This window comes from Varroa destructor, unplaced genomic scaffold, assembly GCF_002443255.2.
Source record: "Varroa destructor unplaced genomic scaffold, Vdes_3.0 BEIS01000002.1, whole genome shotgun sequence".
NCBI classification, from domain to species: Eukaryota; Metazoa; Arthropoda; class Arachnida; order Mesostigmata; family Varroidae; genus Varroa; species Varroa destructor.
The window spans coordinates 20,088,289-20,159,690 of NW_019211455.1; the positions used below are offsets into that span (position 1 = coordinate 20,088,289).

Genomic DNA, 71,402 nt, shown 5'->3' on the forward strand with positions numbered 1-71,402 from the left:
AATCTTGTCGGGGGAATAATTGAAAACGACTTAATGATAGAAAAGCAATGAGTAACAAACAACACCGGTTATATTTCTTGGTTCTGTTGTCTTCAAAGAGCTGGTCTGACTTTAATCATGTATTACATGTAGTTGAGATCTCCACACATTTTTTTCGCTCAAATAAAAACGTAAGGATCAGTAATAATACACTTCTGGGCGAGAGCAATTAACCTTCATGTCCGCACTGTGTTTTCTGTCGTAAATTTTCCATTGTATTGTACTACAAGTAGCTCTGTTTTTACTGCTGTTTATGAGAGGTTGTACACGGTTGATTTCGGGTGACGCAAGTTTTTGTTCTTAGTGGGAATTCATCCAGCGCCTAGAAACCGGTTAATAGCTAATCATCCCTCCGATTTCCAAAATGACACACGGTTGTGCGCCATAACAGGCTTCGTAATTCTCGATTAGACGAAAACTTTTGATAAAATAAGCCTTATAGGAGCTAACACATTAATTTTTGTGAACACACAGCATGTGCTATTATAATACATATAATATTTGACTGTCGTGCTTCGTCGGAAATATATGCTCAATACATTTTCAGCTTCTGCATCGACTTCGTCCATACGGACTACCCGAGGATGCGTTTTGTTTTCAATAGACAAGGCAGATGTCTCGAGTGGTGCAGTATCTATGACACGCCGTCGTCGTCAACAGTGCCACATATTTCACAATAGAGCAAAAAATATATATATATATATTGAGAGAGAGAGAGAGAGAGAAAAAGATTATATTATCAGTATCTTTCTCTCCATTACCTCTATATAGACGTTACACAAAAGTGTCATCCAAAATGACATTAGACCTTGACGTTTCTGATGTGAATGATTGAACACACTGATTGAAGGGTTCAGAAAACATGCATATATATAAATGCCTCTGTATTGTATTTGCTTTCGCTCTCCACGGCTTTTGCAAACTGTGGATCAATTTATTTAATCATACACGCCAGAAATTTCCAGGTCCAATATTAGCCAAGAAGAGTCGAGACCACCCGTCAAACTAACTGTTTTCACTACAAATCTCATTTGTCATCGATAGGAAGAATGGTAATCCGTTGACGCATAATCCGCATACAGTTGAGGCTGTTTGGATTTCGTGCGGCCTAGTTTTGTCTTGGGGTCATGGCGTCGTAAAGCCTTGTTCACTTCACCAAAGTAAGCACTATGCGGACCTTTTTTATTGGCTGTGTTATTCAACCCAGTCCCCATACACGTAAATCAGGGCCTTTAGCCAGAGAGAAGATCTGGCTTAATTCTGTTCTTCGGCGTTTCATGAGCTGAAGTACTCATTCTTTGCCACCGCTGATAATTCTATGTGGACCTTGGCCATTAAGGACTTACAAGAGTAGCCATGCTCCATTGTGCTCTTCACTCAGCCAATGGTGCATTTTAGCGCAAAATTTTTAGCATATAGATCTGAAATGCCGGAATGCCAGTAAATACTCATGAATGTATCTTGTACGATCCACTAATCCACGTGCCGATAGTGCCGTTGTCTAGTCTTAGACCACTTTTGTTTTGAACGGTATGGGGAGAAACGAGCAAACTGTGGAACCGGCTAAAGAAACAAATCAGTCATTATCAAAAGTCATTATCAAAAAAAAAAGTCAGACTTCTGTCAAAGTGAACGCCCTTTTCCATCCCGTTTTTTCATCCCTTTTCTACCGCTATAAAAAGACCCGTTGCGTTAGATGCCGCTATTTTCTTTCCGTAAATTAATCATTTGAATTGTACGTACTTACCTTTGATCGTACGACGCGTTGGTTACACGCGATATTAGTACATTAGGTTAAACGTTCACGAGATAAGAGCTGAATTAGAACACCGAATATACGCCCACCAAGCACGCGCTCTGGCCTGTTTTTTGCGTGTTTTATTTCTATCTGATATTTACTGAATTTTTCGTGCCGTCTTGCCTCCCGTCACGTATGCCCCTGGCATTTGACGTAGTAAGAACTAACCCGTTCTTCGGCGTCTAAAAGCGGTCATAAGTTGTTTTCCGGTACCAATAGGTGGCGGAAGTTTCCTGTGTCCACTTACGCTGTTGACCTTATAGTCGGATTGAACATCGATTGTCCGCGCTACATCCGAACTGCTGCTAGATGTCACGCTCCATTCGCTTGTGATGCCAAATTGGCGCGGAACACCCGTATCGCTCGACATACTCTCTACATCAAGTTCGCTGGAGAGCTCGAAGCTCTTTGATGAACCTACTGGGCGCGTCGAATTTTGTGACACTCGACGAGTTTGTATAGCCCCGTGGTGAGGGGCAATCTTATAAGTCTGATCACGATAAATCTCAGCTTCGTAACCAGGTTTCCTAGAGAAAATCATACAATTTACAAATCATCGACAACAGCAAACATCAAAGCCCTCAGTCACGCACGTCATTTAGTATATATGAACGTCAACTCAATAGAGATCAATGAACATTGCGCTATCAACATTCTAAAAACGATACTAGAAATTTATCAAATGGGGCTTTCCACTTACGCTAATGATGACGATTTCACATTGTTCCTATGAATATTAAAAGCAGAAAAATAGTAGGTTAGAGTACGACTCGCGACACGTAAAAAAATCACATAAGCCTTTTCTGTGGCTTATGAGATTGTTCCTCAATTGATCCAGTTGTGCAATATCATTCGAGAGATAATAGTTACCAAGAAAAACAATTGCATATTCAAGAAAGGATTCCGCAACACTTTCTCCCACTTCACTGCGAACTCCTGCATTTTCCGAAGCATCCCCCAGTGCCCCAGTGACGACGGCAGCCGTCGATGCCCACGGTAGTTCGACACAGCAATATGATTGAAACACTACCATTCACCTGACCACTCAGCTGGATATCTAGAAACGACACAGCGTTTGATACTGATATACACTGCCGGCAGAAAGTGTTCACCACGAGTAGAAAAGAAAATAGATATTCTGAAGTACGTCTAAATAAAACACGCAGGTCCGCATGGTTCTATCTAATACGATCGAAATGTACGAACCGAGAAGTTCTGTCAGACAAAAAATGTGGATCATAATAGTGACGCTGCCTTCGCCTTGTTGGCTTCCCGTACGCCGAAAACATCGCTGAAAACGCCGACGATAATTTTACTCAACTATGGTATCGAAATATTGGTGGCAATACAAACGGATGACTCTTGGGGCTCGTTTTCGTTGCCTTCACGGAATAATGAGCTCAAACCATTGTTGACCTAGCTCTTATGTAAATATTGCTTGTTAGACGACCATAAAAAGGAACTTATATTCTTTTCTGGAAACCAGACGAAACTTATAGTTTGCAATCATATTGTGGCTCTAATAAATTGGCGACATATGCCAAGCAAGCAAGATAAATATAAAAAGTACTCAGCAAAAAAGAGAAATCAATTGAAACTCAACAGTGAAATTACTTTACGCAAAATACCGCTTACTATTTTCTGAGAATATTTTTCACATGCAACATGGTAGGGAGTCAATCGACAATTGTATGGTTTGTTACAAAAGGTACCTACCACAGTTCGCTGCAGACAACAATAGGACTATCTTCGCCAAGCTGTGCTTCCCCAATTGGGCTAACAGCCGGTTACGACAGATGTTTCGTTAGATAGGACCACGAACGCCCTTTAGGTTATCACCCCGGGGACTCTGCCCCTTAAGCAAAAACGATTACGCGCCTAAGACGTAAGTAGGCTTCTTCCGACGCGGCAATCAATGCGGAAATCGGAACTGGACGCGCCGAAAATAGATACGCTGTATGGGAGGTGTGACAAACACCGCACGTTGAGCGTGTACGTGGTAGGTGTCGCTACGGTCCACGATCTTCTGTCCGAAAGTCGGTTTTTCCTGAAAAAAATGTGAATAAACCAAAGAAAATGTCGCGTTTCATTACTGTGCTAGTTTTCCGTATCGTTTACTTAGGTCTAAGGTTAAAGAATAGATGCAAGTCGTAAAGGCTTTTGCCAAATATCAAGCAAGCTTTTCCGAAATTTACTTTCAAAGCATAACGCACAGACCCATATAGGCATATCTAACCTTGGAAGACTGAGCAACTTAAGTTATAGGCGATTTAATACATTGATATTGACTGGTTAGTTTTGATTGATTTTTTTTCTATCGTTCTTTCGTACCGCACCGGAAAAAGAATACTCCATTCCCCAAAGAGATGTAACGCCGAATAGAAATGCGCGATTCCTTGGGGAAAACTCGTACCGCCGTGAGTACCTCATCACACACTACCACAGCATCCTGGCAATTAAATTGTTTTATATTTAGGGCTCAATTAAACGCTAACAGAAGCCACGACGTAGACGTAGCATATGTACTGAGTGCACTACATACAATACACAATATAATTACTATTACTGTAAACGAAGTTAAATTCAGAGCATTAGATTACTTAAATCCGCCGAATTTCAGAACGACTGCGACCGGTGTGTTTTTCCTTGTAAAAGACACCAGACCATGGACAAGCATGTACCTGAAAAAGAAAAAATTTTAATACGAAGACCGAAGGTAGCTTGTGGTCAGTCCTTAAAGCTGTTAATACTTTCTTCGACGCCAACCCATTTAGAAAACCGTACGCCAAAAATGCATCAGTAGCTCACTTGTACAAAACGTATGTAGCTGTCCATCTTTAAGAAACTATCACAGTTGTTTTCATATGACCATAAGGCTAGCCGAAATTGTCGGAGCTGTTGAACACCGATGAATTGTCATGATTGTAGAGTTTATCGTCGCTTTTCTTTGACATATTCATATTTTTTTTAAATTTGAAGTATAATGTAGCACGTTAAAACTCTTACAACATTTAACAGCGCAAACGATCGTATGCTCACAAATCGCATCGGAGGCGCTGGTATTAACATCAAAATTACTCTAGAATGAATGTAGCAGACTACAAGATGTTCTAGCTACAGCTACTCTTGCACGTGGATTGAAAGCGCTCGAGTGTACGCTTATGCAGCAGACATCTTCGGGATATTGCTGTGCACGTAAGTACTGCACGTACATCTAAGATCTGTAATTGAAGATGATGATGATGATGCAATGGATGATTGAGCTACTGATTAACTATATAACACGAAGTTATATCACTCAAGTTGGTGGCGTGATGAGAGTGGTGCCATCAGGCATACGTCCGTTCTTGCTTTTCACAATAGGACTAATCCATCACTGCACTAAATAATAATTACAAAATACACCCTGCCCATGCTCAGGCACTAAAGGAATACTAGGCCAACGGATCCGTTGCCTGTCAGTCATTTTCAAAGCTGACCTCAGAAACAAGGCACACTACGTCGTTTAACTACATGTGCATTCAAGGTTATCAATACCAATATAGATGCAAACTTATCAATTGTCGGTGGTCGGAATGGTGGGTGACCGGGTGAATGAATACGGAATCCCCACTGGTATCGCTGCGAAAACTATCGAATCAGAAAACGAAAGGTCGTCTCTATGTCAAAGAATCGGTTAGATTATTTCGTGTTTCGTGGAATCGTACAGCAAAATCCGCATCTCCGACCGAATAAATGGCTTATCGCCACGAGAAGGTTATCGTTCTCCTTGAATTACTTGTCTTCCATATGTACTTACCTATTTCAAGCGCACTACAGGAACACCCCAGGCACACAATCCAAATCTTTAGCCGGAAGCAAGCAGCTACCATACAAGTTCATCTAAGGAAATACCGGTCATCGGTAATCATTATTGCTTGAAGGAGCTTCTTTTGTGGAGGGGGCATCAAAGGGGATGAGGCAAGCGAAGATAATGGTATCTACCATTGTGATTTATGGAATTTCCGTTCGATTCTAACAAATATAGAGCCCATTTTCAGCTAGAGTTTTCGATGTCCATTTGATGACGGCGTTGATTTTTAACAAACGAATTTCAGGCCAGAGCACGTAACCGTACCAGTTTTATTGATGCAAATAGTATCAGCGACTGATCTGGTCGGTGTTGTCAGGAGCTGCCGGTAGCACATAATTATCGGTAAATATATGCAGAAAACACTCTCAACGATTTAGATCGAAAGGATACGCCTATCAGAATACACAACGCGATTCCTTTTCAAGGCAAAATCCAATAACGCGCTTTTAGTTTTCATTTTGGGGCGATGCAGGCCAATACCCACGTTATTTTTATACAGCGATCCAAAAGTTGCAGTAGGCAATTGACAAATGGCAAACCCCGAGATTAATAATGCTGCCAAGAGATACCATTTCTGTATCGTGGAGAAAGTCAATTCAAAAAACCTATTTATTCCACTGTCAACTTGAAAAGCTTATGGTACTCCCCTAGATGTTGACCTACCACTAAAGACCTGTTCGAGCTTTATCAGGCATTATCAATAACTTTACCCGCAGTTAAGTTACCGATAGTGGCACGCAATAGAACCAAATCAATTATCGGAGTCATTAATAAAGTTATTCAAAAGACTAGGTATGTTTTTTGTTTACTTGAACTTACACGTGGACCCGGTCTATATGGCTCCCAGGCGTGTACACGATTGCTGTTTGCTACTAATGTGGATGGGGAAAGACTGCAGTCCCGTCTAGACTAGAGTGTTCTGTTTTACGCATGGAGCTAGTTCCTATAATGGCCTTTATACTGACATGGACATACCCAGACATTGGATCCTTGCCTACCGAATGGCAAGGGGAGTGCTGGTCTATGGCCAAGGGCCCATCGATCATTTCTTGCGTGAATAAAGAAGTAATGCTATTAACAGGATTGAAAAAAAGATACGCCTACATACAGCGCAATGCAATAAGCCTAAAAACTTCCTTCGAACTTTGAGCAGCAAACGAGATGACGTGGCCCGTGTATTTTTGACTTAGGCCGCCCATTCGACCCAGTCATATTCAGCCGACATTCGCTCTACACTGGACACATACTGGTCGTTTGTTACAACGGGAACTTCCGACAGCTTTTGGACCTAGTGGAGTAAACCTCACGCCAAGGATATCAGTCAGCTTGTGGGCGAAAAGAATTCCTTTAGCTGCACTTTATACCTATATCAGAAGTGCAATTTACCCAGGTGTTTAGAACAAGCCGGCATTGCACTTAACAATAAAAAGGCATTTTTGTAATTCGAAATTATAAAGGCGCTGAGCGAGATTTTCGAAGAACGTGTAAACATCGTCACGCGAGAATGTGCACGACCGAAACTAGCTAGTAATCGGACACTATTTAAATAGATATATTTCTGCGTTTCTAAGCAGCTTGACGCTGTCAGCTGGCCTAATAAAAGGCAAGCTTGTAATGAAAGGCCGATCTTCGATTTCGAGACGACTCACAAAATGCTATAATAATATCTTAATGGCCCAGATGTTTCTGCGGTTATACATATGGACAAAATGGAGTAATCTGGAGACTAAAACGCTCCTATTCTACGTACTTAGGCGCAGCATGAAGGTTTAGCTACTGTGAGTAGTATACGGCTAGCATAGTAACAATTAGTGCTAGTTACTTTCGGCTAATTTATTCAAGTTATAAAAGTGCAAAGTTATGCTAATTCTAGTAACTGCATTGTAGGTGTGTATCAGCACATGGATCTCTAGAAGATGGCGTATCATTCGCTTTCCGTGCAACATAAACTCAGTCCCCCGATAGAGCAGTTAGCATAGCATATACTTTCAGCAAATTTAACAGTTGTTGCGATATGAATAAGTCAGAACTCTACCTCACAGCCTATTGATGTAATTGTATAAAAATAGATCTAAATAAACTCCTCCATGTTGATTACAACCATGAATTCAAATAAAGGGGTTATTATCGTAGGCTTGCAATAACACTACCTATTTAGTTTATTCTATTAGGTTGAAAACTTCGTCCACCTTCTCTATTTTTGGAGTGAAAACGATAGTGTGCCTCTTTAGATGACTATAGCTCACTCACACCTAGCGGTTGTTGACATAGCGGGCAGCAGACCGCTGTCGTGAGGTAGGGCAGCAGAAACTATCATAAACGCAGCTCACTATGATCGCCATAATAAAGCAGTGAATAACGGGGGCGAATTTGTTCATTTAATTGAAAATACGAAAACACAGAGAGCGGTTGTGTTAGATAACAGCAGCTTTTAGCAGGCTAATATATTTTATGTAAACGCTGCATGAAAACCTAAGATGCTCTAATTAATTAACCATGCAGGCAGGTTCACTCGAACGAAAAAAATTGTGTAAGATTATTATTTCTTGATGTTTGAGTCACCAGTGAAAAATAGAACAGCTAATAATGGTACAAGTATATATATATATATATATGTCGATTTGTTATTATAGTAAAAACATACAGGTCTTGCTATATTTTTGAACGTCACAATAGAATCTTATTTCGTTCAAGGTTAGATCTGGCTGTTTTATTATTTCGCTCAGTATTTCATCTACATCGTTCTTCACAGTATATACATTAAAATGAATACGTTCTAATGGTGTTCGAAATAAATGTATTATATTAATTGGAGAAACATCGAAATGTTACAATTTTTGTGCTTTGGAAAAGTCTTAACTAGTCGTAAGTTAACAAACAGGTAATGATGAATGCTTGCCTCTGGCTTTTACCGCTTCATTGACAGTACGTGCGTGTATAACTGCTAATAGTTTCAGAAAATCGAACCCGCCGCTATTTTTGACCAGCGAACCTAATATTTTAAAACTGTCCAGGCCGTCGATTGCTTTCATACTCCTCGGCCCCATAAATGCGACCAGAAGGAGCCAATTGCAATCGGATCAAAGCTAACTGGAGCAACGCGCCGTCGAGAACGATAAACGAGGATTTCAATAAAAATTATAAATAGTATAACTCCTGGCGAGCTAAAAACGAAAATTACGACCTCTCGCAGCTGGGTGAGCACCACTGGTTTGAAGGGGTCTTCCGGGATCCGCGGTGTCAATTCGAGAATGTTCGAGTCCTTTTTGAAATGCAACAAAAGTCCGGACTCCCGAAATAAATTCAGTACACGCGAAATACTCGGCTCAAGGGCACAGTTCTTCTGAATAACCCAGCATTGTTGCTGGATAAAAAAGTAATCCGAACTTATGTGCAGGGTTCTATTGGGGTCATACCTGCTCAGCGCGTAAATGAGATACACTTTCTCGTAAAACCAAAATGACATTTTTTTGTCTTCCCGCAACTGCTCGATAATGTATGATGAGTTTGTGCTTGCACGGCCATGATCGAAAATTGCCTTCAGCGATTCCCCATAGATAGGCGCGGACTCAAGTAGGCCAGGGGACATGTATGCCGTAGTATTGTACCTAGTGATGTAACTCTTCATTCTACTGAAATCATCGAACACACTTTTGAACGGCGGCGTCGTTATGAACGTAACCCATACACCATTAAACATGGAACTAAAAACGAGTGCCAAAACACCCCACAGGTATATAACCCATTTTACTTGTGGCGGCGTCTTCACTTGGGCAAGGATCGCTATCGAAAAACCACTCTGGAATAGACGCATCGCAAAAAACCAGATAAAAGTGAATAGATTCTCAACGCGCAGCTTTCTAACGCCGAACATGAATTGAACGATGATGGCAAATACAGTCGTTGATGCAGCTAGTAAATAGATATATCTATTTCCTATTGAGCGAAATAGCCACTTGACCGTGACTGATTTCACTGCAATTCTGGACACAAACGGTAACGTATCCACGTCGTAGGTAGTGGTAAACGTAAACAATTTATCGGCTGGATCAAATGGTTTTTGGTTGCTTATAGCCAGGATCGCTGTCCGTCGGCACAGAAGGTCCAACATGCCATCGTACGTCCCATTGATGAGCGTGCCCCCACCACTAGTCCAATAAGTGGTATTGCCCATGTAAAAATAGGTGAAGTTCAATACGCTCGGCTGTGCCAAGCTTGCCATCACTAAGCTTTCAAAACCACCAGTTACGTTGACGAGTTGATATTGCGGAGGCTTCATCTCCCCGATGTGGAGGTAAGCGTCACGGTGTCGTACAGCAATCGGAATACGTTTGCCGTTCGGGCTCTTTTGTGAGCTTTGATAAGTGAACGGTGTTGACTTGTGGATAGGAAGCAGAGCGGTCGTGATGCCGCATTTATTGCACGTGTACCGCCAGCTGGCTAATGTAAACACAAAGTTTTGTATTTTATTGGCCTCCTTATGATACATGATCTGGGTTTTATTTAGCTCGGTGAAGCGACGCGATGGCAGAAGCACTGCATCGCAACATTCTCTTAACCATGAAAATAAGCTACTCGACGATGAGTTAGCCTCATATCGTTGTGAATCTATGTTTGCTTGAAATGATGCTGTCTCATCGTAGAATGAACATAGTACCGCCAGCCATGGATAGCAGGTTCTAATAACTAGGCCTAATTGGCTTAACATTTGCGACTCCGTTCGGTTGCCCATGTCAATGGGAAAGATAACACCAACAGGATGCGTATATGGGTTCATATCTGGATAAGAGTTTCGAGTCCGAGCTTCGTAGTCGTCCAAAGTGTTCTTAGGGATACAAAACTCCGATTGGCGCCGATGGCATGGAATCTTATCGCAAACACAGTCAGACCCTTCCTGAAATCGGCGCTCCTTATACGGATTGCTTGAAAAACCTAATTTGTGAATTATTACAGCCTTCTGAGTATTAGGTAAGGGTTCACCGAAGATATATGATGTCGCTAAACAGGCCATGGCAGAGTATGAAGCTTTTCTAGATTCTCTAAGTTCTGCTGCAATAATAATCGGGGGAACTCTTAAACAGATGAAGGCAATTGCAATCGCCCTCATCAGGCGAAAACATAGAACCATCGTTACCAATACGCCGCGCCCTAACGTCTTCTAATTGGCTCCAGTTTCACGTACGGTGTTAAACCGAATCGTCTACAAGGCGCTTCGCAGAGGACTTTTCCAAAATAGCGAGTAACCCGTCTGAAGTGAGCTATCACCCGCATTAGGCTGTGGGAGCTGGTAACTAACAAAACTTACTACGGTTCCCGCAGCCAAGCAACTATGCCCATTTTCGATCTGCGCTTATTTTGTTGCTCGAGAGCCTTGGGCAAGTGTCGTCATGATGGATAAAGATACATGTGCGATGGCAAGGTACAGCGAGTGAATCGCGCCACTCGTGTTTTAAAGACCTGTAAGATTTTCAGGCTTGGGCGAACCTAACATTTAGTCTATTCATAATAAACGACCGATTTCTGACCACAAACCTTTACCAAACAACAACTTCTAACGGAACTAATTCGATGTTACCAGCGCCCTCTATTTGCCCTTGCGGGCCCTTTCCACTTTATTGTCTACTGGTACATTGGGCTATTCAGCATTTACCGAAAACTTTCCATGCTAACCTTACAGAGGGTCAGGCTACCATACACGAACTGCAGTTGTCAATTCTGAGTATCGCGAGGCGTGCCCTTTTCTGAATTGGCCTAACACGATGTATGCCTGTAACTTACCAATAATTCCTGAGCAGTCGCTTCGTCCTGGCAATGGACACCTCAAATTTAATTTGACCGTTTTCGTGTTTCTACTACATAGAGAATAAAGATACAAGTGCGCTTGTTTGGCAAATATGTATAGCGTGTTGGTTTCTTATTATTATTACCTATGAACTACGTGTATCTATTACTTGGGTCAAGTCGATTCGCCTTCTTGTCGTGTCGCCACTAATCACGCATGCAAACCGTCAGTGATACAAGATTCAAAGTAGCCAGGGGGAGACAAAAAAAAGCATGAATGGTCGATCCGTCTATCGGTAATCAATAGATACTCAAATGCAAAGGTTTTGGGCGTTGCGTGAAACTTGCAATCAGAGTTTACTTCACGCCAGCCGTGATAGAAATCTATTCAGAAGATGTTGCTAAAGGGTGATTCCCCCATATATCATGACGCGAATACGGTATCAGCACGGTACGCTGTGTAATTTTACAAAAAAAAAAGCAAAAACATAGTTTTCTATACGACTAAAACCTGTAACTAGATCGCTAGATACAATTATTGCTTACCGAATAATCAATCATGGATGCCTAAACGTTAAAAAACATAAAAATTAAGCAATACTGATTATGCAATCGTTTACTATTTTAATACAGTATATCTATTACGTTTAATGTAGTGTGTTCTAATCATGGGAGCGAAACAGACAAATTGACATATGTGTCAACTTTTTTTTTTTACTAATCTCACTCCTCTCTACTTACGTCGAATGAAATGAAGATTTTAATATAAATTTATTATCAGAGTGTTCATTAGTAAGAATCTATGGTTTAAGAGTCTAACAGTTGGGTACGCGTACTTTATAAAAGCTGAAAATGCTGATTACAGTAGTTCTCAGGGCGCACCTAGATAATTTGCTAGTTTTGTAACATATACTATTTTCAGCAAAACTGGATCACATATTTTTACGTTAACAAAACAACGTCACGTAAGTGGCAACATACCTGTTGTCACATCGTGTCACCATTGATCGCCGACCTCGACTGCATAGGGTTTCACGAACAAGGTTATAATAGGCAAGAGCAAATTTTACCGTCTCATAAAACACAACTATAAAATACATTGCTACGTATATATATTTCGTGCCGAGTTTTGCATGTCCACTCTAATAAAAAAAGGTAATTTTTTTCTCTTACGATCTTGTCTCCGGTAGCGAATTCGAACGTACGTGACGGATGTAGGCTCCGAACGCAGAAAAAAAAATGAAGAACACGTTTTTTTGTCGTGTCGGATCGGCGAATGTCGGAGAATCAGCGCAAGGTAGAATAAACACAACGGTCACAGAAAAGTAACTGACAGCAGAACAGCTTGAAAAATAACTCAGATAACAGAGCTTTTAAGCGCTCACCATTAGAGTTATTTGGTGTATGGTCTCATTATAATCAAATGACTAATTATTTCACAAAACAAAGTTTCCCAGAGTACTTGGCATCTTCAAAATGTATCTGGTTATTGTTCCCATATGTTATAACCATTTCGCTATTACTTTTTTTTTGCTATAATTTTTATTATTACTATTTATTACTTTTCTTGTATTTTTGATATTTCAATTTTATTAAATATGTTACAAAATACACCCAATAACTAAATGCAGCATTGATATCTTCGGCTAGCGATTCCCCTAAATTAGTAGCACATAAAAGTAGATGGTAATTTAGAAAAACGGAGATAATTCGATCATACATTTTCCTTTAGCCTTTGATTGTGTTTTTTTTTATTTAATCAATCCATGCTGATCAATACATTTGTTATAGCATTGTCGTGAAAAAATGTCCCCACACTTTGTAACTCAATCGTACTTTTCATACATGTTGTTTCGATCAGCCCCTCTATGTTCGCCCACCTTCGTATTTTTGTGAGGGAAATCGTGCATAAATCATACTTTGTTATATTTAGAAACCACTCACATACAAGGCCCAAAAATGGTTCTATGCGAAATGATATAGACTTCCCGATAGACCTCGAATGTGGATCGAGAAATGACTACTTTCGTAGCTAATGGCAATGGGAATGATAAATGTTAGGGGAATATGGGATAACTGCTCAGTTATTCGAGATAACTAAAAAGACGACGATGGTCTATCTAAATGAGCAGAACTTCATAATGACGTTACCAGAAAAATGTAATTGATACAATGAAGCAACCTGGCAGAAAAGGAATGAAAGTATGGTACTGGAACCACGGTGAATCCAAATTGACTCGAAGCCTGAACGTGCTCGGCCGTTCGAAGTTGAGGCAGACAAAATTCGAGACGGAAAACATGAATGAGTAGATGCGCGCGGAAAAAATCATAGAAAAACAATTACGTAGACCCCAACTATTACAAATTGTGCGTTTGAAAATATCTTTCACCTGAGATAAATCATGCAATAACAATGGTAATTTAGTTTTGACATATTTAGGCTCTGTTTCATTCAGACCTACTGGTTATTGTTGACTAGCGATAAGTTAGATGAAAAGTGTTTTAAGTTGAATATTCCAATTCCACTTCTTGCCATGACCGATTCGACTACTAAGCTATCTAACAACACCAAATTAACTTACAATTAGGATGATTGGCTTTTTGATAGTTGGAGAAAAAGAGACAAGAAATTGTGTGTACATTGAATCTCCTCTCGATTCAAAACTTGATTCCGATTCTTCGGTGGTCAGAAAACGTCGAAGAGATATCGTTTATAACCGAGATAATTGAATTTACTGAATATGTACGGTAAAGGAGTCGTGTCCAGAGTAGCTATAGTAGGCAGCGTGATTTGAAAAGCAATAGTTACCTTGTAGTTCAGCAAATTTTAACTTCATTTGTAATAACTTTCGTAACAATAACTTCAGCGGTGCTCTATCCTTCCTTATTAGATTTACAAGATTGTCACCAACGTTATGTGTTACGCACAGCAAATCCGTGCGACGAAGTAGGTGCATTAGGTGATTATCAAGTTTTTGTTTTTGAATGGCCAGTCTGTTGCTTGAACGTGTTAAAACCTAGCGAAAGCACTAAGCTCATTTGCCTTCAGTAACTGCTCAAAGTGGAGGGAACTTGAACGATATTAGTACTTAAATCGGTGAAAAGAAAAACTTGCATTAGATTTTACAACCAGTGAAAAGATAAAAAAAATTATAACTAAACTAAATTTTCTACCCTAAGGTATTCCGCTAGCAAAGTGATATTTCTTCGATTGCAAGTTACACGTATTGTCAAAAACGGGTTAAAAATGAGAAATTTTAATGAAAATTTTATTCGTCGTAATTTTATTCTACGCCCGACCAAAGCATATATAATTAAGTCTGTATCCGGTCAGCAGAATTACGATCCGAAAGAGGCGCGTGTAACACATTTCGTTAATAATAAACGTCACTCGTATCAGTCTATGTAGATATTCCGAAAGAGACCTGACTGAAATGCGATTTTAACAAAATAAAACTTCCAGTTCAACTCTATGCCAGATAAGTTTGGAATCCAACGTCAAAAGAAATTTTTATTAGAAGTACAAGGTGTCTTCATAATAAGGTATGTACAATTCATTGAATTGCGGCAATTACGATTTGGATCGGGCATTCTAATATTTAGGATTGATCTCGATCTTCATATTATTGACTTCCGTGCATTACGGAAGCCAGTAACTGGACTGCAATAGATGAACGCAAAAATTCTTGAAGACGCAGTAAAAAAAAATGGCAACGCAAATGTCAAGCTTACAGCTACCGAAATCACCGAGAGGGCTCGTTTTCATACGCAATTAATCAGGGAAGCATCAGGCTAAAAATCTTTGGGAACTTTTACTACAACGACCTGCTATAATGATCTTTTCAATAATGTTCAACCGCCTTTCGCAGCTTCAATAAAATAATGTATAGATAGTTAAAAAATATAGAGTATATGCTACATGGTTATCTGATGAGCGTATGGAAATGACCAGGCGAACTATAAAATATTTATTATTACCGAGATCACCCACTCGGACCTGCACAGTACCTAGGCCTATTACTTACTCTATAACAGTACTGCAGTTTAACCGACACTAGTAGAAGATTTTAGGCCAGGACCCAGCTTTTTTCAAGCCTCTGCTAGAACTGAAGATACATAAAAGAAAAAAGTAAAAGATCATACCAATGTTGTGCAAGACGGTATCCAAATCTATCACCGTTTCGTCTACAAGATGACTAGATTTGTAAATCGCTAAAAACCTAATGATGAAAAAGTGATGGGAGTTCACTCAGTGTCGGTGATTAGAATTATAGTACCTCCAAGCTGTGTCCCAACCCCGCCCGTTTTTTGACCGATAAGATGCACTCGTCAAATTCTGAACTACGTGTAAGGTTTACAAAATTTTCCTGACAAAAATGCAAATAAATAATATGCGAATGGAATCACTGTGTTTATACTTTTCGATTACGCTTTCTTAGCATGTTCTTTCTTATTATCCCATTATAGTTACACTGTACTGATAGTGCATGCCGTGTTCCTTTGTACACTGCTGGTAGCAGCGGATGTGCTTTTGCGTGCTCTTGTTTATTCTTTGAATTAGGTCTATTAAACGCCATTCAATAGTTTTTTTCTTAAAAATATACATGAGTCGGAAGGGGCGGAGATCATCTACTGGCTAATATGCATATGCCTTGATACTCAGGAAATAGTTCCGCCACCTTTAAAGAGCAAGTCGTGGTGTCAACCGCAAACAACAGTGCACCCTACGAGATCGTCTAAAATATAACAGTGGTGGGCTGAACGATTGCTACTGCGACAGGAACCAAATCAACAGGCCTTCGTTTATCTCATAAAAGCTATATATTTATTTAGTAACCCAAATATACCCGTCTTGGCTTACTTGCATCATTGCCCTTTGCTTTTGCTAAAAAGTAAAGGGCAATGATGCAACTGCCCAATGCATTGCCCATTGCAGTTCTCTAAACGTTTGGCATATATTGCGCTTATTCAGTGCACTTCGTTGTTTGTTCATTCGTAACTTCGCGCCAAATAAGGAGTTCACCATGGCCCGTTCCGCTATTCCGAAACTACTGGCAGCATCGCTGTTGGTACGAAAGCCGCCATTGTTGTTGACATTGGACGAAATGTCTGTTACGCTATAAAGTCCGTGGTGTTTCGTTTTTGAAGTGTTCATCTTGAAGGTAAGAACTGCATGTGACATAAGTTTTTTTTCCAAGTGAATGCAAAAAATAAGATGAAATGATCCTCTGTAACGATTATATGCATTCGGTGCTAATTGGCGCTGTGTCAACCTACGGTGTTAGACAGAGTGTACTGGTTTGTACCTTGCTTGCTCGGATTAAGCGCGTGTATTTCACTTGCTGCTGTTAGCTTATGGCCAACTGGCGTTAACAAATGGAATTTTTACGAAGAAAAATTCAAGTAAGAAAATGGGAGCTCATTGCTTAAATATGATTGAAATTAAAAAGCATATAAAAATATTTTCTTCTTAAGTTATATCCGCCATTTTTTTCAAGATGATTATTAACATCTCTTTGAGCGATGTTTGATGCATTATAAACAAGATCTTCACAACATGCCTTAGATTTGCTTCGCTTCGTAGAATATGTCCGAAGGCCACACTACTTCATAATATCCTTATTCACAACAAGTAGTTCCTATGCGGCTTAAAGAAAATATTTGTTTCTATTTTCTGCAGGAGTTTTTGATTAACCGTGATCGTTTTTTTTTGACGCTAGGGACGTACAAATTAAAGTAAATGCAGCATATTTTATTTTTTTTTTGCTATTATATATTTTACTTTCATATTGGCGTTCAATATTTTATTTATCGTTCAATGTCGTAACAAGTTTGCCAGAAAAAGCAATACCACTTTATTCAAAAGATTAGGAATCTGATCTCATATGTTTCTTTAGAGTGTCTGTTCACTATGTTTCCCGTTTTTTCAAATTCCTCGTGACATCAAAAGCGCAACGTTAAAGACAACAACGGAAAGAAAACATTGCTCGATAGGCTGTGCTTCAAGCGTAGGGCAGCGCCCAAGTGTAGAAGATGACGGGTCTCCCTCCGTTCCTGCCCCCTTTGGGCGCACCGGACCCATTCGTCATGGCGATAGCAATGCAAGCCCAGGCCGCGCAGGCGAACCAGGCACAGCAGCATCACCTAGCCGCGCAAATCGCTCAACAACAGCAGACGGGTGGCGGTCCCCCTGGAGTATCTCCAACCGCTGCGGGTCACATCCCACCACCCCCAGGTGCCACACATATGCCTCCACCACCACCTCATGGCCATATGCCCCCGCCACCAGGACACATCATACCGCCGCCACCTCCAGGCCCTATGGCACCTCCTCCTCCTCCCGGGCATATGGCACCACCACCGCCGCCCCCAGGAGGTAATCACATGCCACCCCTACCGAGCGGACCACCTGGTGGACCTTCGCTGCTCTCGTCTCAGCAGTTTGTTCCACCGCAGCACCAGCAGCTTAGTGATGCAAAACTACAGGAAAAAGGTATAACAGCAACGACAGTGCGGATTTTGAGATGTATGTATTTATACGTTTATCGTTGTTATTGTTCTAATATTGAAGTTGTCAATGGATTACTGGTTGAAGACGCTTAAAGTATAAATAGCTTCCTAATTAGCTAGCTAGATTTATCAAGTTAATTATTAACAGCACCTTTGCGCGGAGAGCTGGGCAGCTTGCTTTTGCCAATAAATATGATGGTTATGAAAAGCTTAACATATTAATTAGTTTAGTATTTTGATAATTTGTAGCCCGCAAATGGCAACAGCTGCAGTCGAAACGATACTCAGAAAAGAGAAAATTCGGTTTTGTCGACGCGCAGAAAGAAGATATGCCGCCCGAGCATTTGAGAAAGATTATGCGTGATCACGGAGATATGACTTCAAGGAAATTTCGTCACGACAAACGAGTCTACCTCGGCGCTCTCAAATATATGCCTCATGCGGTGCTGAAGCTGCTTGAGAATATGCCAATGCCTTGGGAACAGATTCGGGATGTTAATGTTCTGTATCATATTACGGGTGCCATTACATTCGTGAACGAGATTCCGTGGGTTATTGAGCCAGCTTACATCGCTCAATGGGGGTACGTTTTGTTAGTGCTAGTTTTTGTGCCTTTTATAAGATATGTCATTTTTCTAAAATCTGTCACACGACAGAACACTTTGCTACTTTGACAAACAGTTCTTTCGCAAATGAAAGGTAAATTTACCTGTTATAAGTATCTAACCTAACTGCGAGCATGGCATCGTCATTTCATTAGTAGCTCAGTAGTCAAAGGACACTTGATGGCACTTAGTAATAAAAGGCTCTCCTTTGTTGCCCTTTGTATTTTAGCACCATGTGGTTGATGATGCGTCGTGAAAAACGAGATCGGCGACACTTTAAGCGAATGCGTTTTCCACCGTTTGACGATGAAGAACCACCTTTAGATTATGCCGACAATGTACTTGATGTTGAGCCTCTAGAAGCCGTACAAATGGATCTGGGGACCGAAGAGGTTTGTTATCAAATATCTGATCAAACGTAACACCATGCCATGGAAAATTAACAAAAGTTAGACACTTAAAGATAATTCTCTACGCATTGCCTTTTTCAAATACACATTTGTTACTTTATGTTTATGTATAGAAAACAATTGTACAAATTCATCTTCGGAAGATTCACATTTTTCTTGAATCTGACCGAGTAATTTGCCGAGTCATCAATTTTTCGGCAAAATATTTATAAATAAAAGGTTAGAAATTTGAAGATGCTTATCTAAGGATTGTTTTCGTGCATCGCGAAGAACAAGAGCACTAACACTTAAAGCAAATGCGTAAATATTTCGTTCGTAAAAATATAATAATGCAAAAAAATTGTAGAAGCTTATATACTTTTCTTTCTATTAGGCTACATCAATTTGAAGACGTAATTTCCTTATCCAAATTTTAGCGAAATGTACAACATATGGAAGCAAAATTTTAATCATTGAAGATTTTTTCTTATATATATATTCTTATCTAGACAAATGTGTGTTTCAGGATGCTCCAGTAGCATCCTGGTTCTACGAGCATCGACCGCTTGTCGACGAAGCTGCACACGTGAATGGGTCTACATATCGTAGGTGGACGCTGTCACTACCTCAAATGGCGGCGTTGTACCGACTTGCTAATCCATTGTTGACAGATCTTGTCGACGATAATTACTTTTATCTGTTCGACCTTCGAAGCTTCTTCACAGCGAAGGCCTTGAATATGGCAATTCCTGGAGGACCTAAATTTGAGCCGCTTGTCAAAGACATCAATCCCGCGTAAATAGCTCACTTAGTATTCACGATTTTTCATTTGATATATACGTATATTCAATTAGAGGCGCCTGAAAGCACAAGAAGTTATATTACATATGCAATTGAACTACTGCCTTATGATTACCAAACATGACAAATTACGTGTCAGTTTTAAGGCATTCGATCATTATTGGGTGCCTATTGTAACTTGTTTCAATTGTATTGTAAAAAGTGTAAAGCAGTGTTAACGAATAAGCTTTCTTCTTATAAAACTTCGCTCATTTTTCTTACAGTGATGAGGATTGGAACGAGTTTAACGATATAAACAAGATTATTATTCGACAACCTATCCGAACAGAATATCGAATTGCGTTTCCATTTCTATACAATAACGTGCCCAATTCGCACGTTCATCTGTCGTGGTATCATACGCCAAGTGTGGTGTTCATCAAAACCGAAGATCCTGATCTTCCAGCCTTTTATTACGATCCTCTGATTAATCCAATTGCGCACCGACATAACGCAACTGCGAAGATTCCTGCAATGGACGAGCTGCTGCCAGAAGACGACGATGAGTTCGAACTACCGCAAGGAGTTCAACCGTTTCTGCAGGATTGCCCGCTCTATACGGACAACACTGCTAATGGCATCGCTCTTCTATGGGCACCGAGGCCGTTTAATTTGCGGTCAGATCGTACAAAGCGTGCATTGGATGTACCCCTTGTTAAGAGTTGGTACAGAGAGCATTGTCCACCTAATATGCCGGTCAAAGTGCGTGTCTCGTATCAGAAGTTGCTGAAGTATTATGTACTTAATGCATTGCACCAGCGACCACCAAAGCCACAGAAAAAACGCTACTTATTCCGCTCATTTAAAGCTACAAAATTTTTCCAGTCAACGACCATCGACTGGGTCGAGGCAGGATTGCAAGTATGTCGGCAGGGCTACAATATGCTGAATCTTCTCATTCACCGAAAGAACCTGAATTATCTTCACCTTGACTATAATTTTAACCTGAAGCCAGTGAAGACTCTAACGACAAAGGAGCGTAAGAAGTCCCGATTCGGTAATGCATTCCATCTTTGCCGTGAGATCCTGCGGCTGACAAAGCTAATTGTTGATTCGCACGTCCAATATCGTCTGAACAACGTCGATGCGTTCCAGCTTGCCGACGGCCTTCAGTATATTTTCGCTCACGTGGGGCAACTCACCGGTATGTACCGGTACAAGTACAAGCTGATGCGACAAATTCGCATGTGCAAGGATTTAAAGCATCTGATTTATTACCGTTTCAACACTGGAACCGTGGCCAAAGGTCCGGGTTGCGGTTTCTGGGCACCAGGATGGCGTGTCTGGTTGTTTTTCCTGCGAGGAATCACTCCGTTACTCGAACGCTGGCTTGGCAATCTTCTATCAAGGCAATTTGAAGGACGTCATTCAAAAGGCGTAGCCAAAACCGGTGAGTTCATTAAACTCATACTAGCGCAAAAATTATATGCTCGTCACATTTGCTACACTGTCTGTGATAAATGAAAGGCTGAAGCTGCGTTCCTGAAAATCATTCCAAGTTTGTTCATTAAAGCACACAAGAAGAATAGGCAGTTGCTTTATTAATATCGAAGGTTTCACCAATAAGATTTAACAGCTCTCTCCTCACGTAGCTCTCTTAGCTGTAGTAAAAAACTAGTAACAATGGAGTAGCAACGCGTTTCGATTTTAGTTACCAAGCAACGTGTGGAGTCGCACTTCGATCTCGAGCTACGCGCCTCCGTCATGCATGACATCATCGACATGATGCCAGAAGGCATTAAGCAAAACAAAGCCCGTACGATCCTGCAACATCTAAGCGAGGCGTGGCGCTGTTGGAAGGCCAATATTCCATGGAAGGTTCCCGGCTTGCCTATCCCGATCGAGAACATGATTTTGCGGTATGTGAAGATGAAGGCTGATTGGTGGACGAACACTGCTCATTACAATCGCGAGCGTATCCGACGCGGCGCGACCGTCGACAAGACCGTCTGTAAAAAAAATCTGGGTCGACTGACGCGTTTATACTTAAAAGCGGAACAGGAACGCCAACATAATTACCTTAAGGACGGTCCATACATCTCGGACGAGGAGGCCGTTGCTATCTATACGACGACTGTGCATTGGCTTGAAAGTCGTCGATTTTCGCCTGTACCCTTTCCTCCGCTATCGTATAAGCATGACACGAAGTTGCTGATTTTGGCTCTCGAACGACTCAAGGAAGTGTATTCGGTTAAAAGTCGCCTCAATCAAAGCCAGAGAGAGGAGCTTGGCCTCATTGAGCAGGCCTACGACAATCCCCACGAAGCGCTATCACGCATCAAGCGTCACCTACTCACCCAGAGAGCGTTTAAGGAGGTGAACATTTTTCAATATTTTACCTACCATTGCTAAGACCTGATGCTTGCTAGAAAAAATATATTGCACAAGCTGCTCTCATAGCAATCAAGTGTTTCTCTCATTCAGCCGTTTAATTGAAGCGTCGTGTTTTAACTCTCTTCAAGCGTTTTTGATCAGATAATCTGCGAAGTGTGTTCAATGATGAATTGCTTTGCGAAGCCTTCCCTTCGGGCGGTCGAGGCGTCAACTAAATGACACTACTTACTTGCCCTGGACTGGTCCATACGTTCCCTTGTATGCGGTTTGAGCATAGTAGAATGCCTGAGTGCGAATGGTTTGTTTTATTTTCGCATGAGACATATAGCACCAATGAAGACAAGAATTAATTCGAAGCTGTTTTCCGACGTCTGGTTTGAATTCCATAACTTTGCGTGACGCCTGTTTGTTAAGAATTCATTAGTATTATTTATTATCTTAGAATAACTTCCAAGTTTTCTTTCGCACATGTTTGTCTTTTTTCTCTTAATATATAGTTTTTGCACTGTCTTCCTTGTCCTTCCTCCAAGGTCAAAATTACGTTCGCGATATTGAGATTTTGCTTAGATTTTTTGGTTTTCGCTATTGTAACTTCCTTCAGACGCCACACTTTGGTGGTACAATCGACCAGACCTGTCGTGAGCTCATGAAGGTATCAAGTTTTCAATCTAAGGTGCTGTCTCATGTGACATTTCAACAGACACTCGATTGCTGTGAGGAGTCAAAGGCGAATGCGAACACTGCAGGCGTTTCACAAGCGTGAAACGTTCATAGGGTTCGAATGGTCAAGTGGCCGGGAGAGTGACAACTAAATGATTTGGTGTAGCATTTCTGAGAACACATAGCGTGCACTATGCACCGCAAGAAATAAAAAACTTAATTTTTGGCTACATTTAGCAAAATCTTTAACATTAGTTCGCAACTAGTCCTTACTTCTTAATTAAGAAAAAATAAACAAAAAAACAAACTTATAGGTTATGCAATATGTTCGTAGGAATCCTGGTTGTCCCGTTATAACTTTAGCGTTTTTTTTGTTTCACGGCTTTACTATTACAGGTTGGCATCGAATTCATGGACCTTTATAGCCATCTCATTCCAGTCCATGAGGTCGAGCCGCTTGAAAAGATTACGGATGCATATCTAGATCAATATATGTGGTACGAGGCTGACAAGCGACGGTTGTTTCCACCATGGATCAAACCGGCCGACTCGGAGCCACCACCTCTGCTTGTGTACAAGTGGTGCCAGGGGATCAACAACCTACAGGACGTATGGGAAACGGGTGAAGGCGAATGTGCGGTAATGATGGAATCCCGCTTTGAGAAACTTTACGAAAAGATGGATCTAACATTGCTCAATCGACTGCTGCGTCTTATTGTTGATCATAACATCGCCGACTATATGACAGCCAAAAACAACGTGGTTATAAACTACAAGGATATGAATCATACGAATTCATATGGTATCCTTCGTGGTCTTCAGTTCTCGTCATTTATTGTACAGTACTATGGCTTAGTGCTCGATCTATTGTTGCTGGGCTTGCAGCGTGCCTCGGAAATGGCAGGACCCCCACAGATGCCGAACGATTTTCTGTCGTTCCAAGATGTACCGACAGAAACCGGGCATCCGATTCGCCTCTATTCACGTTATATCGATCGAGTGCACGTTTTCTTTAGATTCACCGCCGATGAGGCGCGCGATTTAATCCAAAGATATCTTACAGAGCATCCTGACCCGAATAATGAAAACATAGTTGGGTATAACAATAAGAAATGTTGGCCCCGCGACTCTCGTATGCGTCTTATGAAGCATGACGTGAATCTTGGCAGAGCCGTATTTTGGGATATCAAGAATCGTTTGCCACGCTCAGTAACAACAGTCCAGTGGGATGCAAGCTTCGTTTCTGTGTATTCAAAGGATAATCCTAACCTCTTGTTCAATATGTGTGGGTTTGAATGCCGAATCCTGCCGAAATGTCGGATGTCGCATGACGAGGTAAATATTTTATTTAAATTATTCGTCATTTTTGCCGTACATATTGAAGATGGCTCGGCCAGAAAAGTAATGATAAAATGATGATGAATCAATAATAAATGCTTTAAACAAGAGCCGATATAAGATATATCTAATAATCCAAGCTAGGTAAGTTCTCCTGGCCATGAACAGGTTTATAGATTATTTATAGCTGCAATTGTATATTGGTGACGTTATAGTTAACTCACAAGGACGGGGTGTGGAATTTACAAAATGAGGTAACAAAAGAGCGTACAGCCCAGTGTTTTCTACGTGTGGATGACGAATCGCTGGCAAAGTTCCACAACCGTGTGCGACAAATTCTGATGGCGTCAGGTTCAACAACGTTTACGAAAATAGTCAATAAATGGAATACTGCCCTCATTGGTTAGTTGCCATCTAAATGTATTATTGCAATGTACGATATCGGCTAAATTATGCGGCGATAACAATGTTCCAATCTACTCATAGGCCTTAGGCCTAATTAGAAGTAAATTGTAGGGCCATAAAATCTCTGTTCATATACGTATGTGTATCAGTTAGTGAATAATATATTCAGAAACTTCAGTTGCTTTGCAAATGTTAATGTAATCTCAATGCACAGTCATTTCAGCGTTATGAATAACATTGTTTCAGCGAAACTAAAGTAGAAGACAGTCATCTAGTTATTATTTTGATACAACGCATTGTTTTAATTCCCGTTGACTAACATGGAGTGTTGTCGATATTGTCTCACAGGCCTGATGACCTATTACCGCGAAGCCGTGGTGAATACCCAAGAGCTTCTAGATCTCTTGGTAAAGTGCGAGAACAAAATTCAGACTCGAATCAAAATTGGCCTGAACTCAAAGATGCCATCGCGTTTTCCACCGGTGGTATTCTATACTCCAAAAGAGCTCGGTGGTTTAGGCATGCTGTCAATGGGTCATGTACTCATCCCACAGAGCGATCTGAGGTGGAGCAAGCAGACTGACCTCGGAATTACGCATTTCAGGTCAGGTATGTCACATGACGAGGATCAAGTTATTCCTAACTTATATCGTTACATTCAGCCGTGGGAAAGCGAGTTCGTAGACTCGCAACGTGTGTGGGCAGAGTACGCTCTCAAGCGACAGGAAGCATTAGCACAGAACCGTCGGTTAACTCTCGAAGATCTCGAGGACTCATGGGATCGCGGCATCCCGCGTATTAATACGTTGTTCCAAAAAGACCGTCACACCCTCGCTTATGATAAGGGCTGGCGTGTACGAACGGACTTTAAACAGTATCAAGTCCTGAAGCAGAATCCGTTCTGGTGGACGCATCAACGCCACGACGGCAAACTGTGGAACCTTAACAACTACCGGACGGATATGATTCAGGCGCTCGGAGGCGTGGAGGGAATCCTCGAGCACACTTTGTTTAAGGGCACCTATTTCCCAACTTGGGAGGGTCTATTCTGGGAGAAAGCGTCAGGTTTCGAAGAAAGTATGAAGTACAAGAAACTCACAAATGCTCAGCGATCTGGTCTCAACCAGATTCCTAATCGACGTTTTACACTGTGGTGGTCACCGACTATCAACCGCGCTAATGTTTACGTCGGTTTCCAAGTGCAGCTTGACTTGACAGGCATATTCATGCACGGAAAAATTCCAACGCTTAAAATATCATTAATTCAAATCTTCCGTGCCCATCTGTGGCAGAAAATTCATGAGTCGATTGTCATGGATTTATGTCAAGTGTTCGACCAAGAGTTGGACGCTCTTGAAATCGAGACTGTTCAGAAGGAGACGATTCATCCTCGAAAAAGCTACAAAATGAACTCGTCGTGTGCGGACATTCTCCTATTCGCCACCTACAAGTGGAATGTCTCTCGACCAAGTCTGCTAGCAGACAGCAAAGACACGATGGATGGCACTACCACGCAAAAGTTCTGGATCGATATTCAGCTTCGATGGGGCGACTATGACTCGCACGACATCGAGCGTTACGCCCGTGCAAAATTCCTGGATTATACTACGGATAACATGTCTATCTACCCGTCTCCCACCGGTGTGCTTGTCGCTGTCGATTTAGCCTACAATCTGCACTCGGCTTTTGGCAACTGGTTCCCAGGGTCGAAGCCATTGATTCAGCAGGCACTAGCGAAGATCATGAAGGCAAATCCCGCGCTGTATGTCCTTCGTGAACGGATCCGCAAGGGCCTTCAGCTCTATTCCTCGGAGCCTACCGAGCCGTACCTTAGCTCGCAAAACTACGGCGAACTCTTCAGCAACCAGATAATTTGGTTCGTCGATGATACGAACGTGTATCGTGTCACAATCCACAAAACGTTTGAAGGTAACCTGACGACGAAGCCCATTAATGGTGCGATTTTCATCTTCAACCCACGTACGGGCCAGCTTTTCCTAAAGGTTATCCACACGTCAGTGTGGGCCGGACAAAAGCGTCTTGGTCAGCTGGCTAAATGGAAGACGGCCGAAGAGGTAGCCGCATTGATTCGTTCGCTGCCTGTAGAAGAACAGCCTAAACAAATTATCGTCACAAGAAAGGGTATGCTTGACCCTCTTGAGGTCCACTTGCTTGACTTCCCTAACATAGTGATCAAGGGTTCAGAGCTACAATTGCCATTCCAGGCATGCCTCAAAGTCGAGAAATTCGGCGATCTTATTCTCAAGGCGCAGGAGCCGCAAATGGTATTATTCAATTTGTATGATGACTGGCTTAAATCTATCTCGTCGTATACGGCCTTTTCACGACTCATTCTCATCTTGCGTGCTTTGCACGTCAACAATGAGCGGACAAAGGTCGTGCTGAAGCCAGACAAAACGACGATCACGGAGCCCCATCACATCTGGCCCACATTAACGGACGAGGAATGGATCAACGTGGAACTCAAACTGAAAGAACTCATCTTGGCTGACTACGGCAAGAAGAACAATGTAAACGTTGCTTCACTAACCCAGTCCGAGGTCCGAGACATTATTCTCGGTATGGAAATCTCTGCACCGTCAGCCCAGAGACAACAAATCGCCGAAATTGAAAAGCAGACCAAAGAGCAGTCGCAGCTTACGGCCACGACTACCAAGACAGTCAATAAGCATGGAGATGAGATTATTACATCAACGACTAGCAACTACGAGACAATGACATTCGCCTCACGCACTGAATGGCGGGTGAGTATCCAATTATTTTAATAATTTGGGTATCCCTTTTAGGTGCATTCAAATTGTGTAAAAATTTTAGCATGCTGGTTGGAGTAACAAGCATGCATTCATCCGTTGAAGCCACTTCTCTTTAGAATCAAATAAGAAATCCTCGATGGCGGAAAATGCGTCGTTTTTCGATTTCATGTAAAAGCCAGCTATTATCCAACTTCCCACATTGGACCAATTCATTTTAAAATAAGAACGCATTGCTCGAAATCGACGGTCTATGTCAGTGTCGCCTTACATTGGCTGCTAAAAAATCCAAGAAAAGATTCAAGGAGCGATCCTCAAGTGAAGATCCTCAGTAGGGTCTAGGAAAAATTCATCATTTTAATACTTCTAGATTAAGAGAAAAGAAATATCGATTGCTACTTGGGTTGTCCAAATAACATCCAACAGTTCTTTTTGTACTTTTTTTGTACCTTTTGCATTTTTGGAGCATTTGGGCTGTTATCAACGCAAAATGTAATTCCGTTGAAATTATTATTTTCAGCGAATTACATCTGCCTGTTTCGCTTGATGCGTAGCTTCCATTGAAATTAAAAAAAATATTAATGATGACTAGTTAGTGGGCCTATTAAATAAGCATGACCATTAGAAATGATGCTTTTAGCTATTAGCGCATACAAAATAATTTGTTAAAGTTTTTAATTTAAACGAGTCATTATATGCATGTATACACACATATATATATATATATATATATATATATATATATATATATATATATATATAGTAGTGCAAACAGAGCAGGTATTACATGTTAAGATTTAACAAATCGTAATTTCATAAGAAAACTTTTTCTTTTTTTTTTAGCAAACGCAACCACTGTATTATGAGCGTTTGTCTATTTTAGATACGGTTAAACCAATAATGAGTAAGCATCATCTAAAGGTGTTCGCTGCTCCCGTTTTAGATCTTGTCAGGTTACTATCAATTACCATCATGTTTTTGACTCTTGCTAATGGATGTGGACAAGAGTTCCTTCGGCGTGCGCAAGATTTAGCGCGCCGAATTTTAGTCTGTCCTATATAAATGGGGCTTTTCACCTAAGCAGGCTCTGGTGTTCAATGGCTTCTGCGGCCGGCGAATGTCATTAATAGCCTGACTGGTTTTGCGGGCCGCGACATTGCTTAGTAAGGACCTGTAAGTTAGCTCAGTAATGAACACAACAATTACGTCAAACTCAGTTGCAATTGTCTTCTTTGCCGTTTACAGGTACGTGCGATATCCGCCACGAATTTGCATCTTCGAACTAATCACATATATGTTTCGTCCGATGACATCAAGGAGGCGGGCTACACCTATATTCTGCCGAAAAACGTACTCAAAAAGTTTATAATAATCTCAGATCTGCGGACGCAAATTGCTGCTTATTTGTACGGTGTTTCCCCGCCAGATAATCCCCAGGTAGATTGACCTGACAACACTTTGTAATAATTTACAGTTTCGACCTCACAAACGTGTAATTTAGCAGTTAACGGCCGAAATGTTCGTTACCTGTGCTATGAGTAGCACGATCAATGAATTTTATGCACATGCTCTTAACTACTTGTTTTTAAGCAATTACATTGCCGTCCTTATCATGAAATTGTACTAGTCGCCTATGCAATTTTTCGTTATTAATTGGATGTGCTTGCAGGTTAAGGAGATCCGTTGTCTTGTTATACCACCACAATGCGGAACGCATCAAAGTGTGACACTCCCACAAGCGCTGCCGCAGCATGACTACCTGAAAGATTTGGAAGCCTTAGGCTGGATGCATACGCAACCGAATGAGCTGCCCCAGCTCTCACCTCAGGTATTTAATTATTTATTTTTATTCCTTGCTGTGTCATAGGGTTCAATTCATGTTGATTCTAAACGTATCTGAATGCACACAATTTTTTCCAGAGCAAGGTAACAATATACGTGTACACGTCAATTAGCAATTACGCACGATAACTAATTATCTGGCCTTCTCTTTATTATAGAGCCAGATATATGAGCTGACAGTAGCCGCAGTGGGTATATAAACACACTTTTATGGAATTTGAAATCTAGCAACGTTACCAATAGCTTTCCGTACAATAATTTGCTGTCTTTCTTTTGTGAATACGTAATATTTTCAGGATGTCAGTACGCACGCACGAATGATGGCTGATAATCAAACATGGGATTGCGAGAAAACCATTGTACTGACATGCTCTTTTACGCCAGGTTCGTGTTCTTTAACCGCATACAAGCTTACACCGTCTGGCTATGAGTGGGGCAGGCTGAACACTGACCGCGGCAACAACCCCAAAGGCTATTTGCCCTCACACTACGAAAGAGTGCAAATGCTGCTTAGCGATCGATTTCTTGGCTTCTTTATGGTGCCGGCTCAAGGCTCCTGGAACTACAATTTCATGGGTTAGTATCGCGCTGCTATAATGTTAACGGCCATGAACCGTACGGTTTGTACGATACCGTACAAACCGTCTTGCGATATTTACAACTCTGTCACTATTCGCTGCCTTATAAACGAAGCAGAAAATGTAGCTATATGGCTTGAGGCACTCACTAAATAGAATGCGGGATTACTAGGTAAAAGTTGAATGCTGCGACCGATAGTTCGCCTTGCTTTTAATATGGTCTGGTTAAACTTATTGAATGTTAACTGAAGTATGCATATACAATATTTCACTTTACAGCTTAGTAATGCAGATTATATTTAAATTAGTGTTCTTACGACATGAAGTTGAATCTTTATATTATGTAATTAGTTATAATTTGTATATATCTTTAGTAACCTATTTTGAGTAGTCAAGTACAAGACCTCTTAGTAAGTATCAGCAACATTATATTTTTTGCCAAATGCTATGTTTAAATTTCTACGTTACTTCCCACTTTTCTGTTTCAGGTGTACGGCACGATGTAAACATGAAGTACGATTTGGCGCTTGCAAATCCCAAGGAATTCTATCACGAGGTCCACCGTCCATCGCACTTTCTCAACTTTAGTGCCCTTGAGGAAGGAGAGGCCGTAGGTGCCGACAGAGAAGACCTGTTCCAGTGAACAAAGGCAGCAAGATGCTGAAATCTTTCAATAAGTACTGAAAGAAATTTTGTGAATTGGCAGAGCATTGTCTGCGAAAATGTATATACACGTATAATTAAAAACAAATTACGTTGATGAAATATATTTGGAAAAATATTATGTATATTAATTTCTCTTAACCAATAAGATTTAAAGTGGGTGTAAAGAAAATCCAATGGTTTTTGACTGATTAGTTACTATATAACTGAATGTGGTAGATTTCGAAAATGATATGATCGTAATAAAGGGGCTTCTTTTAGAGTATCAACATCATGCAAACAGACGCTTATTTATTTTGTTGCAAGTTAGTCCGTCTACAGTATAATGCTATCTGTGTTATCTGGTATTGCGTGACATTGAATGAAATTAACTGCTCTGAAGAATTTACTGTACCTATTTACCCTCATATTACAACAGATTGCAAGAAATTATTACTAGATTAATTAAAAATTTTCTATGAATTACAGTATTCTTCATCAACAAATTGTAGATGTTCAACTTTTCGCTGGAGGAAGAGACGAACTTTCGAAAATACTGGACTTGCTAGATATGTTTACAGAATTCTCCTGCATTCCGTAGATTCTTGTTATATTGAGCGCGTACATATTATGATGCTGTATCCACCATATTCAGTACGTGCATATTATAAAATGAGGCTGGCAACTCAGGCTGAGTTTTTTCTTGAGCTTACGCGGCCTCTTCCTAAAAGCTCGGTATTCATAGCACATAAGAAACTTCAATCTACTACATGCCTTGGACAACAAGACTGCTTGTAGTCTTTTTATTATTTTTTAGTCTTTTTAAAATTGCTTTTTATAAAGCAATTTTGAGCTAGACTCCTATAAGCTAACGAATTCAATAATATTATCAACCTTTTTAGTGGGGAGAAAACTATAGTGCTATAATTTAAAGCCGACAAAATCGTCGAATCTGGGAAGTGCAAGAGTTATGCCCACTTGTCACTTGTTACCATTCTAACTGCTTTATTGCTCCTTCTAACATACACACTCAAGCCAAAGTTACCTCCATAAAACATGATCGAGGTGTATGTATACGCGGACAAGTGTCATTCGATGATTTGTAACTTTAATGACGACTAACTCGTATACAGACAGGTTGTTTATTTTTGGCACTATACTACTAAATTAAAAAACGAATTCCTTTAATTCACCAAAAATAACGAATTAGTATTTCTTATATTTACATACATCCACATTTTTACACGATGAGTGTAGAACTAAAGATATTTTCCATGGTACATAAGTATACAATTAATGCAACACATATGTTTCCAAGTTGTTACACAGTGCATGCCACTGCTTTATGGCTAGTATTTGGGCCTACATCCTTGAAAGCGTGTAGTTTAACCTGCGAGGGCAAGCAGCTTTAAAATAAGCCATGACTTACGGTGTTCAGATAGTTTTTCGATTATAATACGCCTGCAGTTTGAAACGTTCTTTATATTTTAATACAAGACAAAAATGTCTAAGTAGATGTTCTTTCTGTGTGCTGTAGGAAGCAGCACCTCAATACAGATCTATATATATCTTCACTTTATGTTGTCATAAATAGTACCACTTAATTCATATTAGTCATTTTCGTTATTAACTTAGGTCTCTAGTTTCAGGTGTACAGCTTCGCTCGGTCACCATAGATGTACCATTTCGAGCAACAATAATTTACTTCTTTAGTTTTTTTCCGAATTTTACTTTAAAATTCTCGTATTTACTATCCAGTACCTTGTCTTCGGTACTGTTTCAGTTAGCATGAGGAATTACCATCGAAGCTGATGGCAAATTTAATTCAATTGTCATACTTCAATATGCCTAAATAATGAGCGAGCGAGATGTGTCAGTATATAAAAAAAAAAACAGGGCATAATGAGCAGCCTATTCAATGCCTCTCAGTTTCCTAAGCGATGACACCCTGTTACTTAAGGCATCGCTACTCTTATTATTTCGAAGGCCATCTCATAGATGAGACCCCACCGTCCTGACCACCGCTTCTGGACACAATCATGCTGCGGTTGCCTCCATGGAATTTGTGCTTTCTACGGACCTTTTGAATTTCCCCTCTCACTGGATTACCCCAGTCGTTAGTTCCACCCCTACTACCAGGATGCTCTGAATTTGACGCTGCTTGGCCGAGTTCCTCCATATCGTCAAATTGCTGTCTCTGACGATTCCGTTCTTGATTGTAGAATTTTCCTTGGCCCCGCCTGCCTGATCCTAAATGTCCATCTGAAACATTGAAACCAAAATGAATGTCTTCTATATTGTGCATTGATACCTGAAGGATAACGTCTTTATTATTTAAAACTTTCGGTTTCGTGCTACCCTGGCAAGCGAAATACCTACTCTGCTAACTACTTTACAAAGTTTCTCTTTATAAATCCTAGTAAATTCCAATAATTGTAATTCAATAAAGTCTTAAATGAATCTTATAAAAAATATTGCGTTTTGGTGTTATCCCGTAGCTACTCAAATTCACCAAAAGCACCTTTGTTCAGTCTTGTTTAGCTTATCTATCATACGTATGCTTTCATATTCCTACTAGCGTGATCTCGATTTAATGATTTCGTGAATTGTACAGGACAAGCCTTTAAGAGAAAGTATCATTTAGCAGAACAGAAGTCCGGTTGAGATGACAAAAACTCCGAGACGTGTTCCGTAAAGTGACTGCGTTTAAGCAGAGAAACTCAAGTATGTCGTAAGTAAGAAATCCAAAATCGACTGCTAACAACTGTTCAATGCTACTGCACCGTTTTTAAAGGCCTATACTACCCGGCGTTACAATGGCTGTCGCTTTTCCTACCTTGCCTATTGTCTCTGTTGTTATATTGTTGATTTTGGTGCTTTCTTGGCTGCTGACTCTGTTCGGCGATGGCCCCAGCATAGTTGAACGGTTGAGTCTGTTCGCGTTGCTTTTGCTGTTGTCTCTGTTTTTTTCGTTTTCTCCTCTCCAACTTCGACGTTTGCGTATTCGCGTAACTGTGGAATGCCGCAGTGATGAAAGTATCGATTAAAGTTATGCTTTGTCAAAGCATATTGTAAACAATGTTTATTTGATATAATTGTACGTATACTACTATGCTCTCTAGCTGGTCTGGTGTTGACCTCTTCATCTGGACGTGTTACAATGATGCTATCATCTTACGTTCAGTAGGGTCAGTTTAGGAAAGGCGTTAGTTCAGCTTGATCACTGACATTTATAGTAATTTTTACTATAGTTCACTTTTCTACGGCGGCGTTTGGCTTGCTCATACATCCTGTACTTATCTCTATTTCAATAAGTCTTTGAAAATTAAAATGTGTATAGAAAACGACCGAAATTCTAATTGAGTAGATTTGGTTGCGCGGTTCACCAGTTATTATGCATTATACCAAACTACTCTACAAACCTAATTTCCTCGCCGCCAGCAAACGGAATTGATGGTTCTTCCCGTTTTCGTTTTCTCGACCTCGCCCCTCGGATGACGGTAGGCTCCGATTCTTGTGATTTTTCCCCGAATTCTTCGTCGATCTCCGAATCTTTTTCATCTTCTTCGTCTTGAATGCATTCCGAAGACTGCTCTTTCGGGGCAGTCGAATTTTGCGATGTCTCACACTACAAGAATATTTAGACCACATTTACATGAAGTATTCTAATAGCCCAGGACGGCACTATAACTCAGTAGATTCTAACACGCCATAACAAAATGTTGCCTATAATTTTACCTCCTGTGGTTGACAGAGTTCAGCGTTTTCTCTTGCCTCCTGAAGCATCTTGTTAAGAGAATCACGTTCAAGCTCGGCTCGTTCCACTTCTTTCACGTATCTAAAAAACAATTTTAGTTATTATAACACCGGCTCTCGCCTAGATATAGGTACATAAAACAAAACAATACCGTTCACATGTTTTTAAATATTACTTCTATGCGAAAGTTTTACGAAAATATTATATATTTTTTGGATAGATAAATGGGTGTTTCTGCTAATGCTGGTTTTATTATTATCTCTAGTTTTCTCAGCGCTGGGTTCACTTTTTGAACAAAAATGCTGCACCTTTCATAGGGCGTAATCATACGAAGACGTTGAACCTGTCCTTCCGGCGTCCGCTGCACATATAGATTACGTGGGAGACGCGCCCTTTTTACTTGATCCGCTTCTTCCCAATGTGGAAAGAGAGCCGAATGCCTCAGGCGAGGCACCGTGATAGGTACACCGCTGTCACTAAGTGATTTGCCTTCTTCGCTTCTTATCAGTTCACCGTTATCATCTGTAACATCGCACAAGAACACAACAGACAACTTGTCAGTAATAAAAACCCAGAAAATTGTATAATCAATTGTAAAGGCAAGCATTTTATTATTACGTGAGAGCATAATTTCCTTTCGCTATAATTTGCACATCATAGACCTTATTTATAGTATTAGAGGCTGAAATTAAAAATAACTTCTCAATTGGCAAGCTATACGCATTCATAAATAATTACTCCGGGCTGGCCAGTTTCTCATTGTATGCAAAATTGCACTTTCGTTTCGATACGAACCTATAAGTGTTGGTAGTCGAACATGAGTATCGTCGTGGGCATGCGCCACGGGGATGTCATGTACAATATGAAGCATGTTGTCCATGTCGAACATGTGCAACGTAGATGGCACAGGTATTTCTAATTTTGGGGCGTTCAGAATCGGCTGCGGGTCAGTGATAAACAGCGAAAGATGGTATAGTCGTTCATTACTTTCATCTTTTTAGATAAGTAATTGAAAAAAGGTAGTGACTGCTACTCGTTATCGATGGCAGTATGAGCTGAAATAGATCTGATAATTTTCTGTCGACAAAGAACTTTCTTCCCCACAGGCACTTACCCGTGGTTCAGTGTCACCTATTACCGTTTTCAAATCAAAAGAAGTGTAATGGCTAATTAGAGAACATTCCACCATTACTGGTTTCGAAAACATAAATCCCTTTCTTTTTAGTATTCATCGTTATCTTTAAAAGAGTTAAAGTTTATGGATTCATCGCAAACTAGCCTTTGAGAAGACTTAATTGAGGTATCATGTTTTGATAAATGTGCAAAGTCTCATGTTCTATAATGGCCTATGCCATTACTGGGAAAACGAGTTTTACTTACATTGCTTAGTTGAACTTCACGGGCTTTCAGAATGATTTGGTGCAATTCGTGGAGCTGCTGTTTGACCAGTGGCGGACAAGGGTTGCAACAAGCGATAATACCTTGAATCTCGCGAGGAAGCACTTCACACATTTGCAATAACATGTGATTCGGTAGAACGTACCTGGAAAACCATAGCGAAAAATATTAAGCTCCATTAATGGCTACAGAAGATAATAGCTTGTTAGTAAGCGTGGCTAATTTTTTAGCAGCCCATAGCAAACTGATGTCCGAGAACGTTCTGGATTACAATTCTCTACAAGACTTCTGCTTCGGGAAAAAATTATGAAAATTATACGCTTACGAGCTATTGAGGTGAGTAAGTACTGTTGGGTAATGCTACAAGGTATTTGCGTCTATAAATCCCTGGTATGGTGTTATTTGTACTATGTATGACCTATATTGTGAAGCTCCACATCAACTGACGTGGTTCTCCTTTGATCAAACAGAAAAACGCTTCTGTGTGGATTACAGCTAAGGAAGACTACGACTTACCCGGTGCTCTCGTCATGTTCCCTGGCTAAACGATCCCGCCATGCGTAAAGATGCTTTAATGCATACATTTGTTTATCGTTCAATTTTTTGTGACTAGCTTTCGTCAGCTGTAGGTGGCTATCTTCAGTAAGCAGCGGCTTCTCATAACGCCGTAAACAAATCTGTGAACTACGTTCCCATACTGCACGTAATAAATTGCCCTGAAGAGTTGAACACCGGTTAAACACTTCTTCCCTGGTAAAAGCCTCCATTTAGGTAAAAATTTGTGACGACCCGTACAATTTTAGTTTTTTTTTACTATAATTTGGTCGTATTGAATACGACGAGATAATTTGGAGAATTTGGTTTCAGGTTCCGACTCTGTGCACTATCAGAGGTAGGATCATGATCATTATCTATGTAATATTACTTTTTAAAAAGCAATCACTAATAATATGGAGTACTGTCTGCTTACCTGTGTATTGGATGCATCAGCTAAGTCTCGTTTCATTCGCTCAAAAATTGGTAACAAATAATGGGTGTCCCCTCTGGCATACGCGATCATTTCCTCAGGTAGAGGTCGAATACGCCAGTCTACTAGTTGAAATCGTTTGTCCGCCTCCACTGACATATAATATTTAAGAAGATAGCTTAATGACAATCGCTCAAAGTTCAAAAGTTTAGCAGCTACGCCAGTGTCGAATAGGTTCACTATGTAGATGCCAAAATCACGTTGAAGCCATTGTACATCACTAACAGCACCGTGTAGAACTTTCACGATTCGTGGGTCTGTTGTCACCTCATTCATAATATGCAGTTCAGCTCGCAGTACTAGAGGATCGACAATATAGTCTTTCTCCCATGTAGAAATCTGGACTAGACATGTGAAACCCTGACAAAGTGATTATCATAGTACATTAGTGTCTTTTTCATATAGGTTTAGACGAACATCCAACAGTAAAAATATATTGCGTTTTGAAGTCTGCAACAACGTCTGGTCGTTTGTATTTCTCGACGTTCGAGCGAAAAATTGCTACAATACTATTACAAGTCATAAAAAGTAGATTCACCGAAAAAAAAATATATATATATATATATATTATACATGTACGACATTTTCACTCTGTGGAACGAGCGAATTATTACCTGAAATGAACGAAAAGAGTGATGCTCGAGATCAATTGCGATGCATTTCTGAATTCGTAAATGAGCCATCATTTCGTCAATGGCTTCCGACGTGTTCACCATGTGGAGCGGTGTATCAGCCATCGATAGCGAATCCTACGAAGCATAAGAGCAAATCGAAATGGATGATAACTTACAGCGTTTTCGAATAAATTTGACAAAACCGTGTAACTGAGTAATTTATTATAGATGTCGTCTTCAATACAGATTTCTTGCAAGAAATGCTTATATGCGCTCGCTTTCATTTTCAAATATTTCTTCGAAAAAATTCCCGAAAAGAGACTAAATATTATTCGAAGTATAACTAATATGGTGGGCTTTCCCATACAAAGTATATTTAAGCCTAAATATAATACACCAAAGTATCTATAGCACAAATAAATCGATACGCTACTAATGTACGTACTTTGACATTATGAGCGATGTGCTCTTCACTGGGCTGGAACGTTTCAATTTCTACTTCGTATGGATGACTGTATACTTCTCGACCGTCTTCGTGTCTTTCGATTAGTATTGCTAACGGCTTTTTGGCATTCGGCTTCTCCCTGATAAACATAAGATTAATGTTGTTCCAAAAGCAAATTGCTCAATTTAATGCGTGTGAACGGGTTCATCATTCGTATTTTGAATTCCCTTAAGGGTCCCTTAAACCTTTCATTTTTTCAATTGAGCTTATTTTTCGCGTTAACGAGCTGTTAAGCCACACAAAAGGCTGTTAAGCGTATGATTAAGTGTATAGTTTTAGTATCTAATTCCAACTAGATAAGATATTGTTTGACATAGTTTTTAAATTGCGTACTTCCAGATTGCAGACACGTGTATAGTCTCCACTTACTTACTTAATGATAGGAACGAACAAAGAATTGGAGTTGTCAATTTTCTCCGGAAATGATAGCTGGGGTCGAGTTACATTCTTAGCCGTTAGAAGAGTTATTGATGTAGCAGAATCACGTTTCACCTTGTCGTTCTAGAAAAAACAGAAAAAAGAAAATCGCAAACGAAGACAAATATCAGACTTATTCCTATTATTTGTATTTTTTTCCGATGCAGAGTTATGTTTACAACATGCAAGCACACGAAGCTAAGCAAAAAGGCACTTGTTAACAGCATCTACATTATGGAGTAATCTAGTTTTATTGGTTCTTTATGGAATGAAGTGTGTGTACTTTAGTTACCAACAAGATCAACATCCTTTTATATGCTTAAAAACCAAATATGATTTCGGGGGACAATTTTAATGCAAATGCGTGGCATATTTGGGGCAATGTTTAACTAGCAAGTGTTAACCTTTCCAATACAACGCTAGTTATAATTTTGTTTATAACATTCCTCATGAATTTGGATTAATATATTTCGTAGTCTAGAAAATATCTCTTGATGTCATCTTCTAGACTTACATTTTTAGAGCTGTTTAAATCCTTATTAAATAAATTTACATTCAGATACTTGATTTACCATTTACAAGTGTTTAAAGCGAAAACGAGTAATACGAATCTACAAAATATAGTATCAGGCTTACTTTTCGATTCCAAATTGTATCGATCTGTTTTGACACTGTAGCAAGCTGAAGTTCGCTTTGCTCCTGTTTTACACCTTTAGCTACATCAAGCGATATTCCTGCTCGCTCAAGAAGAACATCATTAACCTCAGTAAGAAGGTCCACCTATGCAAAAATGAAATGAAATAATAGTTACTGACTTCCTTTTCACTTTCAGTCGAAGCCCGCTGGTCTTGAGTGAGATGTCCTTTTGGATTATGCATGCTCGTGTATAATCAACTACATTTGCCATAGGCACTGAGATTGCAGACAACAATCAGCTGTTTTGTGCTTTAATTATACTACAGATTATTTTTCACTCGTCATTAAAGACCACACACAACATCGCACATCCTATATTATTATTATTATACTGTATCATGTAGTCTTTTATTCTAATTCAGATAAAGTAACGCATCTAGTTAAGAGATGTTTGGCAAACCTTTTCATCAAAGTCGGTGCCCTCTGCTTGGAACATGTTCTGCTTGCCGACCTGTTGACTAGCCAACGAAGACATCCTGCAAAGATTAAAGGAAGATGAATGAATTAACTTACCAGTTCTAATTTTTTGCCTATAATATCAGTTAAAAAAAAATCGGATTAAGCAGATGATCGCATTATTCATGAGCGCAGCAATCAGTGATGCATTTCAAGTGCTCTTTTTATTCGTGGTCAAAAAAGCCTTCAATAGAAGGTCAAAAGAAGCAAAACACGAGTAGAACATGCATGCTAAACTAAATTTTTTCTAGGCAAAAACATTAGAGAAATGAATTTACTTATAGTTCGGATTCATTTCCGGTATTTAATACAGATAGCCTACATGAAAATCAGAATCTTAAAAATGAAATGTATAAATGTTTCATGTTTCACGTCCGATAGTGGCTTTAAGCTTAGTCTCAGACGACTGGCTTCTAACATAAAATGAAGTGTTTGCGTTCAGTTCTGAACTTTCATCACCCTTGTACCCGTAAAAATTAGCAGGCAAATAACTGCTGCACTACCATGGAGAGGTACTTCTCACACTTACATTTCCATAATGGCCTGTCCTTCAGCCCCCATAACGCGTTTGAAGAGCGGAAAACTACTATAATAATCATGTTCCTGACCGGGTGGGGGCAATTTGTTCGCGGCTGCCGTAAAATTCATTATTGACTGTAGAAGGACCTATAACGAAACATGCAATTAATATTAGCATTCATAAATAAAAACGTCAGATCGTGAGATACATTTGGGATTAGCATCTAATACGTATCAGTCATTTTGCCCCTGTGGATATTGAGAAACAGAACTTGGCGAATTGCATTGGAACACTGCATAAATAGTAACATTTTATTGAGCATACTGACACTAAACTACAGAGAGTTACTTTTTCTAACGCACCCTCTACGATGTCTTGAGAGTTAGCCCGATGCCCCTTTAAGAAATAAAGCTTCTGTCGAAAACCTTTTTTCCTAACAGTCGTTATAGCAAACGATGAAAAATGTCACTTCTTAACTTCGTGATAACTTTACCGTAAAAACTAACCTAATCTAGATGATACAAGTTGACTCATTCACTTCATCAGACGCTTTCCAGTTTATCTATCGCAATGTAGTGTCTTATAAAACCTACCACACACCATTTGCTGCTAAATTACTATAAATCATTTTTTTTTAAATTCAAACATGACAGTCGTTCAGTTGACAGCCACGTCCTAGCATATACACTTATAGGCATAAGGCATTATTAATTATTACATGATATATTCAGTAGCATAATACAAATATTACTTCTACAAAACTACGCAACTTTTATACCGATACTGTTTACTTCAAACATCAATAACTACTTACCCTTTTATAATCCTCAAAACTCTCATATTTTCCAAAGCTCTGTTTTTCAGGTACACCGACCGCCGTGCTAGCCTCTGGTTTTTCCATGTCGCATTCGATTTCACAAGTTTTCAGATTTTTTTAAGATAGTCTCTTTGTCATATGACCACAACGCATACTATAAAACAAAGCAAATCGAACACACACTGGTAAACCCTATGAGCACGTTTTGATGGGTGGTTTAGGAATCTTGTTAGTCAACATTTGGAAAGGGCAGCGGAGACCCTCTCCATACCTCCTCAGACTCATACGATCCGGCGGTCCGATTCTCTTTTTGAACTAATATTTGTATAATCAACTTGATTTACGTAAGCATCTATTGTTTCTTTATTTAATTACACTTGTCGTTGGCGGGTTTTAAACCAAGGACTCTTGAGAGCAGAAAGGAGCGATTTCGGACGAAATTGGTATAGTATGCGAATGCTACAGAACAAAAATAAGCAGTAGCTAAAAATGGATGTCGGCTTACGACTGTTAGAAAAATCCTGCAAATACGAATGTATTTATCTGCTAAGCCTAAGGACATCGGGCTAGTCTGGGTTTAAACCTATGCATAAATATACTTCGTTTTTTGCTGGCGGTCAGCCGCGTAAAATTATGCTCAGGCACTACCCGACGTTAATACTCGGAACATCCTACCGAATCTGTTAGAGGAAATCCAGATACGTCTAGCAAGCTCCTACATGCCGGGAACCCTTCAAATCGAACAAAAGATAATTCAGAAGCCGCCCTATGGCACAGCAAGATAATTGAGGGTCATTTTCGACAATGTCATATATTCTAGTTTATGTTTATTCAAAGAAACTGTTTAAAAATAAGCTTTTTTTGTTAATCTGAACAGGTAGCAATCTATGATCGCGTAGACTGAAGCAAAAAAAAACTTGCTTTGAGAAACAAAACTTCGAAATTTCTGATTTTTTCAACTTATTTGGCCAGTATTTACAATTTTGAAATATCCTTAATGAAACCTATTTAGAGGAATCTTAAACATATGTTAGATGACCTATAGAGTAAATAAAGTATCTTTAAGCCAAATTCTTTCATAAAACTTATAATCTTGAGTAAATATGCAATAACCTATGAAAAGCTCAGAGACATATTTTAAAATGTTTAGATTTTGCTTGTTAAATGCGCATTTTTCAATATGGACTACAAGAATGAAAAAGCATATATAAAAATATTTTGATTCTAAGTGCAAGGTCTTACCGTCATCTTTTTTGTGCAGGTTACATTATTTAGCTATTCTAAAGTAGTAAAGTAAGTTAAAAAGTTTTTCTTGAACTTTTTGTGAAACTTTTTAGGGATATTCCGGTTTAGGTTTTAGCTGGTAGTGACGTCGATGATAATGGCATATGGTTATCATGTAATTATGTGTAGTTACGCTTAAGAATGTATGTTCAGAAATACCCACTTAACATAATTTTATTGGATTCTTTGCATTAGGTGGACTAACCATGACTCCATTCTTGGTAAGTTAAGTACCAATGCCAAGTTTAACAAGCTTTCAGGTCCGCCAAGAGGCTGTCATTTAAAGATATATTAACACGATATTTAAATTTAAGGATATATAAACAGTTTCGAGTAGTGAGTTAAATCGTTATATCACTTTCGTGTGGTTTAAATTTATTTGAAATGTCAGTTGGAAGACTGCGGGGATTTGAGTAGAACAAAAAGGGTAAGCGAAAAACGGGGAAGTCAGCGAGAATAAGAGTAAAAACAGGCTTTAGCAAGGCGTTTTCGATAACTCTTCGAGTTACCTCCATCTAAAAGGAATGAGAGCAACAGATGGCTATGACATGCCGGGAAGTATAAACATCGATGCGCGGGGCTGAAATCGGGCCTGCTTACGATCGCGGTTTGATGACTAGAAGCGGGTTAACTTCGGCTCTTCAATTATCTCTTCTGTCTAGGCTCAACTACAGGGCCTCATTTTTTCCTTCGTATATCGGAACTCAAAAATCGATACCTGTCAAGAAATTGAGCGATATGAATAACTCACGACGTTTTCTGCTTTAAGTAGTTTTCTGCATTAAGTAGTTTTCTGCAGGATTCAGTAGCAGTTATAACTACCCATATCTTACACTTTCAGCTTGTTTAAATGTCACGATTGGCTATGGCTAGGACTATAACGGCTTTTGTATCGGCTCAAAGTTCTCGTTAGTCGTCATTTAAATAACGAGATGAATAGCAGTGGACGCCCTGCAGGTGCTCGACTAGCATTCACTTCATAGAGGTGACATGAGACGAGACCACTTGAAGTATTTTTTATGTTCTCTTTACAGTGAAGAAATAGGCACACCTGTAGCGCTGAATTCCTAAAATCCTTTATGGATTAAATAGATATGACTACGATTTATTTATGTGAATGCCTATGTTCCCAATACTGAAACAAAGCGGCCAGAGCATGAGGAAATTATCACGAAGTTACTGGCGATGTTATGAAGGCTTCATTATTGCTAGCAATAGAGAATGGACACGTAATCAAAGGAATAAACGGTGTGCGACTTCCGCTTCCAGTAGCAGCTTCCCTAGTAGTTATTGAAGCGATGTTGAGTGGTGATTCCAAAGACGGTTAGATAGGAAAATAGCTATGGGTCAGCCCGGTAAATCTAACTTCCATTAGCGTCCAACGAGAATGGCCTGTCGGATAAATCGTCTCAGGCAAAAGAAAACCGAATTATCGCCAATAACCCGGGTCATTGCAGCACTCCGGTCTTTTGCTATTTCGATGTTCCATTGCTACACTAGGCCCAGTTCTATCTATGTCCAAAGGCTTGCAGACGTAAGGCTCAGTTTTTTTTCTAACGAAGGAATTAGCATGCCGTAACGTACCGGAAGGAGTGGGATTGAAGCTACAAAGCGCGTGCAAGGTCAAAGACAAAATGAATATGTCACTCAAACGCCGGAACCGGAAATAGATTCGTGTGACAAAGTTGTGTTCCACCGCTCATTGTGCTCCGAGTAAGTTTCGGGCGGAGCGTTTCGCTTGACGTATCAAACCGACTGCAGTCAGTAGATCACTTCGAATGGGCTTGTTCCTGTACGCGAAAACGAAAATTAAGCAGTAATGCTATTCATGTAAAGGGAATGTTCATGTATAGTTACACGCCTGTTGAGTATACAATAGTACAGTAAAGGTTTATTGGTCTATCTTATCAGGCCAAAGTAAACGGATCCCCCCCCTCCCTAAAATTCAAAGATGAACACCACGTAGATAAAATTTAAGTTCATCTAAAACACATTTTGCTAGCTTAGCGTTTGCATGTAGCTAAATAGGGACGAAACATGAAAGGGTTTCTATGAATATGTTTAAGGTGATAAATACATGGCGGTAGCATAGAAAAAGTAAGAACAAGTCGTGGCGGAAATGATATACGCCTATTTCAGTTTTGCTTTCCTATCGAAGCTTTCAACACAGGGTGGCTTCATCAAGCCAATAATGCGGGACAAAATAAAAAAAAACAGTTATTATTATAGACGGTTCCAATATTTTCGCCACTATATATACCCTTGCTTTAGGTTTTGTACAATATGCCTTCGTGACACACCAAATAAAAAAGCGTTTAGCGTATGCCTTAAATCCTAATTACCACTTTTCCCCAAAATCTCTTTTGTATGAAACAGGTTTATTTCGGAAATTCGTAGGCAACTGAATTCTCTACCAACCAAAATGGGCAGAATAAATGCTCACAATCCTGGCACAGTATGAAATATTCACTTACGCGGCTAAGGAGGGAATACATTCTATCGGCTAAGGGGGGAATACATTCTATTTACTTTTGAATTGGCAACAAATGTTCGAGTCATAACTTCAACAACTTGACTTTCGCGACGAGGCTAAATGGTTAAACAGATTAAGGTTGAATTAATGCGTCAGTAAGTGGTAACGCATTACGATACACAGGCCTCATAACTTTTGATGATTATTGGGACCTATTTTACCCCTTTAACTAGCTTGGCCTTACTATTCGGCAGTCAGTAATAAGCTAAAAACTCCAATACATTACGACTACGTAATAAACGTAAAACACAGTTACGCTTGCGTAACCAAACAACATGTTTATTATACAGCAAGCTATAATAAAGTGTTCACAGCAGATAAATTTACTTTGTTTTTTGGCATATTATGCAACAGGCTTCAGTTGGATGGCCAGATAAAAGTCCGGAAATTCGTTGGTCACAGCGACATTTGTCTGCTTAATGTTTTTTTTACCGCGTTTGCGGCTTCTGCTGCCACGACTCTCAGTTCGGGGTAGGAACATCAGTCAAAAATCTACCAAAGAATCTGCTCCATTTTCAACTTTAGTTGGGCGTTTCTGAAGAAGTCATATATTAGCAAAATGGGTCAAGTTACAAATACGACATTTAGACTATTTTTGTCAATTCGACACCCTGATTATCATCACGGTCACAAACGCTACTCGCAGCAACCTCTTGAATTTGTTTATGACTATCATTACTTTCGACCGATTGTACGGCGTGATCCGACAGCGAAGCAGTTAATGAGCCACGACGCTGACTAACCGGGATATAATATAGTGGACGTTGAGACTGAGGCGAGACAAAATCCACTAGAACCACGCTAGATTCCTGCCGAAGGGAATCCCGGTGATAGTGGGCAGCACTAGACCTCGACGGGAAAGATAGGATTTCCACGGAGGGATCTATGGCCACTACATCGGTGGCGCTCTTTTGGCGCTCAGCAAAGGTCGATTTTAGGACCCGGCGACGCAATCGTTCGATAACACTAAGTGGATTTGCATCATTCTGCAGCGACGTTTCTTGCGAACTCTCTCTTGTTGAGGAGGAATGGTCACCTTTATGCTTGCATTTCTTACGACGCTGCTGACAGCTGACTGAGCGTGATGTAAATGCTTCGCCCGCGATTTTTGTCGATCGATCCTCGCTTAGCGCTGTAGGTTTTTTGCCGCTTCGCCCGAACCCATCTTTGAAATCCCCAATGTCACCTTGTTCGATGGACATGGAAGCTACATCAGCGGGTTTGCTCTCTAAAAGGACTGCCTGTGCTGGACTAACAATATCCGACGCACAGAGATCACCAATAACGTCCGCGGCACGTAGTATAGCAGGGATGTCAAGTTGCGTTTTCGGCTTTACGATGTTCTTTATCGCCGCGTTTTGGTCCGGTCTTCCCTGCAGCCCTATAACGCTTTCGCCCGGCCTTTGATGCGTGACTGTTAAACTATCCTCGGCGGTTTCTTTCAAAACACTCGATTCCTTTTCGAAAGTTTCGGATCTTGGGGTATCATTAGTAATCCTAACGCGTGACGTCTGCTGCTCTTGCAAGACATCCTTAATTAGTCGTTGATTTGATCGATGCTGTTCTTCGGCGTCATGCAGAAGAGCTGACGCGGCTTCTACGGTCGTCGTCGACCGTAAAACCGCATCGGCCTCCTTATATAACGCACCCAGCTGTAGGATACTATCCTTAGATAGGCTTTGGTCCGACTTGTAAACATCGCCTGCCACTTGCAGAATGGTCGATATGTCTCGCAGGGTTTTCGATCTTGAAATAGGAGTTGGCAATGGTTGTCTTTCGTGAGTCGACACGTTACCCAGCGTGCTGTCCTGTAATTCGTGGTGACGAGGTCGTTTATCCTGCTTTTCTGATGAGCGTTCATGGGTCAAAGTCAACGAGCATGATGAGTCTTTCAAGTACTTAGCTAATGGACTAGCTGACTCATTATGTGCATTTAGAAGCGAAAAGAAAAATGACGGAGAACCCGTTAATTCCGGACTAGCAACTTCGATTCTTCGATATTCGGTGAGGTTCTCCAAGGACGGTTCGGTTATTAGTCGAGGAATAAAGGGTTCAGAGGGCGATGGCTCTATAAACGAAGTCGTCCAATCATTCGCCTTCGTTGATGGCGTCGATGTTTGACGCAACACCATGCGTTCCTAAAACGAAGGAAGAAACCTTCACAACTCTTAGAAAAAAAACGGGACGTTCCCCGATACCTAAACTCGTGACCTTACAAAAGATAAAAAGCGCAAATTCCGTATGCATATAGCCGATAGCTTATACATCTGTTTTTAAATTTAAGGAAACGTACTTTTGGCAATTCAAAACTGTTGAAGGCGGTGCATATATTGTCATTGTACCATCGAAGTATACCGTCCTCACATTTACCCATGTTTTAGTAACGCATTTATTGATGTTTACAAGCGGCAGACCGTTCGTCTCACCTTCTCAGGATGAGTCTCTTGAAACGGTACCAGAGACTCGTTCGATACAGTCTTTGTCCGAGTGTCACCCTGTAGACTGATTCTTTCTATTGCACGGGGCTCATCGCTATCTAGGATGGATTTTAGCGAAGTCTTCGGTGACGGTTTCTCTGAAGAGGTTGATGACAATGGTGGAGAAGGTGCTCGTGATGATTTCGGTGACCTTACACTCTTTTCTCTGCGCACCGGTGCAGGAACTTCAAATCCGTATATCAAACTGTCGCGGACTTCACCAAGGGGCAATGAGTTTGATCGCAATCCATTCGGAGTTGATGATCGTGGATAGATGTAATCGTAGTTCATGTAGCGACTCTGAACGGATCTTGTCAATGGGGGAGAACATCTATAAGAATACATTAAGAGAATTTTTAAAAAAGTTCCGTATCAGTCATCGCTGTTCTGCTTCATGCAGTTTTTTCAAGCTGACTCGACCCATAATTTTTTTCCCTTGTATGGCAGATTTTCGAAACTACCTATTGGAACTGGCGTGATGACCAACACGCAGAACCCTTCATAGATCCTAAAATGTACAAGACCTGTTTTCATTGTGCAGAAGGAGGTAGTAAGCAGAGAAAAATGAGGTGATGCTAGGCCACTTTTCACTCAACTACAAAAGCAACCAAACGAAATACATAGGTCTCCTAGGCGCCTGCAGTCGGGCGGCAGTCCAACGCTGACGGATTAGATTTTTTTCAGCTTCTTTCTTCGTATCAAAATTCCATGGAACACGCACGGCCATTGATTATGCTAGCTTGTCTTGGTCACTTATAACGTTATTGGTTTATTCTCTTCCAAATATTATAGAAAACACTTTTAATGTCACTTATATTTGAAGAGCTTCGTTGCTATTGTGAAATAGCATTATTCTATTCGAATATAGAAACTATATAAAAGGCTTAAGGCAAATGTATAAACCAATATTGATACACATTTTTCAAAACTATTTACCACTGAGTGAATGCAAAAGCGGGTGAATGAATGATAAAGGTAGTTTCTAATATGGCGGAGAACTTGGTCATACACCAAAGTCCATATGTCATAATTGTCATACCAACCGATGTCGTACAAGGTGCATATGACATTACTGCAAGTTAGGATTTATTAAATACGCCTTTGAAATCGTGTTGAAATAATAATTATGATGTAAGGTGGAAATATTTTATGCACGCTATATCCTGGATATCGCTTTCCGAAGAGTCGTATAGTTAATTAGTTCTTTGCCAAATCAACCTAATAGAAAAAAATCATCAAAAATTACAATTTTTGCACCGTAACAGTTTATTTCTCTAGGGGTCGTACCGAGAAGGTCGACAGCATCGACCGGGCGGCTAATCAATTCGAAGTCTTTTCTTCAAGGACTTGCAAACGCGGAAGACCATACAGTCGAACGATGACGTATAATTAATTTCTCAGTATTTGCTGGGGTACTATCCCTCCCCAAAAGTACAAGCATTTTATGGAGCATTATGAGTTCCTGAAAGCCTCCCAGATTTCACCTGGACATGAAACAACTACAGGAATAATGAAAAGGGATTCCGAGCCACAAGAATCTGGCAAAATGTTCAAGGAAAATTCGCAACAAAAACTTTGTATGCAACATAGGTCACAGCTTTCTTATAGCTTTTTCAATTTTTCCGGTATATATATATATATAAAACAGACAAAGGTTTAACAAGTTATCTTAATGTAATCGCTTAAAAAGCGTTGCTAGGAGTCTGACAAATGCAAAGGAGTCTAGGGTTTTGTAAGACAACAAATAACAAGCTGGGAAATACTTTTCCAGGTTCATTTCTTAATTCGATTTGAAGCAGCTTTAAACATGAAAACTAAAACGAACTCTCCGAATTGGCCATGCACGGTTTTCAGCGGCCAGTTCAGCGTCACCATAGTGTAGCACAGCAGTAAACATTTATAGCAACAATTGACCTTAAACCACATTATCATGTTTCCGAGAAGGATTAACGGGGGGCGGGTTTGCGTGCTTATCATAGGCATACATCGTATTCGACAAAGGCACTCTTCGTTGTACGGTGGAAGCCCTGTGAGGGAACGCCTAACGACGAGGCCGCGGGTATAACTTGAAACGATTTTAGACAACGTTACCTAAAGTTGCTTACTACTTTGTCTCAAAGCAATGTCCACGTCTGCCTTTTTTCTTGACCCGACAGCCAGTAGAGATCACTAACAAGAGCGTCTAGTACGCTGCCATCAGAAATCGCTTCGTGCCTACCTTGTCTGCTACTGCTGTGAGCTACGTTTAATGAGACTTTCTAATAATTTTCAATTGTGTTGTCGAATCTCTCTCTATATGGTATAGGTTTGTTCCTAGCGTTAAGTGGATAAAATTCACCGACCTGCCACCACTGACGTCCGTGTCGAGAGAGTGCTTTAAAAGTGGATCCTTTTTGCGTGATAGACATATAGCTTAGTAGTCAGCTGTATAACTATCCTTCGCTGCCTAGCCTTATCAAGCAGTAGCTTTAGATCCTGGTGACAAGCTAGGTTGTCGAGGACACTTGCTTTAGGGATGAGGGTAAATACTGTGAAACATATTTGTACCTTATTTACATAGTTTATTTAGTCTAGTCAGGCAAAGAACGCCTATTTGCTTATAAAAGTCAACTAAATGTTTGCAGCGTGAGTGTTTTTCTTATTCTTTTTGCATAAAAGCTTGTTAATAATTAACCAGTGCTGATTAGCGGGGTTACCATACAAAGACACAAATGCATAAAGGACGCCGTCTCGCTTTTTTTGTTGTGGTTCGAATATCCCCCCCAATGGCCGAAAGTATTAAGATTGGATCTAGTCTCGATTAACTGTGGCGATGAAATGCTTCAGTAAATTTTACACGCCCTATAGGATTATGACGTTCATAATACTAATAATTAATATTATCGTTTTTTTTATAGCTCATTGTTTATCTGTCTACGGACACAGGTAAAGTTAAGCCTCTCGTTTTGGCGTACAAACAAGTTGTTAGTTTTATCTATAATTTGAGACTTTCCCGTTCTAAAATTTTTGTGTAACTTCTTCTATGTATACACATACATTTCTATCGACCTATTTTATTGCCAACTATGTCTATGAAAGGATCAGCTGAAAGGTTTTTTCACGTTGGTATAGAAAAAAATAAAATAGAGTACGTTAGGGAATCTATAGTCTACCACGAATTTGTTAAAAAAATAGTACGCGCTATTACCTCGGCAGGTATACCTAAGTTCATTAAATTGATCTACATACAATGTTCTACATTCTTATGATTATGAGCGTTCCTCAAATATACACGGTTAACGTGCTTCCCAGACGGACACCTGCTAAGTACAACCTCAACGGTTAGCGCAGAAAGGAAAACTTATTGCATTTTGCATTAGTCAGAACCTCTAAGTGTTAGCTAGTGTAATAAGAGGTAAAGCAGCGGTAAAGTAGGCGGGAATGCTTCTCTACTTGATGAGTATTTATTTCGAATAATTCCGAACCGTCCGCTTCCATTCCTATTCAAGCTGATCTCTGGATTTGGTTGGTCGTTAAATTTAGTTGTACTTTCATCTCAGCAGAATCATCCTCGGCATAGAATGTTTCTCATAGATAGAAGCGAGCTCTCCAGTCAATCAGTGTGAAATCAAAGAACACGCAGTACTGCACAGATATATTCCCTAGACAGAGTCGTGCGTTTTCCTAGGCATGTTATTGCCTAGGACGCGAACACTTTCTTCTTCAGGCCGCAACAGCGGTACCAAACCTCCAAGCATACACATACAAACGTTCTGATGTTTCTATCAGCTATTCGTGCACTTAGAGTTATTCGCTTCGCTTTTAATCTTTCCGTCCGCCCTTGCGCCACTATCAGATATTCCGGAACCGAGGCAAGAGGGCGTCAGATCAGTAGCGAATTTTGCGCAAAGATTACCTCTCTACGTGAAGCCGAGATGGAAACGGGATAAAGGCTATGCGAAGATTACTCTGTGATGATCTTTACGCATGGCACGGAATCGACTTGGCTAGCCAGCCACCGCTTTACCTAATCTTCCTTGATGTTTTTCACATTGTCCTGAGGACACGGTGACGATGCGAAACTGCAGGCCCGGATCGTTCTTTTCGGCGATCTAACTTACGGAAGCAGCTCTGTGCAGAAACGAGATTAAAATAACCACATGCTATGGCCCCGTAAAGTTGAGAACAGGTCCTGTGTTGTAGGTAAACGGAATTGTGTATTAGTATCGTACTACCAGCCACCGTGGAAACAATATCAGCGACGAGAAGAGCGACATCGTATGCAATAGAGTAAATGGTGTGAACATGTGGGCTATTTAGACATTAAATCCCCAATGGCGAGTGTTGCAGGCCGCGGGCTCTAGCATCCTAGCTCCGTGAACCGAGCGAGCCAGCTAAACTTTACATGGTTGCAAGTCCTAGTAGGCTATCTTGCATCGAGCTCAGATAACTTGAGGTAGAGTTATTTATTATAGATAAACGGGCCATATTTTTGTAAAAGAAGTGTGCACCTATATCAAAAGTTCCTTGAGTTGTATTGTCTTCTGAGCAGCAGTTCAAAAAATAACAAACTTGTATTTGTTATAGGGCAAAGCTGAGGCGAGAATCATAAGCGACTAAACCATTTGGCAATCGGCAGCAGCATCTTAGTATCTAAAGTGTAGGATACTAAGCTCTCTACTAACGACTATATATACACATCTTCGGATTATGATGTCAGGAGATACAAACGCGTCTATATCGATTGTATGCAAGCCAATAAAAAGGAACTACTTTAAACTTAAAAGATTATCTAGCAAAGTTTTCATCGATTTGTTCTTCGCACGTATAAAAGCAGCATTATGTTAAAGTTTTAACGGTCAGGTCGAGATTCATCTCTTTCCTACTTCACTCTTCTTAATAGTTTGATCTCGTACCAATCTCATGAAGTCGATGAAAACAGCAATTCGTGGAATTCTTAGGCAGATTTACTGAATTTGACTATTGGCTTTGCAATCAACCCCGTTAAGAATCGCAACCTGGAGGCGGCGACAGTTATATTGGGGCGATCCACCTACCCCACGTGAGGCTGATTGAGTATTGAGTTCGGTAATGATATTTTGATTCTCCTCGGTGGACTGTAAGGAAGTGCCCCGTTCTTAAACGAGAATTATAGCCACTGCTTAAGCCAGGACGTGCACATGAGCTCATCATAGGATCGTTTAGGAGCCCTAGCCAATTTCGTAATGGTTAAAGTTGAAATGTTTGAGCCCTGACGTATGTATACGTAAATTACAATATCGAACCTGTCGTTCGAACACTAACAAAAGCAAAACACAACTCTAGAGTTTTGAGGCTGGAAGTGCTTGTTGTTACAACCGTAAAAAAGTTGCTTCTACTCTATTAAGGACACAATTAGCGTCCGTTTACAAGAACATGTGGTCCTTAAGGATGTCCAGCTCAAATGTGAAGCTAAACAGGCACCGTTAAGTATCTGGTCATGACGTAAAAACGAATATGGCTAAAATAAACCGCGGATTTTTTTACATTGACTCTGTTAGTGGAGTGATTTAACCGACTGGACCTTTGAATTGTTTCTATCAGCAAAGTTGCTAATAGATGCATGAAGACAAATATACTTGTAAGGCCGTTGTTGAACAGTTGTTACAAAAAACTTGCACTAAATTACAGAATTATCGTCATTAACTTTTTGCAAGAAACCGCAAATGTTGGTCGCATGCCAGACACAAATTTTAAAAACGAAGAAACATCATTTTGCGTTTTTGTTGACTATTTTAACAAAAATGACCCCCGGACATCCATTGTAAGCTAGAATATGTGTAGTCTCTTCTTGTACGTCCAAATATGCAATTGCAGCACTCGACTTTGGCTTTGCAGAAGGCATTATGCGATAGTGGACTATTGTTAGCTTAACAATAGAGAATTTAGTTTGTTGATAGTGAACGGTGCTGATTTGCTACAACAAATGTCACCGGGAGGGCGGAAAAATAGGTTGAGGATAAGAAGGACGTGGGCGCATTCTTGTAATATAGTACATATTATGGGTCTACCTTCTTTTTCCCTCAACGAGGAACGGATTTGTCTCGCTTTAAGCCTGTCTTTATGTCTAGTTATTGTTTTAATACATTTGCCGCCTCCCTGCATAATTGACCCTTTAGCTAGGGTCGTATCTACTTCTCTCGATTATTCACCACGTAAACATACGACTTCTTTGAATATTTTTTGGCTTTTAAAGCTGAACTCTTCAAATCTATCGATACTGCATAGTTCCAGTACCCGACCCAATAAATTATATCCAACCGAAGTAATATATGCGGTCCATTCGTTCGAAAAAGGCCAAGTGCTGCAGCTGTACGAGTATGAGGGATCGAGGGAGAGTAGAGTTCGTCTCACCTCATTATTAATGCGAGGAAACAGGTCTGATTGTTAAGACTTGCACCTTAATTCACCTAGCGGCGGTCTATCCTCGAATTCAAAATTGAGTTGTGAAAATCAATTGATCGGACATCTCTATTTCTTTAGAACTAGCCGCCAGTAACGAGGAATAATATCCAAAACGAGGCCTGTAGTCGTCAGGTTGTTCAATTGAACTGAATACATTTGCACAAAACTCTCATTTTGCCTAGGTAAGTCTAACGAATGAGAATTCTGCCGGTACAAAATCAACGGTTACGTGATAGTGACTATTTATATAGGTAGTTTGTTTCCATGGAGCAAACGTGTACACTGCTCAGAGTACTGATTTTTAAAGCTAAGGAAACACCCAAAGATACATCGTTCGGGCAGAAACTGGCAGCAAATATAAGAAGCGTCTACACCAGGTAGTTTCCGCAATGGAGCAGCTGTTATTCGAAAAAGGAATACGAGGTAGCTTGAGTTCGAATTAAATCATTGACATTCCCCATGCGGTAGAGGCTGGAGAAACCGTGCGATATAATGCTTAGAGCGGTGCCGAACCCATAACCTTTCTATCCAATACGGATGACTCGAAATACACGATTCTATTCCTTATTGGTTCGTTAAAATCTTCTATAAACAAAAAAAAAGGTTTTATGGAATTCGAATACTGGTAGGTTAACTGAAAACCGTTTCATTATAGTTATTTACTGTAGTAGTCCCCCAAATGCCAAAAGACACACGTACTCGTCCATCGATAAGGCTTGTACTTAGAGCAGCTTAATTGTAAATATCTACATTGAGACTTATAGTGCCTTCAGCGTGCTGCCTTAGAACCCACCTACTTCGCAGCGAGGACACAATACCGCTTGAACATGTTGAACACCTGACACTCTCACAGCATCACTCCATTAGCTCTTGATCGGCTGACAGATTTCAGTGCTTTTCTCTTTCCCCTATTTCGTTCGACCTGTGTCTCACCATCAGACACTGACTGTAAAATGTAGCCCTGTCCTGCCAACCTTTTGGCCTAACTCTTACCGATGACTACAGTTTCATCCACCGTTCGTGACTAAGCGGCAGACAATTCATCTTGCTCTTGAGTAAGCCGTCGCACAAGAGGAACCGGATACGAAACGCGTGAGAGAATAGGGGATCCCATACATCTGATTGCGTAGCCTGTTTTGTCCTGTACACGACACAGGGGTGTAAGCCTGCCACGGCTACGTACGCTGATCTACGAGATAGAGTGACGTCGCCCGGATTGTTTCTCGATCACGATTAGAAATTGAAATTACTTGTTATTTTCAAGCAAGTGTATACATGTAAGCTACATATAATATTTAATAGAGATATGCATAGAGAGTCCATATTGCTAAAGGTTTGAACGAGCTTAGTCGGACGAACAGAAGCGTTAAGGATACATAAAGTTTATGTAACCGCGGTCGTGGCATTTTAGCCGTCCGGTTTCACCTAAATCTATAACAGCAGATATACAGAAAGCCGTGTCTCTTCTTTTAGAGTGGACACAAGCGGAGGATGAAAGCTAACTAACGAATGAATACTTTAATTAATAAGAAAAATCCAACAATTTAAATAGCATTAATATCATTGTGGGTTTTTCTACCACTACCCTTCACACGGGTGCTTGCCTCGCATTTTAATACCAGATTCGCTTTTACTGATGTAATAAGTAGATCTTAATTCCTTTTTGCGCATCTATTCGATAAAATTGCTACTATTTATTTAGGCATAAAGTCCAAAGTTGTGACCTGACCTGAATCTGCTGAAGGAAAACTTTTGTAGGTATCCTGGCTAAAAGTTGGACGCACTCAATCTTACAGTTGACTTGGCAGGAAAATCATCGGCCGGTAAAATCACTTCAGACTATATCGCGTCTCAGAGAAATCAACAGAGGTCCCCGGAGATTTGAACGAAAAATTTAAACCAATATTTTTGCATAAGCTAATGAGCGAAATCGATTTTGATTTTTCCTCTATTATATCTAACTGATTCGTCTTAGTGTTCTGTGTCAGCATTTAATTTGAGATGCTAAGCTTCATAGTAGGATGTATTTACTAGACAATCGTCGTTGTCGTCAATACCATTTTCGTGAAACATATTAAAGCTGAATAATTAAATAGATCCTGCTCTAAGATCGTTATTACGAAACGCACGTTCGCCCATGCAAATGCCTAGACCCGGGACAGCGGACATCTTACTCAAAGCAATACGCAACAGAAAAACTCTTCGTCTCATTGCTTTCCTTTCTATAATGTACTTATGAACAGGATTAAACTAACTTCGTTCGGGACAGTCTTATATTTTCTCTCGTTTACGCGAGTGAATTTATTGGTCAGAGGCTGTAGGAGTGGTGAAACCATCTTTTCAAGAAATCAGATTTGAAATTTACCTCGTTGCATGGAGAAGGAAAAGTGTCTCAGGGAAAAGCTAAGAAGATTAGGATTTCGATACGGCCAAGCAGTGCATGTTTAATATTCGTGACTGCTATGGAATACCCCAAGCTAATGTCTCATTCCCACAAAAAGTACTTCTCTAACCTGTTTTAGGATCTGAATCACAGGGATTACGCTTAACGTTTCTCTGCGACGTTCCGTTTTTTTCGTTGTGTACGTACAACGTTTTTTGTTCCTGATGAAACAAAAAGCAGAAATAAGTAACGTTTCTTTGCTATCAGCTAGAAAATCCATAAACATTCTGTCGGGACCACAGTATAGCCATTAGAAAATTTAACATAGCTACTGGAAGCGATCTACCGCTGTTAGCAAAGGTAGACATTGAAAAGAGCAGATTTAGCACGTGTCTGCAGATCAGCCTAGCATTAAATAGTTCCTAGTGTTTTCCTTGCTCCTGCTACTGTCCATTGTTATTGTTACTATTACGAACTGCTATAGAAACATCGAATGCATAAAAGTGAGACGATATCCCTGGCAATCGAAAGTAATAGCCACATACCGGGATGAACTCTCTGGGTCCTCCCTTTTTTGCTATAGGAGTTTACTTAGTATTTTCAAGTGAATGCCTTTTCTAATTGCCGTCAAAGAACGGTAATTATAGAGCTCATTCCAAACTATCGAGCCTAGCAACGGCGCTAACACGGCTTATACTTTTGATTGTGGAGCTTCTTCTAATTCTATACACAAATGTATACGCGAACCCAGCAAATCAATAATGCAATTCCCAGCTTGTCGTGCATTCGAAGTTCGATGTGTACTCTAGTGTGTATTCAAGGTCGACAATACCTGTAACAAATAGGGTACCATGAAGCTCGCAAGTAATCAGCAGAAGGAATTTTATCCCAGTCAATCAAAAGACTGCGATAGGCAGCATTTTCAGGGCAACAAATCGTAGCCGTTTTGTAATTGCATAATTCAGTATTCAAAGTGGGCTCTAGAATAGGTATCGCGTCCTGAACAAAGTTGCTAGTAAATGTTACGAGGGAGACAGGGCGTTTCTTCTTCCCCATCCAGTACAATCGCCGCTCACTCACTGCATCGTGTAGGGCTTGTGTTGCATCTAAGCAGACAGCCACTAAACCTCGACGATAAAAAAAAACCGGAACATTACTAGCAACCGATCGGACTGAAGGTTTTCTTTAAGCACGCAAGGCTGGATTCTGAATCAAGCTCTAATTCCCGCATAGCCTTTTCACAGGGCTTCGCTTTTTCAACTGCTGTGGCTTGGCTTTGCCCGCGATCGCCCCTTTGTTTCCTGCCAACTTGTCCTACCTTTGCAAGAACTCTTCCCTCCCATACAGACGCAATAAGCCGTGAAAGTCGGGGGAAAGCGGAGTCCGCTTTTCGAACCGCTCGGGCGTACGTAATACTTTCAGTGGGGTCCGTTAGCAGATTAGCTCTCTAGTCCTTCGGTGCAAAACTCGCGATGTCAGCACGAGTCAGCTGACTCCGCAGACGAATATAGGCTATATGAGGTACAGTGTGCCGCCATATCAGATGCAGTATCCGCTGTTCCCTATTGCTGGTGCTAACATCATCGATACGCAAAGCCTTAGAATGCGTTTGATACATGAGGGTTGTGCAGCATCACCGGTTGCTGACTTGAAACGGTCGCAGTGGTTTTAATTTTTTCAATGGGGTTGTACTAAATTCTGATACCGATTTGTTGCTGAAAAAAACGTTGTTAGACAAAATAGAATATCATAATGGCTCTCGATTCAGATGAAAGATTATCGCGTTAATAATGGGACGGCACGAGCGTGCTCAGTTAAAACGATACCTAAGTAAACAAGATCACGGCTGTTCGTGTTTACATTGTCCCTGAACATTTCTGTTAGTTAATTACAATGGCAGAGAATAAGGTGAACCATAAAAAGAATTCGGTAAGAGAATAGATTGCATCGATAATCTCCAATTCTGATTGCAATTATATCAGGCCAACCTTCAAGACGCATCGACAGCAATAAGCGGACTTCTCCTTTTGAAGGCATCAATAGGTTTCTTAACGAAACAAATCGTAATCTACTGGCTAATTCCTATATACGAGTGGAGGTAATTCTTGAGGCCGGCCCATAGGTACATCACGGCTGTAGGAAAAAGTGCTGAAGAGACGACGCTGCAATAATCTGAATCAAAACACTGCAGTATAGCAGGACACGATGTCAAGATCAGATGTTCATCTGGACGTCCTACGCTACTCTAGTGGTATAAAGATTGCGTGATTCTGGCTTGCGTGGCCAAGCGCCCGCACTCATAGCTTTAGTAGTAAAGTTCAAAAGACTCCAAAGCCGGAAATCTTTATTTTAACGTCAAAGCGAAGTGTGTGAGAGTTATAACAATTGCTATAGCAAGCTGGTTGTTGCGCTCTTCTTTAGGAAGAATTGCACGAAACCGACGATCGTACGCTCCGCTGTACAGGTTTACAAAAATCAGTCTCGGTAGATGCGATCGTCGGTGTACCTCTGATATTAACAAGCAAAGTCAAAGTTCACAGTTTTGGCAGACAATGAGAAAAAGTAGCAATATGCAAAGGCATGGGATGTGAATGTCCAGCACATGGCACCTATAGGTATTCTCTTGGTCAGTTTCCTATCAGATTATTTAGCAATGCAGTCGATATCGATGTATTGCTAGCTAATTGATTGAAGATTGCTTTATGAATACTAGAATATTCATATCTGATTTCTGATTGGGTCAGAGCTCGTTAAAGATCAATATCGTAAAGATTTATTCATCATAGAACGTCTATAGGTATGTATATACAGAATGGGGCGAAAGTATCTTGACAGCCTAGAAAAACGTAATTTGGCAATATCAGAGTGTTCATTAGATTTCTTTTAATGTTTCCTGTATTAGCTTGACTAGATGTGATCTATCAAGTAGCCTTTGAAACAACATGACCCATGCAACTTATTTAACTCGATGAAGGTAATCCAATAATCTGCCAACACCGGATTAGTTACGCGTTTTATTCGTATTCGTAGTGATAGATGGCCCACAAATTAGCTTTAAGTCTTTAGCAAACTCTGGTCCCACTTGTCTTAAGTCTTTTTACAAAATTGACATCATAAGTTCCCTATGCCTTTAGCCAGCCTTATACATATATTATTATGTCTAAGATCTAGCGCAAACTTACTAAGTAACATTGGTCCTGGCACGTGCCTTTTACATATAGCATCTATATCTACCTCATTTTGGTGTTTTAGGATTATTTTCCTATAGCTACAGCGGCAGGTAACATAGTCTCCACTAGCCTAGGTCGTGACAATGCAAATCTGACGTATGGATCCATACATCAGTCCCCTCTGCTTATTGAGTGTTGATGGTCACTGCTTTTCATAGATCCACAGGCTAGGATCACTCCTTATCGGTTCGACGTTTTTTTGTTCTACTATGTTTCATATCATACAAGATTGTTCGAGAAAATGCAAGGCTAGAACAACGTTTTCGAATTAAAAACAAGCATCTAGATGCGGTAATGTATTACCCTATTAATCTGCGCCAACAAATATAATTTATCAGGTTTCGGCCCAGAAATGTAACTGCTATTAAAGCCAATTTTATAGCAAAAGTGTCGGTAGTAAAGATCGAAGTAATCGTGTTTGGCCCCTAGAGACAACTATTCATACATATGTAACTAGGACAGCACTTATTTACTTAACTTAAATATATGCAATAAATGTAAATGCTTAAGGAATGAAATCCGAATTCGAATGATACTCCTTCGGTACTAGGCGTCGGTTTTTTTTGAAACAGCAAACGGTTATTATCGATACGGTCGTATGAGGAACGACTTGCCAAAGGTTGCGGTATTGGAGCCGAGTAACTATTGCTGCCCAGCTGAGTCTTGACGGATCGGTTTGTTCTCTGTTGACAACCGTACTCTTCTGCACTCCGCGGCATAGTTTCAGCAATTTATTTTCCACTGCGACTGTTTCTAAATAATTGACAACAGCTTAATCAATTGCTCGGCGAACGATATGACCAACTGTGTCATATCTGGTCGCTACGACAACACCGATAGAGTTGCGTATGGTAACGGATCGTGGAACACGTTGATCTGGTTGAAAACGCATCGACTTCGTACTCAGCAGAACGTCACCAGTCTACTGAGATATACATATACTTTACTAGATTTTGATGGCAGATATTCTGTTCTGTGAAACGAATGAAGATTAATAGCCTAACCTTGGTATGCAATGGGCTTGCTACTGTCTTAATGAGAACACCGCAGACTCGTTCCCTCTTCCCTGCATATTTTTCCTAAGCTGATTTATGAGCACGTCACGCTTCACATGTCATTGTGTATTAATAGTTTCGATGTCATTAATAATAACGATGATCAATCAAGCATGTGTTTCAATAACACTTCGGTGCCTAACATATTGGACAAATATGCCCAAGTCGGCCTAGCACGCATTTAAATCTCCAGGTAAACTTTTTCAATTGTTAAGACATGAGATTTTCGTCATAGGAAGTTTTCTTACCGCCTTTAGTCAACCCACAGAAATCATAGCGCTGTTTGTGAGATTACCCCCAACATGTATCCATACATATACACGTTGCTCGTTTAATATGATAGGATAAAAAGCAGTATCTTATCTGTTACGGCAAATCGTCGACACCCCTTGGTGGGGAACTATTCGGATTCCAGACCAATGGGAAGCGAGGCGCCACGTGGCCATGTACGCCATTTGGAAAATCACACTTTCACCTATAAAGTTATCAGCTGAGAACAATTTCGAAAAATTTCGCAGCGGCGCTATATTTTAAACTATATAGAAAGTGTGCCACTCGTATATCATTCACCTAGGCACTAAGTGATTATAGAAATCTTTAATGAAGCTCGTTTTTACCAACGAAGCGTAGGCATTTATAATAATAATAATTCACATTGCATAAAAGTTCCACTCGAGGATTCCACGAACTGCCGTTGATACAGATGAACTTGGGATCAGTTTATTTAATAGCTATTTATTATTTTAGCAGCGATAGAGGTTTCGTCTTTGTTCGTACCTATGTAGATTCAGTAGTCTCAAAAGAATCTATACCGGTTTTGCTAGATACGATTCGTTTTACATCTCACGAACGTCTGTGAATAGTCACATCGGTGCTCTGAGCAGCTATAAGATCCAATTTGTATAATCCAGTAGAACGAAAACGAAGACATACGGATCCAGTGCTTGTAATGGTCTCTGGAAAACAAAAGTCCTTTTGCCTTTTAAAATTTTTTTTTTTTTTTCATTACCAGTGTATTTGTTTCTCGCATTGATTGTTTAAGTAACTAAAATGTGTAGAATTCACAAAGAGATTTTTGAAATCTACCGTTAGTGTTCAGCCAGCCTTCGAGGTAAAGCGAATCGAACGTCCATGACCCACTATTCTCCCAATCAGTTGAAAATGTCTTGTAGATCCAATGGCGCACCTATGATAGTCTTTAGCGATCTGCTAGATAGAGCGGACAATTGGGGGTCGTGGTCCACGAAAGCAGTTAGGTACGCTAAGACAACTGCTCCAAGCAAAAAAAATCTACGACGCTCGTCTTGATTCGTTAGACAATAAGTCATGAGAACGTTTGAAATCTACATTATTTCCATAAATTTCTAACTTGCATAACAGAGAAAACTATGAGTGTTTCGGTCTTAAGCATCATTGGTCGAATGCTGCATTTCCCTGATTCAAATAGATCGCATGGCAACTAACTAGTCTTATTTGGTTCTTAGAATAATTTTGCAATGGGCTTTCTAGCTCGACTGGCACTCTACTAACAATACTTGTTCCGATTTCTTGCTGGAGCAGCGAGACCTAAGCATGATTTGCTATCTATGCATACGTCCTGTTGACCTGCACACAGGCTAGAAACCGAAAAGTTGCTTTTCCTAGGAAGGCTTAGCGTTATGTGGAGGTATTGTGGGAGTATGTTCAAGTCTAATGTCAGAAGAGGCTGCCTAAGCTCCTTGATACGCCAGTCTAGAAATGGGATAATTCATTGTCAAAATTGAAATCCAATAATCATCGTACAACTGCGTAGCGTAAATTATAAGCAGATTGAGGTATCATCAATCAATCCTATGAAAGAAGGCACCGATAAACGTGGTAACCGATCTACTGATTCATAATGAGGCAGTAAAGTTTAAGTTAGAGACGTATTATCTATCCTCCACCACGCCGTCAATATGCATTCCCACTGGGTTACGCTGCTTGCGAAACCGCCTGTAACGAATATTCCGGCTAATTCATTCAGCGAACTACACAGAATTTTCAACTTTTTTCACTTTTCGCTCTAATTAAAAGCTTAGAGTTTCGTTTAGTAAGTTGAACATTTATAGGAAACTTGACTGCAGTTAACGACTGTCTGTTGAGTATCCAGCTGTGTGTAAAGCACTTACTGAAATGCGTTGTAAAGTGTCAGGAACGATTGCGATGCTAGCTTCTCTGCAGAACTTACCTTGTCTTGGCGAGATCCGCTTGTCTGCTATTGCTCCTATAAAGTTTGCAGATCCATCTGTACAATTGTGTGTATATGTCTCCCGGCAGCGGTCCAGAACAAGAAAACCCATTAGCATAGCATCTATGACAGGAATCCGTTTGCTCATTTAGGTCGTTTGGAAAGAATAGCCGTATGATGTTTTGTAACGATTGCGTTTGTTGCATTTTAAGAACATCTTTCTAATAAATCGATCTTCGAGCCATTTACAATAAAAATCAAGCTTTACAGACGATAGAAAGCCATCTCTTCAACAAGTCACTCGCTCAAATGTCTTCTAAGTTACTCTTCAGTACGGATCTCCGTTTGTCTGTGCTGGCGAGGCTGTATCGTATGATGCGTACGACTTTATATGGATGATATTGGTTTTTTAATAAGGTAACACTGCGCGGTACTAGCACGTAGCAATCTTTGCTAGAAGTTAGGTACTAGCAGACGAGACACCTCACCATGCCTGATAGTAATAAACGTATTCTCTGTAGACATCGTGAAGTAGCTAACACTTCCGATAGTACTCCTAATCGTATGGTTTTCAAAGACGGAACATAAAGCCCAAATATAGAAATAATAAAATCAACATTATTATTTTTTCTAGTGAAATTATTTAAGAACAAAATCGATTTAAAATCAACCCTTGATATGTTAACACTAGCATATTATTTCCATAGCTCGGATTCACATAATAAATCTGAGATGCAGATGGAGTTAATTGGTTAACTCATCACATTTCATGCCAGATTCATTGTGAAGCAGTACTAAATATAGTGAAGAAATACATGTTTGGGCTTTATTGGGTGGCTTGATGGGGACGCAACAACGTACACTGCTGTACCACATAGGTCCGGGGCAATCACAAACAGATATATAAGATACAAGCTATACATCACACAACGAACAATCAGTCATCTGTTAAACAGAGCGACAGGCTCAATTAACCATTGAAGCAATGACAACAAACGTTTGTGATGGATCCTGTTGACCCGATCGGTCTCGATCTCATGGTAATCTAACGCAAGACGATGCAGTCTTATCCAGATCCTAATGTTAGCCTTAATGGGCTACAGATATTGTGCACGTCTACTGACTTTCACATCAGTGTAAACAGACGAACCTTAAATACACCATTAGATGATGTCAGAAGCTCAACGAGCTTAGCGCACCTGCTATTGTTCAACCGGAACATTCAGCAGAGGTCTCTTCGAATCAAAATAGCGTACCTACATTTGGCCTGATCGCTGCGCTCGTGGCCAAGGTGCGCATTGCCTATTTAGGAACAGTTTAAGCAATGCTACAGTCACGTTGTTGTCCCTGTAACGGTGATGTGAACATCGAACGTGACAAGCCAAGACATAACCTTTTCGAATTATCTTAATGAGAAGAATCATGTCCCAGACAAACGGAGGATAGATCTTTGCAGAATGCACTGCAGTACCACGCGATTAGCTTCTTTGTAGGTATTTTTTAGGAGGAAAAAGCGACTATGTGAAGCTACTTGAGGGATTTTTTTCTCATCGATACCCTTATGAGGTTCACGCAACTGTACACCTATACAGCTCTTTTCAGCACCATAATCTAGATACCAAAATCACGCCATAGTCAAGCCATGTTTTCTGAATCGCTTCCTTTGTGCCCCATGACCTGATCTGATTAGGTTGCGTGAGCGAGAAATGTAAAGAACGGTATATGTAAAGAATCAATTTAATAATTCTATGTGACAGTTACAAAAAAAACCAGAACTTTTGCTCGTTTCGATACTAGCGGCGGGTCGTGAAATATCAATAAAAATCATGTGGAAGGAGCCTTGTTATTATGTGAACGGCACATGCAACTTTGCCTCCTATTACCCAGAACCTTTTACATTTACCTCCCGGAAATTAACTCCCAGAAATTCAATTGTTTCACTATTTACTGTTGAATTTCGCGAAATTGTCGAAACGATAAGTCGGTAAGAGCAAAAACACTCGTATAAAAAAGCTTCGGATCAATTTTACGTTTGACGCAGAACTTTCTACCTCGGTGGCAATGGTGCGAGCAACGATGTGATTGCTTTCGGTAAATTCTGGTACGTTCTAGGGGAGCCCCGTTTATCGGGCATATTTTATCGGACAACGTGGCTTTCATACAGATTTCAAGTGAATTATATAGAGTGAAGCTATTTTTTCAAGACGTGTACTAGGGGTCCCAAGAGAGAGATACCAAATCACAATGACTGGTGGCCTATATTTGATAAAATAGGAAAATTAAAAATAATATAACTGAATTCGGTAGCTATCATACCCACAATATAGTTCAGTAAAAAAAAAAAAATTTGGAATCTAATAGTAACATGCCACCTGATTGTTCATCTCTAGTAATAGTTTGTTATAGTTTGCAAATGTGGCTCGCCTACAAATGCTACAAGCGGTAATTTCGTTCGACAACGATCGGGACATAGCTGTGAGGTTCGCTCGCGCCAATCTTTAACATAATTTTCAAAACAACAAGTGATACTACGAACGAAATGCTTTCACGACCCCATTGACATTGTAAAACAACCATAAGGCTAGATGATCGCGCCATAAGAAAAACTGCCGTTAACAAACAAAGTGCTGCAGCCAGCAACACGTAGACAAGCATCGTCCTGCTCCTCCTCGACCCCAACCACCTCCATGCGCCCCTGTCATAAATCCACAAACGCAAAAGTGCCCCTTTACTTCTTCTGCTTTTTCTCGGTGACCGCGCCTATGATCCTGGTGTACTTTGTACACAACATGCGATACTGCTTGGGCAAACGATGCGACACTTTCCGTTTTACCGGAAGTCATCCATGAGCTGTCTGCTTTGCTCTGCCCAACCCAGACCCGGCGTGCGCACTAATATCCGTTTCCTGTAGTAGGCCGTTAGCCGTACTGAAGCTAATGTGATTTAGTTATAGCGCGTACAAGAACGATGACTACGGACGTGTTATCAAAGATAGATAATTCATATATTCGGAAATACGCCGATCGCTAACCTGACAAATGGCTGCGTACAGTTGGGGCTTACCCCCAGGGTGGAACAGCATTGTTTAGTTTTAGATTGTTATAGCCGTATTAAGTAAGTTTTATTAAATGAAGAATTCAACCGGTAAGTGTGTGAGTGTTGAATAGGCGCAATGCTTTTGACAGTGTGTATACAATGCTTGGATAGTTCGGAGTTGTGATTTACCTGAAGCTGTTCCGTTACGCAATATTCGAGTACTATGAGAGTTAACAGGCAATGTAGTGATTCGAGCTTCTCGAAATTCCAGTCAGGATGTCACTCTTGACGCAGATATCATAATTATCCATAGGCAGATACTTATACAGCGGGATATCTTTTTTCTCTACTTCGGCAAGCGTCCGTAGAAGAATTGGAAGCCCACTTTGGAGACATGAAATTCAAGCTCAATCACCAACTCACTCTGCAACAGGAAATGCTGTAGAAGGACGTACGTGGTCACATCGGTCAGCGAAACGTTACCGCCCTTACCGGCAACGCCTCGTAAGAGCAATATACATATATATATATATATATATATATGCAAAGATGCCTTCCCGGCATAAAAAGTAATTTACTACGTAGGTCGAAGGCAATGTCGCTCGTCACTACTCCTTATGAGTCAACTACTTCACTTGCTGGAGCTCATCTTCTATCTAGTTTTAAGCATCTTCTGCTTCGCCATTGTCTTACATAGAGCGCTCTACGTTACGGATGCGGGAACACGGATATTTAAGGACGATGTTCGGATAAACTTAGCTTGTAATTTATCCGGATGCAAAGCGCATTGGTTTATATATGGTCTTTGTATAAAAGTTTTCAATTAAATAAGAAAAGACTTCAGGTAAAGTAATATTTGAGGCGAAATCGGCAAGGGTAGAAAACATATTAGAGAGGATGCTGCGTACGTCAACCTGCTGTTGTTTTTGTTGTTAACTGTAGATATTTCGCAACTATTTGGTATAAAACACACCAAATACTACACCAGAGAACATATGACGTTTATTTGAATGTGTTCATTCATTTAAAATGGTAAAAATTGAGACGGATGCCATGATAAGTTACGTTGCAGACACACGAAAAGACAGCGCAGCGTTCCAGCACCTTCCTTTACCTAACGTACTCTGGAGTCTACCTTCATTTGAAAACCAATGAATCAGATCACTTGAGCAAAAGTTTTATACTTACATAGTGTCTGAATTAGGTTAATTCACCATGGATGTCTAATGTTTCCTCCATTTACATCTATAGTGTTAGCTTTTCACTGTGTATCAACTTAGCAAAACTTCCGGATGCCTATATATGCGCTGATTTATAACAGGTAGCCTCATCGATTTCATTGCTTGTCGCTCGCTTGATGCTTCTGCCCGCCTAATCAAATCAAAATAGGTTAGGCCGGTTGATGAGAGTTGCATCGTTCCGTAACGGCTAACACGTTCCGTGATAAGTTTTATTGATTTTATTGGAAAATTCCATGTATCAAAGGGGCCACGGTATGAAGTGGCAGATTTTCGAAAATGGATAAATATGCGAATTGTTTTTTTCTGGTTACTTAGCTCGACAGTACATATTCATACATACATAGCTTATATATCAAAACAACAAGCGTCCGCTCGCAAATCTGACAACGGTTGAATTATGATCATCTCAGATACCTAATCGGATACGAGTCCCTATATTGATAACACGAAAGATCATTAGTACGAAAATACGGGTACCCCATATTGACCTTAGGCTACGCAACACCCCCTTGGATAAGGTCGCGCTGCTGATGAACGTGTCCAATGCCCGCGTCACAATGATTTGCGTCTACTTCGTATGGGCTTACGAAATCCTGATGCTTTCAATTACCTTGTTAAAGGCGTTCAACATACGGCGGTAGTAACGCTGCCGAACTATAATGAAGAACTATAGACAAATTATACTACTATACACTGAGCCATATTTAGTAACTAGGATAATGATGATTTGGACGAACTTTCAGTTGCCGTATAGGCTCGTCGGTAGACATTAACTACCAGGCAATTCTGAAACTACTCGCTCTGGTCCCACATGAGTTCCCATACATATGAACTAGCTAAACAGCTACTAAGTCGATGAAATTTTCTTAGAATTCATACCAATCACTAGCTTTGATTTCTAGCCATCCCGCTAGATGGCGCAACTTTCATTTTCAATCGTTCATTCTAAAGGTATATGTATTGCTATTGATCCCTTTGTGTATTTGTGAGCGTTCGTTCTAAGCCGGCGACTCGAAGGACTACGAGTTCCCTATCCGAAGTACTGATCACCAATGTGCAAAACGATAATGTGTTGACGTTTCACATTGCGACAACGCCGTGTACGTCTCAAGTGAACCGGGCGTGATCAATGAAAGATCGTCAAACCCACTTTTTAAATTGTCCGGCTGCTTTTTACGTGTACTCGTAAAATTCAACGTTGGTAACGATTTCCGACACAATTATTTACCTTAGTATAAAACTATTTCGTATCCGGTAATCTTGATTACAAGTTAATACGACACTTTGATGCACTCAACAAATTGTAGTTTCTAACTATCGACGAAAAATTGAAATGAATAGACTAAGATATCTTGAAACTGTGAGATTTGGTTTGTACACCCCATTTCTAGATACGATACTATAAAGTATACTTTGTTTTCGAATGAACAATACGTCTTTCGCTTCTAATACAATCGTAACTGTCCTATATTCTTTTTATAGTGGACGCTTTGGCCATATTTACAATGGAAATTGCCAACGGAGCGAGCATTAATATTTGACAAGGCCGCGGCTTCAGGAAGTTTTCTTTATGTATACACGTATAATTTGAAATAGAAAATTACTTTCTGATCGAACAAAGCAGAAAGCAAGCTTCTTGCTCTACGTGCGCTGCGCTTACGAAAAAAAAGATTATGTTGTTTTCAAATCAAGCGGGCAAATCGATTAGATTATTCGAAAAAAGAAAAAAAAATTTGGGGGGGATAAAAAGTTATTTGACTTTCTGGTTAGAAAAGTAACATCGCCTTAAATGGACTTCTGGGATTTGTAGCCTGAAAAACCGATGACAGTTCAGTGCTACGAACAAACCATGTACAGACGTGCCAGGATAACCTAGAACCTTATGAACACTGACATGGACCTGAAGCGGCGTAAAACTGAAAATCCTAAACAGGAGCTTTGAGTTCGTGAAGGACGTTTTTAGCTATCATCTGCTAATGGAGATGACTAGGGATAGATTGCTTCCTATCTGTTATAGTCGTATCAAAGGAGCTTGTTCTCTCTTTTCGACATAAAGCTCGCAATAACGAACGTAGCAGACGTTTCAGGACTACTTACGTAGCAATTAACAAAATAGTTATATAGGGGTCCTAAGCTAGCTCAGAAAGGAGATTCCATTTATCGACACAATTGCACTACGGTACATTTGAATCTATTTTGTAGATAGATGGTTAACAAAAGCTATTGGATTCAAGAAAGGACAAACGAAGAGCATGGCGGCACGAAATTCTACGTATGAAACATAACTGGCGGTAGGTACGCTATACGATGGCGATTCTACTCTTATCGATAACATAGCTGCTATTATTTCTAGACAACGTACTTACGTTGCTTTGTTGTTGAACACAGTAACTTATTTATACATTGTTTTTCACTGCTGCGGCGGTTTAGCTCCAGCCGTTCGCTCTGTCTTGAGGTAGAGGTACGTCCCTATTTCCACCCTGTTCCATGCCAAATTTCTATTGTCGACTTGAGAGTTTTTTGTTCACCAGCTCAATTCTAAAGTGAACCTGCTCACTTTTCAGTAAGGGGGGTAAGTTTTGCTAAACTTATCTGCGGTTTCGCTTACAGGCCTATAAAAGAACGCTATAGTAACAACAGGTCACAGTAATTATTTGCCTACGTTAGAATTTGAACTATTAACAGGCGCACGTTCATCGTTACCATGGTAACCCATTAAAGGAACTTCGCGTTAGCTTTCCTGTCAACGCCGGCCCTCGTAACTGAAAAGTCAAAAAGTACAAGTTACCAAGAAAGCAAATCGCAGCGTTCTATCACCGTTCAAATGAAGCTCCGCACTATAGATGTTTACATGAAACAGCATGAGGGTATAATATAGTAAAAAATTTACGGTGCATTGCTGAGGGTGCCCACGTGATTGGTACCGCCAACGCTGAGCGCAAAAAGCCAACCACTAATAGAATCAAAGATGCCATCGGCAAATAAAACCAACATTAGTTTTGGCCTCCAGAAATTATAGAATGGAAAGGCCGACAGAATCAAGGACAAACCAGACCAGATAAAAATTAACATCGATTTCAGGATTCAGAAGATTGCTCCTTAAAACGAAATCGCTACCGAAAGAATAGTAGTTCTGTTGCGATTTCAGCCAAGAGAAAGTACGGCAAAATGGCAAACTTTCTTTAGTGCCTAATGGGGCGATGATTTCAACACGATCTGCACCTAACATACTCTACTAAGTACAACAACAGTCAGGATACAAATCCTATTCGACGTTTGGCGAAGAGAGACTATAGGGTCTTATCTAAATAAGCACTTCAATATATGAACGCAATTAAATCTCCTGCCAATCGAACGCATTTGACATAACTTCCAAATAGGAAGTTGGACTAGACACCGTACATAACAGCTCTACAAGTTCTTTTCGATGCGGCGGATAGAAGTCCCATTAATTTCTACAAGAGCCGACACTCGTTCAGACGGTAAATCGTATGAGTGGCACAATTATTACAGCCGAGGTGAGCAAAAATGCCAGCTTTATATACATAGTTAGATTCTACGATATCGTTTATTTATCGCTTCACTAAATAGGAATAGCAATCAGTCGTCAAATAGTTTTCCAAAAAAAAACGGCAAAAGTATGGCCATAGTTTTACTGTTTTAACCATCGACACCTTGCATTTGAATTCAGTAGCACTTAGACATAATCTTTAACTTAAACAACTAGGTACAGGTTTTACCCGCATTTCACAGTCAATATTCCCAGCAGAAAATACAATTCCAACAATAATGACGAAAAAAGCCAATAACGTAATTTTGCTAGCAGGAAGACTCACGTAAAAAACGTGCCTCACAGCACATTATAATACTTCTGGCTACGACACGACACACATCTGCAAATCTGTCTATAAATACACGGCTATAGCTGACTAAGCAGGCAGCGACCGGGCCGGCTTCTGCACAGTTTCTAATGAAAAAGTCTGTCAGACCAAAGGGATGTAGCTCGGGGCAGCAGCGTCGAGGGCCGTTGAGCTATCAGCGGTCATCGTGACGTCCTTGGCCAGCACGTAGACAAGCCCGATAGGCCAATGACCGTTACACGACAGGACTAGCGACAACTGAGGCAGATCACTGGCATCGCCGACAAGCAACAACTCAAACCCGATAAAAAAACACCCTGTTTACCACGACAGCCGTTTGTTACTGCTGATGCTGAAGGAGAACATTCTAGGCATAAAACAAACGAGCAGCTACAAAGATAACTGAGATAATAGTACCGGCGTTAGCAAACACCGAGTGGGAAAAATATAACAAAAACAACAGAACCGCAAGTAACCACGAAAGAAGGAACGACGACAAAGTTCTCACGTAGCAACCGCTATCAGGACAATTGCATCGCCCTCTATTAGATTTTGATTTTTTTTAATGAAAAAAAGTCTAATTTGATGGTGGAATACTAGCGACTATAGCAATTGGGTATTATTCAGCGATCTGATGCTTCATAAACTGACATCAGTATGGCATAGAATAAAGGTGTGAAGCCAATATTTTGGTTTTAGTGATTGAGTCGGCATTACTCTGCTACAACCAGATATATTAACACGATCGAATAGAAATAAATACGCAGCCCCAGGGCAAAAGTTGTGTTAAAATACGATTATTGCGTGAGAGCGCAATAATCGTATTTCATATTAGCGTGAGAAGGATTGTCTAGCGCAGCGAGTGTGATATTTATGCTTGTTTTTGGAGTTTTGTAAGTTTGTTATTCACACCAATTGCGTAGTAAATATATATATATATATATATATATGCATAGTAACTTGGGATCTTCGCTTTTCGAGGCAAGCTTCTGTTATTTAGGCAAAAACTTCTAGTCGACCAGCTATTTTTCCTTGAAACCTTATTTAGCCTACTGTCATTTAAAGGCCTCACATGTGTC

The 71,402-nt window shown here is 40.3% G+C and overlaps 4 protein-coding genes and 2 long non-coding RNA genes across 20 annotated transcripts in view; 1 reads left to right on the forward strand and 5 right to left on the reverse strand.

Annotated features, from left to right (window-relative positions):
* The window catches only part of LOC111245634 (uncharacterized), a 5,641-nt gene extending 650 nt beyond the window's left edge, over nt 1-4,991 (reverse strand). Inside the window, exons 1-7 of one of the 9 annotated variants that reach the window (XR_015320074.1) lie at nt 4,844-4,991; nt 4,438-4,518; nt 3,554-3,884; nt 3,044-3,128; nt 2,538-2,564; nt 1,787-2,364; nt 1-1,460 (exon numbers count right to left, since the gene is read on the reverse strand). The exon at nt 1-1,460 is cut by the window's left edge and continues 650 nt beyond it. Coding sequence is in view for 7 of the 9 variants with exons in the window: in XM_086978800.1 (XP_086834926.1) it covers nt 2,001-2,364; nt 2,538-2,564; nt 3,044-3,126 (474 nt within the window). In the remaining 2 variants the exon portion in view is untranslated. Of the gene's footprint in view, nt 2,365-2,537; nt 2,565-3,043; nt 3,525-3,553; nt 3,885-4,168; nt 4,287-4,437; nt 4,519-4,645; nt 4,817-4,843 lie in introns of those variants that run through there. The other 8 variants (XR_015320075.1, XM_086978800.1, XM_086978801.1 and 5 more) reach the window with 8 other exon arrangements.
* Nucleotides 4,992-16,517: 11,526 nt separating this feature from the next.
* Nucleotides 16,518-30,686, forward strand: Prp8 (pre-mRNA processing factor 8). The gene is made up of 14 exons (XM_022790246.2): nt 16,518-16,633; nt 17,422-17,964; nt 18,231-18,564; nt 18,816-18,978; nt 19,502-19,770; nt 20,040-21,205; nt 21,467-22,131; nt 23,206-24,144; nt 24,363-24,549; nt 24,901-27,317; nt 28,569-28,760; nt 28,993-29,151; nt 29,462-29,741; nt 30,232-30,686. Exons 2-14 carry the CDS (start codon nt 17,505-17,507, stop codon nt 30,384-30,386), a joined length of 7,386 nt encoding a protein of 2,461 aa, XP_022645981.1. The 5' UTR covers nt 16,518-16,633; nt 17,422-17,504; the 3' UTR covers nt 30,387-30,686.
* Nucleotides 30,687-31,513: 827 nt separating this feature from the next.
* Nucleotides 31,514-40,806, reverse strand: Rrp6 (exosome component Rrp6). Of its 2 annotated transcripts, none has more exons than XM_022790248.2 (16): nt 40,590-40,806; nt 39,785-39,921; nt 39,200-39,275; nt 38,740-38,883; nt 38,060-38,187; nt 37,627-37,765; nt 37,182-37,316; nt 36,511-36,927; nt 36,057-36,256; nt 35,523-35,685; nt 34,938-35,082; nt 34,451-34,664; nt 34,124-34,223; nt 33,808-34,013; nt 33,222-33,397; nt 31,514-32,647 (listed from the first exon to the last, which is right to left on the reverse strand). In XM_022790248.2, exons 1-16 carry the CDS (start codon nt 40,674-40,676, stop codon nt 32,361-32,363), a joined length of 2,754 nt encoding a protein of 917 aa, XP_022645983.1. In that variant the 5' UTR covers nt 40,677-40,806; the 3' UTR covers nt 31,514-32,360. The 2 variants fall into 2 exon arrangements, with proteins under 2 accessions (XP_022645983.1, XP_086835184.1); XM_086979058.1 differs by having other exon boundaries at nt 36,057-36,301.
* A 3,860-nt stretch (nt 40,807-44,666) lies between these two features.
* Nucleotides 44,667-54,243, reverse strand: LOC111245645 (uncharacterized). 6 transcript variants are annotated; one of them, XM_086979063.1, is made up of 3 exons: nt 54,103-54,243; nt 46,836-47,217; nt 44,667-46,547 (listed from the first exon to the last, which is right to left on the reverse strand). In XM_086979063.1, the coding sequence occupies exons 2-3, from the start codon at nt 47,175-47,177 to the stop codon at nt 44,994-44,996; spliced, it is 1,896 nt and encodes a 631-aa protein (XP_086835189.1). In that variant the 5' UTR covers nt 47,178-47,217; nt 54,103-54,243; the 3' UTR covers nt 44,667-44,993. The 6 variants fall into 6 exon arrangements, with proteins under 6 accessions (XP_086835189.1, XP_086835188.1, XP_086835186.1 ...); XM_086979062.1 differs by lacking the exon at nt 54,103-54,243 and adding an exon at nt 49,229-49,346; XM_086979060.1 differs by lacking the exon at nt 54,103-54,243 and adding an exon at nt 48,992-49,137.
* A 6,432-nt stretch (nt 54,244-60,675) lies between these two features.
* On the reverse strand, nt 60,676-63,325 carry LOC147757491 (uncharacterized). Its single transcript, XR_015320278.1, has 2 exons — nt 62,187-63,325; nt 60,676-60,933 (listed from the first exon to the last, which is right to left on the reverse strand). It is a non-coding gene; the product is annotated as an uncharacterized LOC147757491 (long non-coding RNA).
* Nucleotides 63,326-66,152: 2,827 nt separating this feature from the next.
* LOC111245639 (uncharacterized) lies at nt 66,153-70,998 on the reverse strand. The gene is made up of 3 exons (XR_002671409.2): nt 70,300-70,998; nt 68,830-69,225; nt 66,153-66,593 (listed from the first exon to the last, which is right to left on the reverse strand). It is a non-coding gene; the product is annotated as an uncharacterized LOC111245639 (long non-coding RNA).
* Nucleotides 70,999-71,402: the final 404 nt, after the last annotated feature.

What these genes read in the sequence shown, in the direction of transcription:
- Prp8 (XM_022790246.2), top strand. Translation starts at nt 17,505, where the DNA reads ATGACGGGTCTCCCTCCGTTCCTGCCCCCTTTGGGCGCACCGGACCCA. An exon ending in ATGGAATACTGCCCTCATTG is followed by an intron (nt 24,550 to 24,900) that starts GTTAGTTGCCAT and finishes ATTGTCTCACAG; the next exon opens with GCCTGATGACCTATTACCGC. An exon ending in TGCCCCAGCTCTCACCTCAG is followed by an intron (nt 29,152 to 29,461) that starts GTATTTAATTAT and finishes TAATATTTTCAG; the next exon opens with GATGTCAGTACGCACGCACG.
- LOC111245645 (XM_086979059.1), bottom strand. Translation starts at nt 47,613, where the DNA reads ATGGCCGTGCGTGTTCCATGGAATTTTGATACGAAGAAAGAAGCTGAA. An exon ending in CAGGCGCCTAGGAGACCTAT is followed by an intron (nt 47,218 to 47,506) that starts GTATTTCGTTTG and finishes GTATTCTTATAG; the next exon opens with ATGTTCTCCCCCATTGACAA. An exon ending in AAGAGACTCATCCTGAGAAG is followed by an intron (nt 46,548 to 46,835) that starts GTGAGACGAACG and finishes CCTTCGTTTTAG; the next exon opens with GAACGCATGGTGTTGCGTCA.
- Rrp6 (XM_086979058.1), bottom strand. Translation starts at nt 40,676, where the DNA reads ATGGAAAAACCAGAGGCTAGCACGGCGGTCGGTGTACCTGAAAAACAG. An exon ending in GGACAGGCCATTATGGAAAT is followed by an intron (nt 39,276 to 39,784) that starts GTAAGTGTGAGA and finishes TAATCTTTGCAG; the next exon opens with GATGTCTTCGTTGGCTAGTC. An exon ending in ACTCTTTTCGTTCATTTCAG is followed by an intron (nt 36,928 to 37,181) that starts GTAATAATTCGC and finishes TCACTTTGTCAG; the next exon opens with GGTTTCACATGTCTAGTCCA.